We start from the raw sequence: 61288 nt of genomic DNA on the forward strand, positions 1-61288 counted from the left end.
GCTGCAAATGTTAACATGGCCTACTGCCAGTAGTAACCTAGTTTACACCCAAACCAAGAAGAATACCATCAGTTTACTGAGTTAATTTGTTGGGGTTACGGGTTACTATAGAAACGCCCCATTCAGGACTAGCACCACCTCTGTTATGGAGCCGGTCCAAGATGCTCCTTCATGAGAGTTTAGCAAAAGTTCCTGGGGAAGTTGAAACTGCAAAAACATTGTTACCAGGGGTAGTGTAGGTTAAGCAGCTTCAAGATGACTGTACCTGCTCTAAAATCTGCTGCTGAAGGGCGGGATCAGTCAGGTCGGCCTCAGACTGGAACCTTAACTTGAACGTTTGTTGCTTACGTGTATAAACATTTTGACAGATGAAATACTTAGTCATGTTACAGTCAACATCCCACCACGTTCCTGTGGTTGGGTTGACCGCGGCACAAGATTTCACCGTCTCCGCTCTTTTCTTGGGCTGATTCTCTTCCCAGTTAGTGAAGGTGGTGGGGGTTTGGTCGGACCAGTTAGCCCAGGTATGTCTGTGGAGACCGATCCAGGTGTACTCTGTCACCAGTGAGGAGATCTCATTATTCTCAGACGGGGTCCTCACACTGGCCAAGTCTGTGTAGTTGGACTTACAGTATGTCCTAGCATCGTACCAAGTCATCGGAGTGTTCACTAAAATGTAATGGGAAGGACCTTTTTCTGAAAGACAACAGAAGAAATGAAGGACAACAGGTTGAACTGTGGGTTGGCATTTTGCCATGAAGGTTAAAAAAGGTAGATTTACAGTCTGCAGTATTTTCTGACAAAAAATATATATTATTGATATATTTTTATATATATATATATATATATATATATATATATATATATATATATATATATATATATATATATAAAATATATCAATAATATATACTATACTATTGTAAAACACACATTCTACTGATATTTTTCTACTGTCTTAAGGTGCGTTCACACCATTACTCTGGGGGGGGGACCATTTGTGATCATTCGCCCAAGACGCCCCGGAGAGGGGCTGTGGCTTATCACTCTGGAAGCCATTCAACTTTCCGCCATCAACCATGGAAGAAATAACCACGACTTCTGCTTAGTACTTGTTGTGGAAGTCCCAGATATCCCAGGAAACTAAACGTCATCTTGTCTGGGTTCTTAACATAGTCCGGAGGAGCTCCATGGATTTTATCGAGCTGTATTTACTGTATCTAGCAAGCCACATGTCGGCTGGTTTACTACAGCTGTATGAACACAAAATAAACTGACTTTGCTGTGATTTAACTACAATAAAAGGACAAAAAGGATGCCGAAATAACTACGTAATGATGCCGATTTGTAAAAAGTTTGAATTCATGTTTTGTTAGTTCTCTCCGCAAGACGACATGCAAATATCTCTCTCTCTCTCTTTCTCTATATGTATATATATACTGTATATATAATCCTGCTGAGCAGGCAACGGTGACGGGAGCAGCCAAGGGTGGGGGTGGGAACAGCTGGTGACGCAAACAGGAAGTCCTCTGTAGATTAGGCCGTCTCATTTCGGAGACTGCTCGGTCCAGCCTTCGCGGTACTCAAAGAACGCGGCTGCCGTAGATCGCGAAGGCTGGGTCCTCCGAAGGATGCAGCCCCTGAATTGAGACACACCTCACTTCTCCGCTTCCCGTTGCCCAGTCGTTAGTCCCGCCCTTCTAAGAACCCGGTAGGTTACCAAAAAGTCTCATCTGATTCTCTTGATTGGCTGGCAACACTTTGACACCTGACAAACCAATACAGTAAGGTGTGCAACTCGAACTGTAGGACACTTAAGTACTTTTCCAAACTATATTTCTCTGCCTATGAAGACAAATGCAAATGTGCTGTTTTACAGAAATTTTAAAGAACACATGCAAACAAATTGGCAGGGCGCTACATGTAAATACTGAATGATAGATATTTTCAGTTGTTACTGATTGATAGTTATTGGAACATCTGTTTTTACTGTTGTTTTAAGGTTTTACAATGTTGTTTTAGTTTTTGTACCACTTTGGTGTTATTAATGTTAGTATATTACTGATAAAGATCACATGAGCTTGAAACTGGTCAGAGTGTCCAACTTAATGCAAACTTATAATCTAACTTGACTTCTTGCTTGAGTTATAAAGAAACTTGCAACTGAACTCAGTAAACATCGTTCTTACCGTAATAGCAGACTGATTGACGTGGAGCCGAACAACTTCTATCATTCCAATGAAAATTCCTTAACATCACAATGCAGGTCTCGTTGTAGTCATTTCTATCAGGATCACCTGTATTCCAGTTACTATACTCATTACTGAAGTCTGCATTTCCCAGTGCCCACTTCCACCCTTCCATGTTATCATGAAGCCCTATCCACGTGTAGTTCCCAACGCCCTGCAATACTCTGAGCAGACTGTCGTTGTCGCTTTGATTTTCTACGGTGGCAAGGTCAGTGAACTTCTCTCTGCAGTAACTCTGAGCGTCGGTCCAGGTCTTCAACATCTCTACATAGTGGTACTCTCTGATGACGTTTGTAGACCGAGCAGACAGCACTGATGGATAGAGGACTGTTTTTAATGTACACTCATTTATTCTACTGTAGTTCAATAACCATGCAACAAAAAACAACCATTGTTAAATGTATATCATTATCACCACTGTAAATATGTGTGACTGACTCACTCACACACACAACTTTCACAATCATTTCTCTGACCTGAGAGAGCGAGCACAAACAGCAGAGTCTTCTTCATCCTGGAAATAAAAACATGTTAACTTTGTGCAGTTGTTTTTTACACAGGATATGAGACAGAAAATTTACTAAAAGTAAAAATGCCACAGATTACTTAAACTGTACATAAACAAAGCCAAACAAATATAATTTTTAAGACAAAAGTCCAGGTGGATTTGTGGGGAGTGTTGATAGTTTGACTCATTGTCGTGGAGTAAGTTTGTCTGCTTCCATTGATTTGTATGTACCCATGTATTTGTTTATTCCATTTAGGACCACTTTGTGTTTTTAGAAATGGTTTTAAGTATCACCCTCTGGGATTTCTGCATCATGATACTCTTTATATTTGTTGTGCTTTTAAATTCCTAATAAAAATCAAATCCATTCAAATGGGATTAGTGATGAGAAACTTTTGTTTTAGCTCAAGTTTTAAATCGAGGAATGATACCTTAATTCAGTGTTTTTCAACCTTTGCTGAGCTGAGGCACATTTTTTACATTAAAAAGATCCCGCGGCACACCAACAACCAAAAAAGTTCCAAAATGACACTTTTTAGCATAATGCAGCATATATGCCATGGATGTCAAACTCAATCACAGAGAGGGCCAACATTTTAAATTGGGACAACGTTGAGGGCCAAATAGGGTCAACATTTAATAAACAGGATAAAAGGGATATTGGACAAAGTGCAAAAAGAAATTATTTTATGCACATGTACCAGAGCCAGATGTTTGGCATCTTTTCTTTGCTGCCAGTTCATTAATATATGTGTCATTGCACTGGAGGTCTATCAGCTCCATTTGGATGTGCACAGGCGCTCTTTCCACGTCAACTGCAAACGGATTGCTGAGTAGTTCAAATTAAATTTCTGAACTGCAAAATCGGCAAATTGCCGAGTGAACTCTGTGCCAAGTGCGCCCAGTTAATCAGCAAAATGCGCAGTCTGGAACACAGCGGTGGGGACACGGACAGTGACTCAAGTTTCCTTTCTCCATCTGAGTCTCCCACCGGAGCAGTTTGGCTTGGAAAGCTCTCACTGCATCATATATGTCTGTGATCACACATGTCTCGTGATCATACATGTCAGTGATCACACGTCCCCGTCCCTGAAGCTGGAGGTTTAGCGCAGTGAGATGCTTCGTTATGTCACGCAAAAAGGCCAGCTCACATTGTCACGTTTCGTCCCGGAGCTCTGTGGTGAGCCAGTTATGATAGACATGATATTTTCTCGCGGGCCGGATATAATTGTACCGAGGGCCGCTGACAACTTAATGACAAGTCTCTCTCATTTGTTGATCCTTACTAGGCTTTTCATCTGGGTTAGAATGTTGTCCAGGGCCCGGTTCAGAGTCTGCATTTTTCCTTTTCAAATATTTCTCCATCGCTGTTCGTCTTGTCACGCAACCTCTCCCGTGCGTCATTTAATTCTTAAATTAACAAGGTCATTATTGCGCTACCTACTGTCACCCACTGGCATGTAAGAGTATTTATTACTTAGCCAGCCACTATATTGCAGGCTCAGACGCTCAACAATGGCAAAGTATTTGCAGAAACTAAATAATATTTTTTTGCACCGATTAAGTGATATTGGACATTTTCCCACGGCACACCTGACGATCTCTCATGGCACACTGGTGTGACCGCGACACGGTGGTTGAAAATCACTGCCTTAATTATTGGCATATAAAATAACATTTTAATGACCTTAAACTTCACAACTAAATCATCATATAACAGGTCTAAAAGTTGTATAGTGAGGTAAGCATATCAAACTCAAAGAAGAAAATAGAAAAAATCAAAGAAAGGAAGAAGATCATCAGGCCTACCTCAGAAAGTTCCAGCTCTTGTTCCTCCACTTTGTTTCAACACATCTCAAACCTTTAGTTGGTGTTCTCTTACTTTTATTCACTTGCTCTCCTCCGTCTCCAAGGGTAATTATGCAAAGTAATGTCATTGATTTAATTCTGACTTTGGATTAAAGTATGTAGAAACATACAAATCAAGGTGGTGAAATTGAGCTTGTGACCTTAAACTCAGTCACGACCAAACAATCATGAAAGCAACTGGTATTAGTATAAAGAGTAGTTAACCCATATGATAACGTCATTTTAGAGAATGTCTATCAAACCAGCACCTGCATATCTTGATGAACTGGAGAGGCTGGAGCCTATCCCAGCATGCACTGGTGGAGGAACACAGACAGATACATACAATTCATTACAGAGCTTTTTGTTGATTGAGGAGTTCATACATTCACTTTGATAATTGATAGAAACCTTCATTATGAACATTAATATTCATGTATTTTAAAAGTAGCAATACTACAATGTTAACGTTACAAGTGAAAGCTCTGCATTCAAAACTGTATTTGAGGAAAAGTAACTATGAAGAGTAAAATGTACTAAAAGTCAACAACAAGTGAAGTATCAAAATATGTAATTTTTAAAATAACATTTGTCCTCAAAATACCATCTGTTGAAGTCTTTGGTACCATAGTTTAACATTTCCCATCTGGCAAAGTTGATTGGGAAATATATTTGGTTGCTATCAGTGGTTTAGGAAACACGAAAGTAATTATGTAAAACCCAAAGTCTTCATCTCACTTGTCATTTATTAGCAGAGCTTTAACTCAAATTTGCATTCACTATCAGGTGGTGAAATGAAGCATACGACCTACTGCTCCAGGGTCATTCACATAGTTAAAAAAGACATATTATACAAATTATCAGGTTCCTATTTTACATTTTGTTGTTCTACTAGAACACACTTGCATGCTGTAATATTTAAAAAACACTTTATTCCTTCTCATGCTTTCTGCCAGTCTGCTTTGATTGCTCACTATTTCCAGGGCTGCCTGTCAAACAAGCGTTGTCTGAACAGCTTTACTAGTGGCAGCCGGGCCTCAGTGTGTCTCTGCACTGAAGGTTAGACGCACTTTTACCGTGAATAATGACATAGTTAAAAGTTTATTGATCAAAAACTAAACACAGCATGAGTTCCAGCAGGAATCTGATCAAACTCTGAGAGGAATAAACAACATCTGCAGACAAGATTACAGCTTTTGCTCTGTTTAATAATCCTTTATATAGCTCTTTGTCATGTTAGCTTAGCATTTACATTTTACATAAACTCAGTGAACCGTAAACATACTTTCTGTTTTACATTTGTCAGCATGTCAAGAAAACTGCAGGTGTAATTACTCATCTTATATAAATGTGAGTTGGTCTTCCTTGTCAGACAGTCATTACCATATTTATGTTGTGAAAGTTTTGTCAAAACTGCAGATTATGTTTGAAACACTTTCAAATACTGTTGAGAATACTGTAGAACTCATATTGTCATCAGTCTAGTCAAATGAAGTTTGACTGAAACATAAATGTGTTGTGTTGCTCACAGTCAGTATTTGTTACCTTTAGAATAGAATTACATTTTCATAGTCAGGATGTTAAATGGACTTTTTTTTTTACTCTTCTGCATGCATAAAATCCAATATGTTTTTCTTATCACATGAAGACCATTAAATGTATATTATTTTTTTAAATGACAAAAACCCTAAAATAAAGCTCTTTATTCATGGCCTGACATTGAAATATATATTGGGTACACATAATGCAAAAAGTATCAAAGCCATAACTTGTATGTAAAGTGTCCAGATCACGTGCTCCATCAGTAAAGGGTTACTTCTAGACTGAAGTTGTGTCAGATGCTGATGGAGCTCTCAGGTCAGTGGTCATCCTGGTGCGTCTTCTCCTCTGATGGTTTCTCTTACTGTGAGGAGAGTCTGGTGGGTTCAGGAACACCTCATCAGACAGCAGCTTCAGGACCGATCATCAGGTCACTCAGATCCATTGTAAAACATGGCAGATTCAGTGTTAGATTATACTTTCATGTAATAATATCATGGTGTATGAAAAGTCATAGTTTAATACAACATCATCATCTCAGATATGTGGTTGTGGCGACAGCTACAAACGGGGTGAAAAGATGTTGGTGATGTTTGCTATATAAGAGGACTGAGGACTTGGTGGCTGTAATGAACGTCCAGATGACATGGATGATCGAGACCCTCTGAGGTTAAACTAAACTTCACAGAACAATAACCTTGTTTCGTTGCCCTTCTCCAACCTTTCAGTGACGGATGCCTGGACTTTCTTCAACCCTGGTTCAAAATAATTTACTTGGTGTAATAGGAGATTCATTTTAAAATCAAGAATTGTATAATTTAAAATTACTTTCTATACCCTTCAATTTGTGAAAGAAGTTAAACATTCGTATGCCCCTTTTGGTGTCTAAGGGATGAGGGGAGTAACAATGTGAAATACCCGGGGAAAGAGAGAAATGAGCAACCGATGACTTAACAAAAGAATATTTATTAGCAAAAAGATTAAATGCTCACAAGGCAACAACTGAAAACTACTTTCTTACAACAAGAAAGCAACACTAGGTAACAGTATGCAAACAACAGCACACATGGCTTACACACACACACACACACACGGCTTACACACACACACACACACACACACACACACACGGCTTACACACACACACACACACACACACACACACACGGCTTACACACACACACACACACACTACTGCATCAGCATGGTCACGCCGCTGCGCCACACTTGTTCTATGCACTGGGATACACAGAAATCAGGTCAGGTGGTAAAAAAGGACTTTCCACGAAAAAGAGAGGGTATGTTATTTAGACACTTATACAGCGCTTACACTCTTTGTTTTATGAGGACCTCGGCATGGTCCTTTTATACCATATACGTCCTCATAATGTCGGTGTGTAGTCAGGTGAAAAGTCCAAATATACCATATCAACACACACACACACACATACATGTCCGTATGGTGGTCCTCTCTTTTAAACCCTGTGGCACTCATTTGTGCTTTCAATCACCCGCTGCAGCTGGCATCCAGGGAAAGGGCGGCACCTGAGAGGACACAAACAGGACACGTAACATGGACCATAAACAAATAATTTTGAAATTAAATACTACTCACGACAGTTGTAGTTTATGGATATTGGAAATTCAACAAGACTCTCCTAAATGATGATGTATTCAATGACACTATTACAAAACTAGCAAAAGAACTCCTCAGTTGTGGCTTAAACAATGATTAAAAGCTAAAATAGGAATTCTTTAAATTTAACGTCACACATGTTGCTATAAAAGAAGAAAGGAACTAAAGAAACTGATTTGGTGCACAAACTTGACCTTTTATTAACAAAAGAAAATATTATTTTGGAAGAAGAAATCAAATTGAAGGACATTCAGTTACAACTAGATCAAATGTGTTTAGACTTTACATAAGATTTGCTAATTAGCTCAAGAGCTAAGAGACTAGAGACTAAGAGACTAAAGGAAATTATTAACTCTCCTTAATATTGATGGTGCTACCTCCAAAGATCCAAAGTTAATCTAATTTTGTCACTGCACTTCATGAAAATTATGTAAATCCAAATGTAATGCAAACAATTTAAGTTATCTGGAAAAACGCATACCTGTATCCCCTCAATTGATGAAGAACTTAAATCTATGTGTGACTCTGAGTAGACAGCTAATCAAATCAGAGAGGCATTATTCATAATGAAAAAAGACTAATCCCATCTAATAATGGTCTATCTTTAGAATTGTAAATGCACTATGGGAATTTATTCAAAATCCATTAATCTGAATTTACAAAGATTGCATAAGTCGGGGAGAGATGGCAACTATGATCAAACAAATCATTATATGTCTTATCCCCAAACCCAATAAAGACCCTTCAATAATATGAAATTGGCATAACTCTTAACAATAGATTATATGATTTTGGCCTTATTATATGCAAACTGATTAAAGAAAGGGCTGGATCCCATTATTATTTATAACAGGATTTATGAAAAATCGACATATTAGTTGTCACAAAAGGATCATTTTAGATTCGTTGGATTATACAGATGCAGTTTAAGTCTAAGACTCGTATTTAGTTTCTTTTAAAAGGCCTTTGACACAATCAAACAAATGTTTATTTTACAGTCCCTGAAAACATTTGGCTTTGGCAATAACTTTGTTAACACTGTCAGTATGTTTCACAAAGATATTAACAGCTCGGCTATAATTAATTTAAAACCTTCAAAAGATTCCAGGTCAGTGTTTTTTCATGTTCTCTATTTATTTAAGATCTTACAAAAGGTATAAACACAAAACACATTGTAAAAAATTAATTTCAACTGATTATTAACTGTGATATCGCTCATTTACAGAATCACACATTTCAAAGCCAGAAAAAGAACATCAAGTTCCAAATGTACATATTTCAAAAGACACAGCAAGCATTCATAAAATATATATGGGAATAGTTTATTAGGAGTATTAGGAATACAAATTAAATATGACAAAAACCAAACATGTTTATATTTTTCAAATTAATTTCAAACCTCCCTACATGCTCTGAAGTCACAAGCAGAAATCCTTTTTTTAACAGCAAACATGCAATTGAAGTTATATTTGCAATGAACTGCAAGTGATACAACAAACAGATAAATGATATATGATGTTCTGTAGATACACAGCATGCAACCAAATATATAAATCCACAAAAGTCATTTTTATCACTGATGGTGTAGAAAATATTTAGTGAAACTGAAATAGGAACTGAAATAGGAACGAGAGATTGTGTTGCAGTTAAAACCACGATGTCCACTGCACAATGAGCACTCAGCCACACGACCCTAAAAAAAAGGCAGAAAATGTAAATCATACATGTGGTTTAAAGGATAAGTTGGGATTTTGGGGAGAAACAATTATTGTCTTTCATGTGAAAAGTTAGATAGGAAGATCAATATCACTCTTGTATTTGTACAGCTATCATACGCTTAGCTCAGCTTAGCACAAAGACTGGAACCAGAAGTAAACAGCTGGGCTGGTTCTTTCCAGAAATCTGTCTTGCAGCACCTCTAAAACTCACTATCATATCTTGTTTGTGCAAATTGCCAGGTATATGCTAGCTGTTTCCCCCTATATTAAGTCTCTGTGCTAAGCTAAGCTAACCTGCTGCTAATATTAACTGAACAGATATATCAGTGTTATCGATCTTCTCATCTGATTTTCAGCAAGGAAGCAAATTTGCTTATTTCACAAAATGTCCGACTAATGCTTCAGATATGCAATTAAAACAACCAACCCACAAAATTAGCATGTCCCATTTAGAAAAATACAGAAAGTACCTTCATCTTTCTTCTTCTTTTGCTCTTTGTGAAAAGCCTGACCATCCGTCAGAGTCCAGCGGAGTTTAAAGTCTGATAACCCACGTTTCTCCAGTTTAGCATGCAGCTGTAGAGAAATAGATAAAGTGAAATCTGTGAATATCACATCATTACCATAAAACCTTTAATACACATCTCCCTTTGTTCTCCATCCACAAATGAACATAAATATGTTACTCAAAGATTACTTTCTTAAGATTTTGAAATCGTATTTTCTTTTGTGTACATTTTAAATCTTTGTATAAAAAAGCACAGGCACTTGTGCACCAGTGTTCAGAATCTCAACAAACAAAAGAGCAAAGTTGTAAGAAAACCCTGAAACGGTGTGTTTATTTTCTCTGATGGAAGCTGCAAATGTCAACATGGCCTGCTGCCAGTAGTCAGCTAGTTTACACCCAAACCAAGGAGAATACCATCAGTTTACTGAGTTAATTTGTGGGGTTACAGGTTACTATAGAAACGCCCCATTCAGGACTAGCACCACCTCTGTTATGGAGCCGGTCCAAGATGCTCCTTCATGAGAGTTTAGCAAACGTTCCTGGGGAAGTTGAAACTGCAAAAACCATTGTTACCAGGGGTAGTGTAGGTTAAGCAGCTTCAAGATGACTGTACCTGCTCTAAAATCTGCTGCTGAAGGGCGGGATCAGTCAGGTCGGCCTCAGACTGGAACCTTAACTTGAACGTTTGTTGCTTACGTGTATAAACATTTTGACAGATGAAATACTTAGTCATGCTACAGCCAACATCCCACCACGTTCCTGTGGTTGGGTTGACCGCGGCACAGGATTTCACCGTCTGCACTTCTTTGATGGGCTGGTTCTCATTCCAGTTAGTGAAGGTGGTGGGGGTCTGGTCGGACCAGTTAGCCCAGGTCTTTCTGTGGAGACCAATCCAGGTTAACTCTGTCACCAGTGAGGAGATGTCATTATTCTCAGACGGGGTCCTCACACTGGCCAAGTCTGTGTAGTTGGATTTACAGTATGTCCGAGCATCGTACCAAGTCATCAGAGTGTTCACTAAAATGTAATGGGAAGGACCTTTTTCTGAAAGACAACAGAAGAAATGAAGGACAATAGGCTGAACTGTGGGTTGGCATTTTGCCATGAAGGTAAAGAAAAGTAGATTTACAGTCTCTGCAGTATTTTCTGACTAAAAATATATATTATTGATATACTTTACATATATATATATATACGTATATATATACATATATATATATATATATATATATACGTATATATATACGTATATATATATATATACGTATATATATATATATATATATAAACTATTGTAAAACACACATTCTACTGATGTTTTTCTCCTGTCTTAAGGTGCGTTCACACCATTACTTGCGGGGGACCATTTATGATCATTCGCCCAAGACGCCCCGGAGAGGGGCTGTGGCTTATCACTCTGGAAGCCATTCAACTTTCCGCCATCAACCACGGAAGAAATAACCACGACTTCTGCTTAGTACTTGTTGTGGAAGTCCCAGATATCCCAGGAAACTAAACGTCATCTTGTCTGGGTTCTTAACATAGTCCGGAGGAGCTCCATGGATTTTATCGAGCTGTATTTACTGTATCTAGCAAGCCACACGTCGGCTGGTTTACTCCAGCTGTATGAACACAAAAAAAACAGACTTTACTGAGATTTAACTGCAATAAAAGGACAAAAAGGATGCTGAAATAACTACGTAATGACGCCGATTTGTAAAAAGTTTGAATTCATGTTTTGTTAGTTTTCTCCGCAAGATGACAAGCAAATATCTCTCTCTCTCTCTCTCTCTCTCTCTCTCTCTCTATATATATATCTATATATATATATATATATATATATATATATATATATATATATATATATACTGTATATATAATCCTGCTGAGCAGGCAACGGTGACGGGAGCAGCAAAGGGTGGGAACAGCTGGTGATGCAAACAAGAAGTCCTCTGTAGATTAGGCCGTCTCATTTCGGAGACTGCTCGGTCCAGCCTTCGCAATACTCAAAGGACGGCCGACGTAGACCGCGAAGGCTGGGTCCTCCGAAGGATGCAGCCGCTAAATTGAGACACACCTCACTTCACTGCTTCGTGCGCTCCAGTCCTTAGTCCCGCCCTTCTAAGAACTCGGTAGGTTACCAAAAAGTCTCATCTGATTGTCTTAATTGGCTGGCAACACTTTGACACCTGACAAACCAATACAGTAAGGACACGAGAGGTGGGCAACTCCAACTGTAGGACACTTAAGTACTTTTCCAAACTATATTTCTCTGCCTATGAACACAAATGCAAATGTACTGTTTAACAGAAATTTCAAAGAACTTATGTAAACAAATTAGCAGGGCGCTACATGCAAATACTGAATGATAGATATTTTCAGTTGTTAGTGATTGATAGTTATTAGAACATCTGTTTTTACTGTTGTTCTTAGGTTTACAATGTCGTTTTAGTTTTTTTACCACTTTGATGTTATTAATGTTAGTATATTACTGATAAAGATCACATGAGCTTGAAACTGGTCAGAGTTTAAAAACAATATGTCCAACGTAATGCAAGCTTATAATCTAACTTGACTTCTTGCTTGAGTTATAAAGAAACTTGCAGCTGAACTCAGTAAACATCTTTCTTACCATAATAGCAGACTGATGGACGTTCAGACGAACAACTTCCATCATTCCAAAGCCCATCTGTTCTCATCAAAGTGCAGGTCTCATTGTAGTCATTATTATTAGGCTCACTTGTTCTCCAGTTACTATACTCATTATTGAAGTCTGCATTTCCCAGTGCCCACTTCCACCCTTCCATGTTATCATGAAGCCCTATCCATGCGTAGTTTCCAACGCCCTGCAATACTCTGAGCAGCCTGTCGTTGTCGCTTTGATTTTCTACGGTGGCAAGGTCAGTGAACTTCTCTCTGCAGTAACTCTGAGCGTCGGTCCAGGTCTTCAACATCTCTACATAGTGGTACTCTCTGATGACGTTTGTAGACCGAACAGACAGCACTGATGGATAGAGGACTGTTTTTAATGTACACTCATTTATTCTACTGTAGTTCAATAACCATGCAACAAAAAACAACCATTGTTAAATGTATATCATTATCACCACTGTAAATATGTGTGACTGACTCACTCACACACACAACTTTCACAATCATTTCTCTGACCTGAGAGAGCGAGCACAAACAGCAGAGTCTTCTTCATCCTGGAAATAAAAACATGTTAACTTTGTGCAGTTGTTTTTTACACAGAATATGAGACAGAAAATTTACTAAAAGTAAAAATGCCACAGATTACTTAAACTGTACATAAACAAAGCCAAACAAATATAATTTTTAAGACAAAAGTCCAGGTGGATTTGTGGGGAGTGTTGATAGTTTGACTCATTGTCGTGGAGTTTAAGTTTGTCTGCTTCCATTGATTTGTATGTACCCATGTATTTGTTTATTCCATTTAGGACCACTTTGTGTTTTTAGAAATGGTTTTAAGTATCACCCTCTGGGATTTCTGCATCATCATACTCTTTATATTTGTTGTGCTTTTAAATTCCTAATACAAATCAAATCCATTCAAATGGAATTGGTGATGAGAAACTTTTGTTTTAGCTCAAGTTTTAAATCGAGGAATGATACCTTAATTCAGTGTTTTTCAACCTTTGCTGAGCTGAGGGACATTTTTTACATTAAAAAGATCCCGCGGCACACCAACAACCAAAAAAGTTCCAAAATGACACTTTTTAGCATAATGCAGCATATATGCCATGGATGTCAAACTCAATCACAGAGAGGGCCAACATTTTAAATTGGGACAACGTTGAGGGCCAAATAGGGTCAACATTTAATAAACAGGATAAAAGGGATATTGGACAAAGTGCAAAAAGAAATTATTTTATGCACATGTACCAGAGCCAGATGTTTGGCATCTTTTCTTTGCTGCCAGTTCATTAATATCTGTGTCATTGCACTGGAGGTCTATCAGCTCCATTTGGATGTGCACAGGCGCTCTTTCCACGTCAACTGCAAACGGATTGCTGAGTAGTTCAAATTAAATTTCTGAACTGCAAAATCGGCAAATTGCCGAGTGAACTCTGTGCCAAGTGCGCCCAGTTAATCAGCAAAATGCGCAGTCTGGAACACAGCGGTGGGGACACGGACAGTGACCCAAGTTTCCTTTCTCCATCTGAGTCTCCCACCGGAGCAGTTTGGCTTGGAAAGCTCTCACTGCATCATATATGTCTGTGATCACACATGTCTCGTGATCATACATGTCAGTGATCACACGTCCCCGTCCCTGAAGCTGGAGGTTTAGCGCAGTGAGATGCTTCGTTATGTCACGCAAAAAGGCCAGCTCACATTGCCACGTTTCGTCCCGGAGCTCTGTGGTGAGCCAGTTATGATAGACATGATATTTTCTCGCGGGCCGGATATAATTGTACCGAGGGCCGCTGACAACTTAATGACAAGTCTCTCTCATTTGTTGATCCTTACTAGGCTTTTCATCTGGGTTAGAATGTTGTCCAGGGCCCGGTTCAGAGTCTGCATTTTTCCTTTTCAAATATTTCTCCATCGCTGTTCGTCTTGTCACGCAATCTCTCCCGTGCGTCATTTAATTCTTAAATTAACAAGGTCATTATTGCGCTACCTACTGTCACCCACTGGCATGTAAGAGTATTTATTACTTAGCCAGCCACTATATTGCAGGCTCAGACGCTCAACAATGGCAAAGTATTTGCAGAAACTAAATAATATTTTTTTGCACCGATTAAGTGATATTGGACATTTTCCCACGGCACACCTGACGATCTCTCATGGCACACTGGTGTGACCGCGACACGGTGGTTGAAAATCACTGCCTTAATTATTGGCATATAAAACTATTGGCATATAAAATTTAATTTAATGACCTTAAACTTCACAACTAAATCATCATATAACAGGTCTAAAAGTTGTATAGTGAGGTAAGCATATGAAACTCAAAGAAGAAGATAGAAAACATCAAAGAAAGGAAGAAGATCATCAGGCCTACCTCAGAAAGTTCCAGCTCTTGTTCCTCCACTTTGTTTCAACACATCTCAAACCTTTAGTTGGTGTTCTCTTACTTTTATTCACTTGCTCTCCTCCGTCTCCAAAGGTAATTATGCAAAGTAATGTCATTGATTTAATTCTGACTTTGGATTAAAGTATGTAGAAACATACAAATCAAGGTGGTGAAATTGAGCTTGTGACCTTAAACTCAGTCACGACCAAACAATCATGAAAGCAACTGGTATTAGTATAAAGAGTAGTTAACCCATATGATAACGTCATTTTAGAGAATGTCTATCAAACCAGCACCTGCATATCTTGATGAACTGGAGAGGCTGGAGCCTATCCCAGCATGCACTGGTGGAGGAACACAGACAGATACATACAATTCATTACAAAGCTTTTTGTTGATTGAGGAGTTCATACATTCACTTTGATAATTGATAGAAACCTTCATTATGAACATTAATATTCATGTATTTTAAAAGTAGCAATACTACAATGTTAACGTTACAAGTGAAAGCTCTGCATTCAAAACTGTATTTGACGAAAAGTAACTATGAAGAGTAAAATGTAGTAAAAGTCAACAACAAGTGAAGTCTCAAAATATGTAATTTTTAAAATAACATTTGTCCTCAAAATACCATCTGTTGAAGTCTTTGGTACCATAGTTTAACATTTCCCATCTGGCAAAGTTGATTGGGAAATATATTTGGTTGCTATCAGTGGTTTAGGAAACACGAAAGTAATTATGTAAAACCCAAAGTCTTCATCTCACTTGTCATTTATTAGCAGAGCTTTAACTAAAATTTGCATTCACTATCAGGTGGTGAAATGAAGCATACGACCTACTGCTCCAGGGTCATTCACATAGTTAAAAAGGACATATTATACAAATTATCAGGTTCCTATTTTACATTTTGTTGTTCTACTAGAACACACTTGCATGCTGTAATATTTAAATAACACTTTATTCCTTCTCATGCTTTCTGCCAGTCTGCTTTGATTGGTCACTATTTCCAGGGCTGCCTGTCTAACAAGCGTTGTCTGAACAGCTTTACTAGTGGCAGCCGGGCCTCAGTGTGTCTCTCCACTGAAGGTTAGAAGCACTTTTACCGTGAATAATAACATAGTTAAAAGTTTATTGATCAAAAACTAAACACAGCATGAGTTCCAGCAGGAATCTGATCAAACTCTGAGAGGAATAAACAACATCTGCAGACAAGATTACAGCTTTTGCTCTGTTTAATAATCCTATATATAGCTCTTTGTCATGTTAGCTTAGCATTTACATTTTACATAAACTCAGTGAACCGTAAACATGCTTTCTGTTTTTTCATTTGTCAGCATGTCAAGAAAACTGCAGGTGTAATTATTCATCTTATATAAGCGTGAGTTGGTCTTCCTTGTCAGACAGTCATTACCATATTTATGTTGTGAAAGTTTTGTCAAAACTGCAGATTATGTTTGAAACACTTTCAAATACTGTTGAGAATACTGTAGAAATCATATTGTCATCAGTCTAGTCAAATTAAGTTTGACTGAAACATAAATGTGTTGTGTTGCTCACAGTCAGTATTTGTTACCTTTAGAATAGAATTACATTTTCATAGTCAGGATGTTAAATGGACTTTCTTTTTTTTTACTCTTCTGCATGCATAAAATCCAATATGTTTTTCTTATCACATGAAGATCATTAAATGTATATTATTTTTTTAAATGACAAAAACCCTAAAATAAAGCTCTTTATTCATGGCCTGACATTGAAATATATATTGGGTACACATAATGCAAAAAGTATCAAAGCCATAACTTGTATGTAAAGTGTCCAGATCACGTGCTCCATCAGTAAAGGGTTACTTCTGGACTGAAGTTGTGTCAGATGCTGATGGAGCTCTCAGGTCAGTGGTCATCCTGGCGCGTCTTCTCCTCTGATGGTTTCTCTTACTGTGAGGAGAGTCTGGTGGGTTCAGGAACACCTCATCAGACAGCAGCTTCAGGACCGATCATCAGGTCACTCAGATCCATTGTAAAACATGGCAGATTCAGTGTTAGATTATACTTTCATGTAATAATATCATGGTGTATGAAAAGTCATAGTTTAATACAACATCATCATCTCAGATATGTGGTTGTGGCGACAGCTACAAACGAGGTGAAAAGATGTCGGTGATGTTTGCTATATAAGAGGACTGAGGACTTGGTGGCTGTAATGAACGTCCAGATGACATGGATGATCGAGACCCTCCGAGGTTAAACTAAACTTCACAGAACAATAACCTTGTTCCGTTGCTCTTCTCCAACCTTTCAGTGACGGATGCCTGGCTCACACACACACACACACACACACACACACACAGGTAGGTATGTAATAGGTGGACTTTTTTTTCGCCATACAGGCCTCGTTGTGGTTTGGATTGACTACCCTTTCCTGAGGTCCCACAGCTTTGGCAGTTAGGTTAAAACACTCCAAAAAATCAGAAAAAAATTCAGCTCACTTTAGATTTCAGATATAACCTACACAACTTCATACACAGCAACCTAATTATATTGTGGTATAGGCAGACAGTTCTATTTTGACAAAAGTGTGACTTATAAGGAGCAAAAAAACACTGTTGGGTCTTTAAAGGGACAATGATCCCGCCCTCCTAATTAACATAAATACACAGTTCTGACAGGACACAGCATTACTGGAACAGTCAATTTAATATCAAAATGAATCTTAATGGATGAACAAATTTGAGGCATGTAAACACAACATTCAAAGGTGGCCCCTTCTAGAGTGAGAGAGTATATATATATGGATGGTTAGGTACTTCATCTTGGAATTAGGGTTTACATTGTCATCGTTTACAAGCCTTCCAAGTGACCCATCCTCTTTTGCTGCATCAACACTACAAAAACTCAAGTAAATATTAGTTTCATAACAGTAAGTATATAAAATAAAGGCAATGTGTCATTTAATTTTGATTAGACTGAGCATTGACATAATACGCACCACCATAATTTTCCATTTAAATGAAACTCGAGGTCGTGGTAAAGTCTGTCTCCTCTCACATTCTTGCTGGCTTATTAGTTCACCTCTGTATTCTAACAGAAATTCTCCTTTTTCAAATGGAGCACAGGTGAAGATGCCGCGACCTAGTTCATATACACAGAAAAAACATCTGTTAAGTTTATTCATACTTTAATCGTAATTACGAAATCAGAACATTCAACTTACCTTTGAAGGCATTGATGTATTTGATGTCAAATCCCACTTTGTAACCTCCAGTATCAATGTCAAATTTTGCATCATCCTTTGGATTTATGCGTCTACGCCGTTGCATATTTTTTTGCTGAAATTACCAAAGAAGATGGTTGTCAGGATTGTTATCTTCATTTATAGGACATGCGTGATCAGAAAACATTCTATAGCCGTGTAAACCAGTAATATACTGGGATGAAATATGAAAAAAAATGCATAACTGCTCTATTCATATTTTTATTTGACACTGCTTGACGGGTTTACATTTTAAGAATATCTTTAGACTATTTAAGATTAAATGTAGAAGTTAAGTAAGTCCCTTGCTTCGTTTTTTCCTTCCAAAACTCGTTAGCTCTTTTGCTAACGCTAGCTAACGTTAGCTAACACACCATGAGGCTTGACACTACCCTTAAAAATCACAAAGCATGCCATCATAGCTCACCTCACGCTGTCTCATATTCTCCAGTCTTAACTGAATCACCTGCAGCCAGTTCCGTTTTATACTTACAAATATAAATGCTTACCTGGTGGTGTTTAATCCTCCATTAGTCCATGAGTCCATTCACTTGCGTTCCATGTCTGTCTCTATGTTTAAAGAGCTGAGGGAGGCGTGGACTTGACTTCTCAAATAGCTACCTCCCACAGGTGTAAACCGGTCAATCGGACGCACCTTGGACTTGGCGTCAGTACTTCCCTCCGACTTCTTGCCCCCGCGAGAAAACCAGCCAATCACAAGGCAGCCCGCGAAATGTTAACCGTGTGTATCGAAATGTGTATATACTGCATCAGCATGGTCACGCCGCTGCGCCGCACTTGTTCTATGCACTGGGATACACAGAAATCAGGTCAGGTGGTAAAAAAGGACTTTCCACGAAAAAGAGAGGGTATGTTATTTAGACACTTATACGGCGCTTACACTCTTTGTTTTATGAGGACCTCGGCATGGTCCTTATATACCATATACGTCCTCATAATGTTGGTGTGTAGTCAGGTGAAAAGTCCAAATATACCATATCAACACACACACACATACATGTCCGTATGGTGGTCCTCTCTTTTAAACCCTGTGGCACTCATTTGTGCTTTCAATCACCCGCTGCAGCTGGCATCCAGGGAAAGGGCGGCACCTGAGAGGACACAAACAGGACACGTAACATGGACCATAAACAAATAATTTTGAAATTAAATACTACCCACGACAGTTGTAGTTTATGGATATTGGAAATTCAACAATTAAAAAACTAGCAAAAGAACTCCTCAGTTGTGGCTTAAACAATGATTAAAAGCTAAAATAGGAATTCTTTAAATTTAACGTCACACATGTTGCAATAAAAGAAGAAAATAACTAAAGAAACTGATTTGGTGCACAAACTTGACCTTTTATTAACAAAAGAAAATATTATTTTGGAAGAAGAAATCAAATTGAAGGACATTCAGCTACAACTAGATCAAATGTGTTTAGACTTGACATAAGATTTGTTAATTAGCTCAAGAGCTAAGAGACTAGAGGAAGGGGAAAAGAACACACATCTTTTTTAAAGGAAATTATTAACTGTCCTTAATATTGATGGTGCTACCTCCAAAGATCTAAAGTTAATCTCCAATTTTGTCACTGCACTTCATGAAAATTATGTAAATCCAAATGTAATGCAAACAGTTTAAGTTATCTGGAAAAACATATACCTGTATCCCCTCAATTGATGAAGAACTTAAATCTATGTGTGACTCTGAGTAGACAGCGAATCAAATCAGAGAGGCATTATTCATAATGAAAAAAGACTAATCCCATCTAATAATGGTCTATCTTTAGAATTGTAAATGCACGATGGGAATTTATTCAAAATCCATTAATCTGAATTTACAAAGATTGCATAAGTCGGGGAGAGATGGCAACTATGATCAAACAAATCATTATATGTCTTATCCCCAAACCCAATAAAGACCCTTCAATAATATGAAATTGGCATAACTCTTAACAATAGATTATATGATTTTGGCCTTATTATATGCAAACTGATTAAAGAAAGGGCTGGATCCCATTATTATTTATAACAGGATTTATGAAAAATCTACATATTAGTTGTCACAAAACGATCATTTTAGATTTGTTGGATTATACAGATGCAGTTTAAGTCTAAGACTCGTATTTAGTTTCTTTTAAAAGGCCTTTGACACAATCAAACAAATGTTTATTTTACAGTCCCTGAAAACATTTGGCTTTGGCAATAACTTTGTTAACACTGTCAGTATGTTTCACAAAGATATTAACAGCTCGGCTATAATTAATTTAAAACCTTCAAAAGATTCAGAAAGGTATGAACACAAAACACATTGTAAAAAATTAATTTCAACTGATTATTAACTGTGATATCGCTCATTTACAGAATCACACATTTCAAAGCCAGAAAAAGAACATCAAGTTCCAAATGTACATATTTCAAAAGACATAGCAAGCGTTCATAAAACATATATGGGAATAGTTTATTAGGAGTATTAGGAATACAAATTAAATATGACAAAAACCAAACATGTTTATATTTTTCAAATTAATTTCAAACCTCCCTACATGCTCTGAAGTCACAAGCAGAAATCCTTTTTTTAACAGCAAACATGCAAATAAAGTTATATTTGCAATGAACTGCAAGTGACACAACAAACAGATAAATGATATATGATGTTCTGTAGATACACAGCATGCAACCAAATATATAAATCCACAAAAGACATTTTTATCACTGATGGTGTAGAAAATATTTAGTGAAACTGAAATAGGAACTGAGAGATTGTGTTGCAGTTAAAACCACGATGTCCGCTGCACAATGAGCACTCAGCCGCACAACTCTAAAAAAAAGGCAGAAAATGTAAATCATACATGTGATTTAAAGGATAAGTTGGAAATTTGGGGAAAAACAATTATTGTCTTTCATGTGAAAAAACAGATAAGAAGATCAATATCACTCTTGTATTTGTACAGCTATCATACGCTTAGCTTAGCACAAAGACTGGAACCAGATGTAAACAGCTGGGCTGGTTCTTTTCTAGAAATCTGTCTTGCAGCACCTCTAAAACTCACTCAGATTCAGATATGCAATTAAAGCAACCAACCCACAAAATAATGATCCCCGCTATTTAGAAAAATACAAAAAGTACCTTCATCTTTCTTCTTCTTTTGCTCTTTGTGAAAAGCCTGCCCATCCGTCAGGGTCCAGCGGAGTTTAAAGTCTGATAACCCATGTTTCTCCAGTTTAGCATGCAGCTGTAGAGAAATAGATAAAGTTGAATCTGTGATTATCACATCATAACCTTATGACCTTTAATACACATCTCCTTTGTTCTCCATCCACTAATGAACATAAATGTTACTCAGAGATTTCTTACCTTCTTGAAATTTTTAAATTGTATTTTCTTTTGTGTAAATTTTAAATCTTTGTATAAAAAAGCACAGGCACTTGTGCACCAGTGTTCAGAATCTAAACAAACAAAAGAGCAAAGTTGTAAGAAAACCCTGAAACGGTGTGTTTATTTTCTCTGATGGAAGCTGCAAATGTTAACATGGCCTGCTGCCAGTAGTAAGCTAGTTTACACCCAAACCAAGGAGAATACCATCAGTTTACTGAGTTAATTTGTGGGGTTACAGGTTACTTTAGAAAAAGCCCCATTCAGGACTAGCACCACCTCTGTTATGGAGCCGGTCGAGGATGCTCCTTCATGAGTGTTTAGCAAACGTTCCTGGGGAAGTTGACACTGTAAAACCATTGTTACCAGGGGTAGTGTAGGTTAAGCAGCTTGAAGATGACTGTACCTGCTCTAAAATCTGCTGCTGAAGGGCGGGATCAGTCAGGTCGGCCTCAGACTGGAACCTTAACTTGAACGTTTGTTGCTTACGTGAATGAACATTTTGACAGATGAAATAGTTAGTCATGTTACAGTCAACATCCCACCATGTTCCTGTGGTTGGGTTGACCGCGGCACAGGATTTCACCGTCTCCGTTCTTTTCTTGGGCTGATTCTCTTCCCAGTTAGTGAAGGTGGTGGGGGTCTGGTCGGACCAGTTAGCCCAGGTCTTTCTGTGGAGACCGATCCAGGTGTAGTCTGTCAGCAGTGAGGAGATGTCATTATTCTCAGACGGGGTCCTCACACTGGCGAGGTCTGTGTAGTTGGATTTACAGTATGTCCTAGCATCGTACCAAGTCATCAGAGTGTTCACTAAAATGTAATGGGAAGGACCTTTTTCTGAAAGACAACAGAAGAAATGAAGGACAACAGGTTGAACTGTGGGTTAACATTTTGCCATGAAGGTAAAGAAAGGTAGATTTACAGTCTCTGCAGTATTTTCTGACTAATAATATATATTATTGATATATATATATATATATATATAAACTATTGTAAAACACACATTCTACTGATGTTTTTCTACTGTCTTAAGGTGCGTTCACACCATTACTCGTGGGGGACCATTTATGATCATTCGCCCAAGACGCCCCCGGAGAGGTCTGAATTGAGACACACCTCACTTCACCGCTTCGTACCCGGTACGTTGCCAAAAAGTCTCATCTGATTTTCTTAATTGGCTGGCAACACTTTGACACCTGACAAACCAATACAGTAAGGACACGAGAGGTGGGCAACTCGAACTGTAGGACACTTAAGTACTTTTCCAAACTATATTTCTCTGACTATGAACACAAATGCAAATGTGCTGTTTTACAGAAATTTTAAAGAACACATGCAAACAAATTGGCAGGGCGCTACATGTAAATACTGAATGATAGATATTTTTATTTGTTACTGATTGATAGTTATTGGAACATCTGTTTTTACTGTTGTTTTAAGGTTTTACAATGTTGTTTTAGTTTTTGTACCACTTTGGTGTTATTAATGTTAGTATATTACTGATAAATATCACATGAGCTTGAAACTGGTCAGAGTTTAAAAACAATATGTCCAACTTAATGCAAGCTTATAATCTAACTTGACTTCTTGCTTGAGTTATAAGGCAACTTGCAACTGAACTCAGTAAACATCTTTCTTACCATAATAGCAGACTGATGGACGTGGACCCGAACAACTTCCATCATTCCAAAGCCCATCTGTTCTCATCAAAGTGCAGGTCTCGTTGTAGTCCTTATTATTAGGCTCACCTGTTCTCCAGTTACTATACTCATTATTCAAGTCTGCATTTCCCAATGCCCACTTCTATTTGGTTGCTATCAGTGGTTTAGGAAACACTAAAGTAATTATGTAAAACCCAATGTCTTCATCTCACTTGTCCTTTATTATCAGAGCTTCAACTCAAATTTGCATTCACTATCAGGTGGTGAAATGAAGCATATGACCTACTGCTCCAGAGTCATTCACATAATTAAAAAGGACATATTATACAAATTATCAGGTTCATATTTTACATGTTGTTGTTCTACTAGAACACACTTGCATGCTGTAATATTTAAATAACACTTTATTCTTCTCATGATTTCTGCCAGTCTGCTTTGATTGGTCACTATTTCCAGGGCTGCCTGTCAAACAAGCGTTGTCTGAACAGCTTTACTAGTATTAATGGTCTATCTTTAGAATTTTAAATGCATGATGGGAAATTATTCAGAACGCATTAATCTTAATGTACAAAGATTGCATAAGTCGGGGAGAGATGGCAACTTTGATCAAACAAATCATTATATATCTTATCCCCAAACCCAATAAAGACCCTTTATTAATACGAAATTGGCAAAACTCTTTCAACAGTAGATTAAACGATTTTGGCCTGAATATATGCAAACTGATTACAGAAAGTACTGGATCCCATTATTGCTCAAAACAGGATTTTTGAAAAATCTACATATTATTTGTAACACAAGGATCATTTTAGATTTGTTGGATTATACAGATGAAGTTTAAGTCTAAGACTCTTATTTAGATTCTTTTAAAAGGCATTTGACACAATCAAACAAACATTTACTTTACAGTCCCTGAAAACATTTGGCTTTTGCAATAACTTTGTTAACACTGTCAGTATGTTTCACAAAGATATCAACAGCTTGGATATAATTCATTTAAATACCTCAAAAGATTCCAGGTCAGTGTTTTTTCATGTTCTCTATTTATTTAAGATCTTACAAAAGGTATGAACACAAAACACATTGTAAAAAATGACTTTTAACTGATTATTAATTGTGATGCCGTTCATTTACAGAATCACACATTTCAAAGCCAGAAAAAGATAAACATCAAGTTCAACATGTACACATTTCAAAAGACACAGCAAGTGCTCATAAAACATATATGGGAATAGTTTATTAGGAGTATTAGGAATACAAATTAAATAAGACAAAAACCAAACATGTTTATATTTTTTAAACTAATTACAAACCTCCCTACATGCTCTGAAGTCACAAGCAGAAATAAAAAATGTTAACAACAAACATGCAAATAAAGTTCTATTTGCAACGGATTGCAAGTGACACAACAAACAGATAAATGATATATGATGTTCTGTAGATACACAGCATGCAACCAAACATATAAATCCACAAAAGACATTTTTATCACTGATGGTGTAGAAAATATTTAGTGAAACTGAAATAGGAACTGAGAGATTGTGTTGCAGTTAAAACCACAATGTCCGCTGCACAATGAGCACTCAGCCACACGACCCTAAAAAAAAGGCAGAAAATATAAATCATACATGTGGTTTAAAGGATTAGTTGTAAATTTGGGGGAAAACAATTATTGTCTTTCATGTGAAAAATCAGATAGGAAGATCAATATCACTCTTGTATTTGTACAGCTATCATACGCTTAGCTTAGCTTAGCTTAGCTTAGCACAAAGACTGGAACCAGAAGTAAACAGCTGGGCTGGTTCTTTCCAGAAATCTGTCTTGCAGCACCTCTAAAACTCACTATCATATCTTGTTTGTGCAACTTGCCAGGTATATGCTAGCTGTCCCCCCCTATATTAAGTCTCTGCTAATATTAAATGAACAGATATATCAGTGTTATCAATCTTCTCATCTGACTTTCAGCAAGGAAGCAAATTAGCTTATTTCACAAAATGTCCAACTAATGCTTAATGCTCTTATTGTATTCGTATTACTTTTTTGCACTAACTGTTTTTCTTTGTTTCTGCTCTGTACTTTGGCTCTGAGTTATGCTCTGCTTCATGCTCTTAGATGCTTGTTTGGAAAAGGAGATGTACTTATGACTTCTGGTGACTAGTAGTTCTTTTGATTACCAATGTTGAATGCACTTATTGTAAGTCGCTTTGGATAAAAGCATCTGCTAAATGACTGTAATGTAATGTAATGCTTCAGATAAGCAATTGAAGCAACCAACCCACAAAATAATGATCTCCGCTATTTAGAAAAATACAAAAAGTACCTTCATCTTTCTTCTTCTTTTGCTCTTTGTGAAAAGCCTGCCCATCCGTCTGGGTCCAGCGGAGTTTAAAGTCTGATAACCCATGTTTCTCCAGTTTAGCATGCAGCTGTAGAGAAATAGATAAAGTTAAATCTGTGAATATCACATCATAACCTTATGACCTTTAATACACATCTCCTTTTGTTCTCCATCCACTAATGAACATAAATGTTACTCAGAGATTTCTTACCTTCTTGAAATTTTTAAATTGTATTTTCTTTTGTGTAAATTTTAAATCTTTGTATACAAAAGCACAGGCACTTGTGCACCAGTGTTCAGAATCTAAACAAACAAAAGAGCAAAGTTGTAAGAAAACCCTGAAACGGTGTTTATTTTCTCTGATGGAAGCTGCAAATGTTAACATGGCCTGCTGCCAGTAGTCAGCTAGTTTACACCCAAACCAAGGAGAATACCATCAGTTTACAGTTAATTTGTGGGGTTACAGGTTACTATAGAAACGCCCCATTCAGGACTAGCACCACCTCTGTTATGGAGCCGGTCCAAGATGCTCCTTCATGAGCGTTTAGCAAACGTTCCTGGGGAAGTTGACACTGTAAAAACCATTGTTGCCAGGGGTAGTGTAGGTTAAGCAGCTTCAAGATTACTGTACCTGCTCTAAAATCTGCTGCTGAAGGGCGGGATCAGTCAGGTCGGCCTCAGACTGGAACCTTAACTTGAACGTTTGTTGCTGACGTGAATAAACATTTTGACAGATGAAATAGTTAGTCATGTTACAGTCAACATCCCACCACGTTCCTGTGGTTGGGTTTACTGCGGCACAGGATTTCATCGTCTGCGATTTTAGGTTTGGCTGGTTCTTTTTCCAGTTAGTGAAGGTGGTGGGGGTTTGGTCGGACCAGTAAGCCCAGGTATGTCTGTGGAGACCGATCCAGGTGTTCGTTGTCAGCAGTGGGGAGATCTCATTACTCTCAGACAGGTTCCTCACACTGGTGAGGTCTGTGTAATTGGATCTACAGTATGTCCTAGCATCGTACCAAGTCATCAGAGTGTTCACTAAAATGTAATGGGAAGGACCTTTATCTGAAAGAAAAAAGAAGAAATAAAGGACAATAAGTTGAACTGTGGGTTGGCATTTTGCCATGAAGGTAAATAAAGATACATTTGCAGTAGAGCCACCTTTGAAGTCTCTGCAGTATTCAAAAATGTAAAACACACATTCTACAGTCTTAGACACATTTCTATAATTCAAATCCAAAATTCAACACAAAGATGAAATAATTACGGTGTTTATAATTTTATTTAATCATTTTCAATACAAGCTGACAGGAGAAACAAGTGAAGAGCGACATAAAAAGGGACAGTTAGTGAACATAGAGGGTGAGAAATAGAAGAGTAGTGTATTTTTTGTTGTATTTTCAGATTGTGGATCATTCATTGCAAACTTTAACCTGATTCTATGTATTACTGCATGGCAGATCATTTATGCCCCTGAACCCCCCCTTTGTGACCGTGGCTAAGTAGAGAACAGGGCCGCCTTTCAATTAGAGGGTAGGTGGTTTGATCCCCTGCTCTGCTAGTCTCATGTCAATGTGTCCTTGAGCAAGACACTTAACCCCAAAATTGCTCTCATAGCTGCTGCGCCTACGGTAGATAGATACTGAATTGTAAGTCGCTTTGGATAAAAGCGTCTGCTAAATGACTGTAATGTAATGTAATGTGAAGTTTTTGGACGTCAGTATTCCCAAAACTTGACATTAGACCATAATTCAGTAAATTTTCTCCTTGCTTGAGTTATAAAGCAACTTGCAACTGAACTCAGTAAACATTTTTCTTACCATAATAGCAGACTGCAGAATGTAAAGACGAACAACTTTTGTCATCCAAATCCCCATCTGTTCTCATCAAAGCACAGGTCTCGTTGTAGTCCTTTCTATCAGGATCACCTATTCTCCAGTTACTATACTCATTATTCAAGTCTACATTTCCCAGTGCCCACTTCCACCCTTTCATTTTTTCATCATGAAGCCCTATCCACGTGTAGTTTCCAACGCCCTGCAATACTCTGAGCAGCCTGTCGTTGTCGCTTTGATTTTCTACGGTGGCAAGGTCAGTGAACTTCTCTCTGCAGTAACTCTGAGCGTCGGTCCAGGTCTTCAACATCTCTACATAGTGGTACTCTCTGATGACGTTTGTAGACCGAGCAGACAGCACTGATGGATAAAGGACTGTTTTTAATGTACACTCATTTATTCTACTGTAGTTCAATAACCATGCAACAAAAAACAACCATTGTTAAATGTATATCATTATCACCACTGTAAATATGTGTGACTGACTCACTCACACACACAACTTTCACAATCATTTCTCTGACCTGAGAGAGCGAGCACAAACAGCAGTGTCTTCTTCATCCTGGAAATAAAAACATGTTAACTTTGTGCAGTTGTTTTTTACACAGGATATGAGACAGAAAATTTACTAAAAGTAAAAATGCCACAGATTACTTAAACTGTACATAAACAAAGCCAAACAAATATAATTTTTAAGACAAAAGTCCAGGTGGATTTGTGGGGAGTGTTGATAGTTTGACTCATTGTCGTGGAGTTTAAGTTTGTCTGCTTCCATTGATTTGTATGTACCCATGTATTTGTTTATTCCATTTAGGACCACTTTGTGTTTTTAGAAATGGTTTTAAGTATCACCCTCTGGGATTTCTGCATCATGATACTCTTTATATTTGTTGTGCTTTTAAATTCCTAATAAAAATCAAATCCATTCAAATGGGATTAGTGATGAGAAACTTTTGTTTTAGCTCAAGTTTTAAATCGAGGAATGATACCTTAATTCAGTGTTTTTCAACCTTTGCTGAGCTGAGGCACATTTTTTACATTAAAAAGATCCCGCGGCACACCAACAACCAAAAAAGTTCCAAAATGACACTTTTTAGCATAATGCAGCATATATGCCATGGATGTCAAACTCAATCACAGAGAGGGCCAACATTTTAAATTGGGACAACGTTGAGGGCCAAATAGGGTCAACATTTAATAAACAGGATAAAAGGGATATTGGACAAAGTGCAAAAAGAAATTATTTTATGCACATGTACCAGAGCCAGATGTTTGGCATCTTTTCTTTGCTGCCAGTTCATTAATATATGTGTCATTGCACTGGAGGTCTATCAGCTCCATTTGGATGTGCACAGGCGCTCTTTCCACGTCAACTGCAAACGGATTGCTGAGTAGTTCAAATTAAATTTCTGAACTGCAAAGTCGGCAAATTGCCGAGTGAACTCTGTGCCAAGTGCGCCCAGTTAATCAGCAAAATGCGCAGTCTGGAACACAGCGGTGGGGACACGGACAGTGACTCAAGTTTCCTTTCTCCATCTGAGTCTCCCACAGGAGCAGTTTGGCTTGGAAAGCTCTCACTGCATCATATATGTCTGTGATCACACATGTCTCGTGATCATACATGTCAGTGATCACACGTCCCCGTCCCTGAAGCTGGAGGTTTAGCGCAGTGAGATGCTTCGTTATGTCACGCAAAAAGGCCAGCTCACATTGTCACGTTTCGTCCCGGAGCTCTGTGGTGAGCCAGTTATGATAGACATGATATTTTCTCGCGGGCCGGATATAATTGTACCGAGGGCCACTGACAACTTAATGACAAGTCTCTCTCATTTGTTGATCCTTACTAGGCTTTTCATCTGGGTTAGAATGTTGTCCAGGGCCCGGTTCAGAGTCTGCATTTTTCCTTTTCAAATATTTCTCCATCGCTGTTCGTCTTGTCACGCAATCTCTCCCGTGCGTCATTTAATTCTTAAATTAACAAGGTCATTATTGCGCTACCTACTGTCACCCACTGGCATGTAAGAGTATTTATTACTTAGCCAGCCACTATATTGCAGGCTCAGACGCTCAACAATGGCAAAGTATTTGCAGAAACTAAATAATATTTTTTTGCACCGATTAAGTGATATTGGACATTTTCCCACGGCACACCTGACGATCTCTCATGGCACACTGGTGTGACCGCGACACGGTGGTTGAAAATCACTGCCTTAATTATTGGCATATAAAATTATTGGCATATAAAATTTAATTTAATGACCTTAAACTTCACAACTAAATCATCATATAACAGGTCTAAAAGTTGTATAGTGAGGTAAGCATATGAAACTCAAAGAAGAAGATAGAAAACATCAAAGAAAGGAAGAAGATCATCAGGCCTACCTCAGAAAGTTCCAGCTCTTGTTCCTCCACTTTGTTTCAACACATCTCAAACCTTTAGTTGGTGTTCTCTTACTTTTATTCACTTGCTCTCCTCCGTCTCCAAGGGTAATTATGCAAAGTAATGTCATTGATTTAATTCTGACTTTGGATTAAAGTATGTAGAAACATACAAATCAAGGTGGTGAAATTGAGCTTGTGACCTTAAACTCAGTCACGACCAAACAATCATGAAAGCAACTGGTATTAGTATAAAGAGTAGTTAACCCATATGATAACGTCATTTTAGAGAATGTCTATCAAACCAGCACCTGCATATCTTGATGAACTGGAGAGGCTGGAGCCTATCCCAGCATGCACTGGTGGAGGAACACAGACAGATACATACAATTTATTACGGAGCTTTTTGTTGATTGAGGAGTTCATACATTCACTTTGATAATTGATAGAAACCTTCATTATGAACATTAATATTCATGTATTTTAAAAGTAGCAACACTACAATGTTAACGTTACAAGTGAAAGCTCTGCATTCAAAACTGTATTTGAGGAAAAGTAACTATGAAGAGTAAAATGTACTAAAAGTCAACAACAAGTGAAGTATCAAAATATGTAATTTTTGAAATAACATTTGTCCTCAAAATACCATCTGTTGAAGTCTTTGGTACCATAGTTTAACATTTCCCATCTGGCAAAGTTGATTGGGAAATATATTTGGTTGCTATCAGTGGTTTAGGAAACACGAAAGTAATTATGTAAAACCCAAAGTCTTCATCTCACTTGTCATTTATTAGCAGAGCTTTAACTCAAATTTGCATTCACTATCAGGTGGTGAAATGAAGCATACGACCTACTGCTCCAGGGTCATTCACATAGTTAAAAAGGACATATTATACAAATTATCAGGTTCCTATTTTACATTTTGTTGTTCTACTAGAACACACTTGCATGCTGTAATATTTAAAAAACACTTTATTCCTTCTCATGCTTTCTGCCAGTCTGCTTTGATTGCTCACTGTTTCCAGGGCTGCCTGTCAAACAAGCGTTGTCTGAACAGCTTTACTAGTGGCAGCCGGGCCTCAGTGTGTCTCTGCACTGAGGGTTAGAAGCACTTTTACCGTGAATAATAACATAGTTAAAAGTTTATTGATCAAAAACTAAACACAGCATGAGTTCCAGCAGGAATCTGATCAAACTCTGAGAGGAATAAACAACATCTGCAGACAACATTACAGCTTTTGCTCTGTTTAATAATCCTATATATAGCTCTTTGTCATGTTAGCTTAGCATTTACATTTTACATAAACTCAGTGAACCGTAAACATACTTTCTGTTTTACATTTGTCAGCATGTCAAGAAAACTGCAGGTGTAATTACTCATCTTATATAAGCGTGAGTTGGTCTTCCTTGTCAGACAGTCATTACCATATTTATGTTGTGAAAGTTTTGTCAAAACTGCAGATTATGTTTGAAACACTTTCAAATACTGTTGAGAATACTGTAGAACTCATATTGTCATCAGTCTAGTCAAATTAAGTTTGACTGAAACATAAATGTGTTGTGTTGCTCACAGTCAGTATTTGTTACCTTTAGAATAGAATTACATTTTCATAGTCAGGATGTTAAATGGACTTTCTTTTTTTTTACTCTTCTGCATGCATAAAATCCAATATGTTTTTCTTATCACATGAAGATCATTAAATGTATATTATTTTTTTAAATGACAAAAACCCTAAAATAAAGCTCTTTATTCATGGCCTGACATTGAAATATAAATTGGGAACACCTAATGCAAAAAGTATCAAAGCCATAACTTGTATGTAAAGTGTCCAGATCACGTGCTCCATCAGTAAAGGGTTACTTCTGGACTGAAGTTGTGTCAGATGCTGATGGAGCTCTCAGGTCAGTGGTCATCCTGGTGCGTCTTCTCCTCTGATGGTTTCTCTTACTGTGAGGAGAGTCTGGTGGGTTCAGGAACACCTCATCAGACAGCAGCTTCAGGACCGATCATCAGGTCACTCAGATCCATTGTAAAACATGGCAGATTCAGTGTTAGATTATACTTTCATGTAATAATATCATGGTGTATGAAAAGTCATAGTTTAATACAACATCATCATCTCAGATATGTGGTTGTGGCGACAGCTACAAACGAGGTGAAAAGATGTCGGTGATGTTTGCTATATAAGAGGACTGAGGACTTGGTGGCTGTAATGAACGTCCAGATGACATGGATGATCGAGACCCTCCGAGGTTAAACTAAACTTCACAGAACAATAACCTTGTTCCGTTGCTCTTCTCCAACCTTTCAGTGACGGATGCCTGGCTCACACACACACACACACACACACACACACACACACAGGTAGGTATGTAATAGGTGGACTTTTTTTTCGCCATACAGGCCTCGTTGTGGTTTGGATTGACTACCCTTTCCTGAGGTCCCACAGCTTTGGCAGTTAGGTTAAAACACTCCAAAAAATCAGAAAAAAATTCAGCTCACTTTAGATTTCAGATATAACCTACACAACTTCATACACAGCAACCTAATTATATTGTGGTATAGGCAGACAGTTCTATTTTGACAAAAGTGTGACTTATAAGGAGCAAAAAAACACTGTTGGGTCTTTAAAGGGACAATGATCCCGCCCTCCTAATTAACATAAATACACAGTTCTGACAGGACACAGCATTACTGGAACAGTCAATTTAATATCAAAATGAATCTTAATGGATGAACAAATTTGAGGCATGTAAACACAACATTCAAAGGTGGCCCCTTCTAGAGTGAGAGAGTATATATATATGGATGGTTAGGTACTTCATCTTGGAATTAGGGTTTACATTGTCATCGTTTACAAGCCTTCCAAGTGACCCATCCTCTTTTGCTGCATCAATACTACAAAAACTCAAGTAAATATTAGTTTCATAACAGTAAGTATATAAAATAAAGGCAATGTGTCATTTAATTTTGATTAGACTGAGCATTGACATAATACGCACCACCATAATTTTCCATTTAAATGAAACTCGAGGTCGTGGTAAAGTCTGTCTCCTCTCACATTCTTGCTGGCTTATTAGTTCACCTCTGTATTCTAACAGAAATTCTCCTTTTTCAAATGGAGCACAGGTGAAGATGCCGCGACCTAGTTCATATACACAGAAAAAACATCTGTTAAGTTTATTCATACTTTAATCGTAATTACGAAATCAGAACATTCAACTTACCTTTGAAGGCATTGATGTATTTGATGTCAAATCCCACTTTGTAACCTCCAGTATCAATGTCAAATTTTGCATCATCCTTTGGATTTATGCGTCTACGCCGTTGCATATTTTTTTGCTGAAATTACCAAAGAAGATGGTTGTCAGGATTGTTATCTTCATTTATAGGACATGCGTGATCAGAAAACATTCTATAGCCGTGTAAACCAGTAATATACTGGGATGAAATATGAAAAAAAATGCATAACTGCTCTATTCATATTTTTATTTGACACTGCTTGACGGGTTTACATTTTAAGAATATCTTTAGACTATTTAAGATTAAATGTAGAAGTTAAGTAAGTCCCTTGCTTCGTTTTTTCCTTCCAAAACTCGTTAGCTCTTTTGCTAACGCTAGCTAACGTTAGCTAACACACCATGAGGCTTGACACTACCCTTAAAAATCACAAAGCATGCCATCATAGCTCACCTCACGCTGTCTCATATTCTCCAGTCTTAACTGAATCACCTGCAGCCAGTTCCGTTTTATACTTACAAATATAAATGCTTACCTGGTGGTGTTTAATCCTCCATTAGTCCATGAGTCCATTCACTTGCGTTCCATGTCTGTCTCTATGTTTAAAGAGCTGAGGGAGGCGTGGACTTGACTTCTCAAGTAGCTACCTCCCACAGGTGTAAACCGGTCAATCGGACGCACCTTGGACTTGGCGTCAGTACTTCCCTCCGACTTCTTGCCCCCGCGAGAAAACCAGCCAATCACAAGGCAGCCCGCGAAATGTTAACCGTGTGTATCGAAATGTGTATATACTGCATCAGCATGGTCACGCCGCTGCGCCGCACTTGTTCTATGCACTGGGATACACAGAAATCAGGTCAGGTGGTAAAAAAGGACTTTCCACGAAAAAGAGAGGGTATGTTATTTAGACACTTATACGGCGCTTACACTCTTTGTTTCATGAGGACCTCGGCATGGTCCTTATATACCATATACGTCCTCATAATGTTGGTGTGTAGTCAGGTGAAAAGTCCAAATATACCATATCAACACACACACACATACATGTCCGTATGGTGGTCCTCTCTTTTAAACCCTGTGGCACTCATTTGTGCTTTCAATCACCCGCTGCAGCTGGCATCCAGGGAAAGGGCGGCACCTGAGAGGACACAAACAGGACACGTAACATGGACCATAAACAAATAATTTTGAAATTAAATACTACCCACGACAGTTGTAGTTTATGGATATTGGAAATTCAACAATTAAAAAACTAGCAAAAGAACTCCTCAGTTGTGGCTTAAACAATGATTAAAAGCTAAAATAGGAATTCTTTAAATTTAACGTCACACATGTTGCAATAAAAGAAGAAAATAACTAAAGAAACTGATTTGGTGCACAAACTTGACCTTTTATTAACAAAAGAAAATATTATTTTGGAAGAAGAAATCAAATTGAAGGACATTCAGCTACAACTAGATCAAATGTGTTTAGACTTGACATAAGATTTGTTAATTAGCTCAAGAGCTAAGAGACTAGAGGAAGGGGAAAAGAACACACATCTTTTTTAAAGGAAATTATTAACTGTCCTTAATATTGATGGTGCTACCTCCAAAGATCTAAAGTTAATCTCCAATTTTGTCACTGCACTTCATGAAAATTATGTAAATCCAAATGTAATGCAAACAGTTTAAGTTATCTGGAAAAACATATACCTGTATCCCCTCAATTGATGAAGAACTTAAATCTATGTGTGACTCTGAGTAGACAGCGAATCAAATCAGAGAGGCATTATTCATAATGAAAAAAGACTAATCCCATCTAATAATGGTCTATCTTTAGAATTGTAAATGCACGATGGGAATTTATTCAAAATCCATTAATCTGAATTTACAAAGATTGCATAAGTCGGGGAGAGATGGCAACTATGATCAAACAAATCATTATATGTCTTATCCCCAAACCCAATAAAGACCCTTCAATAATATGAAATTGGCATAACTCTTAACAATAGATTATATGATTTTGGCCTTATTATATGCAAACTGATTAAAGAAAGGGCTGGATCCCATTATTATTTATAACAGGATTTATGAAAAATCTACATATTAGTTGTCACAAAACGATCATTTTAGATTTGTTGGATTATACAGATGCAGTTTAAGTCTAAGACTCGTATTTAGTTTCTTTTAAAAGGCCTTTGACACAATCAAACAAATATTTATTTTACAGTCCCTGAAAACATTTGGCTTTGGCAATAACTTTGTTAACACTGTCAGTATGTTTCACAAAGATATTAACAGCTCGGCTATAATTAATTTAAAACCTTCAAAAGATTCAGAAAGGTATGAACACAAAACACATTGTAAAAAATTAATTTCAACTGATTATTAACTGTGATATCGCTCATTTACAGAATCACACATTTCAAAGCCAGAAAAAGAACATCAAGTTCCAAATGTACATATTTCAAAAGACATAGCAAGCGTTCATAAAACATATATGGGAATAGTTTATTAGGAGTATTAGGAATACAAATTAAATATGACAAAAACCAAACATGTTTATATTTTTCAAATTAATTTCAAACCTCCCTACATGCTCTGAAGTCACAAGCAGAAATCCTTTTTTTAACAGCAAACATGCAAATAAAGTTATATTTGCAATGAACTGCAAGTGACACAACAAACAGATAAATGATATATGATGTTCTGTAGATACACAGCATGCAACCAAATATATAAATCCACAAAAGACATTTTTATCACTGATGGTGTAGAAAATATTTAGTGAAACTGAAATAGGAACTGAGAGATTGTGTTGCAGTTAAAACCACGATGTCCGCTGCACAATGAGCACTCAGCCGCACAACTCTAAAAAAAAGGCAGAAAATGTAAATCATACATGTGATTTAAAGGATAAGTTGGAAATTTGGGGAAAAACAATTATTGTCTTTCATGTGAAAAAACAGATAAGAAGATCAATATCACTCTTGTATTTGTACAGCTATCATACGCTTAGCTTAGCACAAAGACTGGAACCAGATGTAAACAGCTGGGCTGGTTCTTTTCTAGAAATCTGTCTTGCAGCACCTCTAAAACTCACTCAGATTCAGATATGCAATTAAAGCAACCAACCCACAAAATAATGATCCCCGCTATTTAGAAAAATCCAAAAAGTACCTTCATCTTTCTTCTTCTTTTGCTCTTTGTGAAAAGCCTGCCCATCCGTCAGGGTCCAGCGGAGTTTAAAGTCTGATAACCCATGTTTCTCCAGTTTAGCATGCAGCTGTAGAGAAATAGATAAAGTTGAATCTGTGATTATCACATCATAACCTTATGACCTTTAATACACATCTCCTTTGTTCTCCATCCACTAATGAACATAAATGTTACTCAGAGATTTCTTACCTTCTTGAAATTTTTAAATTGTATTTTCTTTTGTGTAAATTTTAAATCTTTGTATAAAAAAGCACAGGCACTTGTGCACCAGTGTTCAGAATCTAAACAAACAAAAGAGCAAAGTTGTAAGAAAACCCTGAAACGGTGTGTTTATTTTCTCTGATGGAAGCTGCAAATGTTAACATGGCCTGCTGCCAGTAGTAAGCTAGTTTACACCCAAACCAAGGAGAATACCATCAGTTTACTGAGTTAATTTGTGGGGTTACAGGTTACTTTAGAAAAAGCCCCATTCAGGACTAGCACCACCTCTGTTAAGGAGCCGGTCGAGGATGCTCCTTCATGAGTGTTTAGCAAACGTTCCTGGGGAAGTTGACACTGTAAAACCATTGTTACCAGGGGTAGTGTAGGTTAAGCAGCTTGAAGATGACTGTACCTGCTCTAAAATCTGCTGCTGAAGGGCGGGATCAGTCAGGTCGGCCTCAGACTGGAACCTTAACTTGAACGTTTGTTGCTTACGTGAATGAACATTTTGACAGATGAAATAGTTAGTCATGTTACAGTCAACATCCCACCATGTTCCTGTGGTTGGGTTGACCGCGGCACAGGATTTCACCGTCTCCGTTCTTTTCTTGGGCTGATTCTCTTCCCAGTTAGTGAAGGTGGTGGGGGTCTGGTCGGACCAGTTAGCCCAGGTCTTTCTGTGGAGACCGATCCAGGTGTAGTCTGTCAGCAGTGAGGAGATGTCATTATTCTCAGACGGGGTCCTCACACTGGCGAGGTCTGTGTAGTTGGATTTACAGTATGTCCTAGCATCGTACCAAGTCATCAGAGTGTTCACTAAAATGTAATGGGAAGGACCTTTTTCTGAAAGACAACAGAAGAAATGAAGGACAACAGGTTGAACTGTGGGTTGACATTTTGCCATGAAGGTAAAGAAAGGTAGATTTACAGTCTCTGCAGTATTTTCTGACTAATAATATATATTATTGATATATATATATATATATATATATATATATATATATATATATATATATATATATAAACTATTGTAAAACACATTCTACTGATGTTTTTCTACTGTCTTAAGGTGCGTTCACACCATTACTCGTGGGGGACCATTTATGATCATTCGCCCAAGACGCCCCCGGAGAGGTCTGAATTGAGACACACCTCACTTCACCGCTTCGTGCTCTCCAGTCGTTAGTCCCACCCCTCTAAGAACCCGGTACGTTGCCAAAAAGTCTCATCTGATTTTCTTAATTGGCTGGCAACACTTTGACACCTGACAAACCAATACAGTAAGGTGTGCAACTCGAACTGTAGGACACTTAAGTACTTTTCCAAACTATATTTCTCTGACTATGAACACAAATGCAAATGTGCTGTTTTACAGAAATTTTAAAGAACACATGCAAACAAATTGGCAGGGCGCTACATGTAAATACTGAATGATAGATATTTTCATTTGTTACTGATTGATAGTTATTGGAACATCTGTTTTTACTGTTGTTTTAAGGTTTTACAATGTTGTTTTAGTTTTTGTACCACTTTGGTGTTATTAATGTTAGTATATTACTGATAAATATCACATGAGCTTGAAACTGGTCAGAGTTTAAAAACAATATGTCCAACTTAATGCAAGCTTATAATCTAACTTGACTTCTTGCTTGAGTTATAAGGCAACTTGCAACTGAACTCAGTAAACATCTTTCTTACCATAATAGCAGACTGATGGACGTTCAGACGAACAACTTCCATCATTCCAAAGCCCATCTGTTCTCATCAAAGTGCAGGTCTCATTGTAGTCCTTATTATTAGGCTCACCTGTTCTCCAGTTACTATACTCATTATTCAAGTCTGCATTTCCCAATGCCCACTTCTATTTGGTTGCTATCAGTGGTTTAGGAAACACTAAAGTAATTATGTAAAACCCAATGTCTTCATCTCACTTGTCCTTTATTATCAGAGCTTCAACTCAAATTTGCATTCACTATCAGGTGGTGAAATGAAGCATATGACCTACTGCTCCAGAGTCATTCACATAATTAAAAAGGACATATTATACAAATGATCAGGTTCATATTTTACATGTTGTTGTTCTACTAGAACACACTTGCATGCTGTAATATTTAAATAACACTTTATTCTTCTCATGCTTTCTGCCAGTCTGCTTTGATTGGTCACTATTTCCAGGGCTGCCTGTCAAACAAGCATTGTCTGAACAGCTTTACTAGTATTAATGGTCTATCTTTAGAATTTTAAATGCATGATGGGAAATTATTCAGAACGCATTAATCTTAATGTACAAAGATTGCATAAGTCGAGGAGAGATGGCAACTTTGATCAAACAAATCATTATATATCTTATCCCCAAACCCAATAAAGACCCTTTATTAATACGAAATTGGCAAAACTCTTTCAACAGTAGATTAAACAATTTTGGCCTGAATATATGCAAACTGATTACAGAAAGTACTGGATCCCATTATTGCTCAAAACAGGATTTTTGAAAAATCTACATATTATTTGTAACACAAGGATCATTTTAGATTTGTTGGATTATACAGATGAAGTTTAAGTCTAAGACTCTTATTTAGATTCTTTTAAAAGGCATTTGACACAATCAAACAAACATTTACTTTACAGTCCCTGAAAACATTTGGCTTTTGCAATAACTTTGTTAACACTGTCAGTATGTTTCACAAAGATATCAACAGCTTGGATATAATTCATTTAAATACCTCAAAAGATTCCAGGTCAGTGTTTTTTCATGTTCTCTATTTATTTAAGATCTTACAAAAGGTATGAACACAAAACACATTGTAAAAAATGACTTTTAACTGATTATTAATTGTGATGCCGTTCATTTACAGAATCACACATTTCAAAGCCAGAAAAAGATAAACATCAAGTTCAACATGTACACATTTCAAAAGACACAGCAAGTGCTCATAAAACATATATGGGAATAGTTTATTAGGAGTATTAGGAATACAAATTAAATAAGACAAAAACCAAACATGTTTATATTTTTTAAACTAATTACAAACCTCCCTACATGCTCTGAAGTCACAAGCAGAAATAAAAAATGTTAACAACAAACATGCAAATAAAGTTCTATTTGCAACGGATTGCAAGTGACACAACAAACAGATAAATGATATATGATGTTCTGTAGATACACAGCATGCAACCAAACATATAAATCCACAAAAGACATTTTTATCACTGATGGTGTAGAAAATATTTAGTGAAACTGAAATAGGAACTGAGAGATTGTGTTGCAGTTAAAACCACAATGTCCGCTGCACAATGAGCACTCAGCCACACGACCCTAAAAAAAAGGCAGAAAATATAAATCATACATGTGGTTTAAAGGATTAGTTGTAAATTTGGGGGAAAACAATTATTGTCTTTCATGTGAAAAATCAGATAGGAAGATCAATATCACTCTTGTATTTGTACAGCTATCATACGCTTAGCTTAGCTTAGCTTAGCTTAGCACAAAGACTGGAACCAGAAGTAAACAGCTGGGCTGGTTCTTTCCAGAAATCTGTCTTGCAGCACCTCTAAAACTCACTATCATATCTTGTTTGTGCAACTTGCCAGGTATATGCTAGCTGTCCCCCCCTATATTAAGTCTCTGCTAATATTAAATGAACAGATATATCAGTGTTATCAATCTTCTCATCTGACTTTCAGCAAGGAAGCAAATTAGCTTATTTCACAAAATGTCCAACTAATGCTTAATGCTCTTATTGTATTCGTATTACTTTTTTGCACTAACTGTTTTTCTTTGTTTCTGCTCTGTACTTTGGCTCTGAGTTATGCTCTGCTTCATGCTCTTAGATGCTTGTTTGGAAAAGGAGATGTACTTATGACTTCTGGTGACTAGTAGTTCTTTTGATTACCAATGTTGAATGCACTTATTGTAAGTCGCTTTGGATAAAAGCATCTGCTAAATGACTGTAATGTAATGTAATGCTTCAGATAAGCAATTGAAGCAACCAACCCACAAAATAATGATCTCCGCTATTTAGAAAAATACAAAAAGTACCTTCATCTTTCTTCTTCTTTTGCTCTTTGTGAAAAGCCTGCCCATCCGTCTGGGTCCAGCGGAGTTTAAAGTCTGATAACCCATGTTTCTCCAGTTTAGCATGCAGCTGTAGAGAAATAGATAAAGTTAAATCTGTGAATATCACATCATAACCTTATGACCTTTAATACACATCTCCTTTTGTTCTCCATCCACTAATGAACATAAATGTTACTCAGAGATTTCTTACCTTCTTGAAATTTTTAAATTGTATTTTCTTTTGTGTAAATTTTAAATCTTTGTATACAAAAGCACAGGCACTTGTGCACCAGTGTTCAGAATCTAAACAAACAAAAGAGCAAAGTTGTAAGAAAACCCTGAAACGGTGTTTATTTTCTCTGATGGAAGCTGCAAATGTTAACATGGCCTGCTGCCAGTAGTCAGCTAGTTTACACCCAAACCAAGGAGAATACCATCAGTTTACAGTTAATTTGTGGGGTTACAGGTTACTATAGAAACGCCCCATTCAGGACTAGCACCACCTCTGTTATGGAGCCGGTCCAAGATGCTCCTTCATGAGCGTTTAGCAAACGTTCCTGGGGAAGTTGACACTGTAAAAACCATTGTTGCCAGGGGTAGTGTAGGTTAAGCAGCTTCAAGATTACTGTACCTGCTCTAAAATCTGCTGCTGAAGGGCGGGATCAGTCAGGTCGGCCTCAGACTGGAACCTTAACTTGAACGTTTGTTGCTGACGTGAATAAACATTTTGACAGATGAAATAGTTAGTCATGTTACAGTCAACATCCCACCATGTTCCTGTGGTTGGGTTTACTGCGGCACAGGATTTCATCGTCTGCGATTTTAGGTTTGGCTGGTTCTTTTTCCAGTTAGTGAAGGTGGTGGGGGTTTGGTCGGACCAGTAAGCCCAGGTATGTCTGTGGAGACCGATCCAGGTGTTCGTTGTCAGCAGTGGGGAGATCTCATTACTCTCAGACAGGTTCCTCACACTGGTGAGGTCTGTGTAATTGGATCTACAGTATGTCCTAGCATCGTACCAAGTCATCAGAGTGTTCACTAAAATGTAATGGGAAGGACCTTTATCTGAAAGAAAAAAGAAGAAATAAAGGACAATAAGTTGAACTGTGGGTTGGCATTTTGCCATGAAGGTAAATAAAGATACATTTGCAGTAGAGCCACCTTTGAAGTCTCTGCAGTATTCAAAAATGTAAAACACACATTCTACAGTCTTAGACACATTTCTATAATTCAAATCCAAAATTCAACACAAAGATGAAATAATTACGGTGTTTATAATTTTATTTAATCATTTTCAATACAAGCTGACAGGAGAAACAAGTGAAGAGCGACATAAAAAGGGACAGTTAGTGAACATAGAGAGTGAGAAATAGAAGAGTAGTGTATTTTTTGTTGTATTTTCAGATTGTGGATCATTCATTGCAAACTTTAACCTGATTCTATGTATTACTGCATGGCAGATCATTTATGCCCCTGAACCCCCCCTTTGTGACCGTGGCTAAGTAGAGAACAGGGCCGCCTTTCAATTAGAGGGTAGGTGGTTTGATCCCCTGCTCTGCTAGTCTCATGTCAATGTGTCCTTGAGCAAGACACTTAACCCCAAAATTGCTCTCATAGCTGCTGCGCCTACGGTAGATAGATACTGAATTGTAAGTCGCTTTGGATAAAAGCGTCTGCTAAATGACTGTAATGTAATGTAATGTGAAGTTTTTGGACGTCAGTATTCCCAAAACTTGACATTAGACCATAATTCAGTAAATTTTCTCCTTGCTTGAGTTATAAAGCAACTTGCAACTGAACTCAGTAAACATTTTTCTTACCATAATAGCAGACTGCAGAATGTAAAGACGAACAACTTTTGTCATCCAAATCCCCATCTGTTCTCATCAAAGCACAGGTCTCGTTGTAGTCCTTTCTATCAGGATCACCTATTCTCCAGTTACTATACTCATTATTCAAGTCTACATTTCCCAGTGCCCACTTCCACCCTTTCATTTTTTCATCATGAAGCCCTATCCACGTGTAGTTTCCAACGCCCTGCAATACTCTGAGCAGCCTGTCGTTGTCGCTTTGATTTTCTACGGTGGCAAGGTCAGTGAACTTCTCTCTGCAGTAACTCTGAGCGTCGGTCCAGGTCTTCAACATCTCTACATAGTGGTACTCTCTGATGACGTTTGTAGACCGAGCAGACAGCACTGATGGATAAAGGACTGTTTTTAATGTACACTCATTTATTCTACTGTAGTTCAATAACCATGCAACAAAAAACAACCATTGTTAAATATATATCATTATCACCACTGTAAATATGTGTGACTGACTCACTCACACACACAACTTTCACAATCATTTCTCTGACCTGAGAGAGCGAGCACAAACAGCAGTGTCTTCTTCATCCTGGAAATAAAAACATGTTAACTTTGTGCAGTTGTTTTTTACACAGGATATGAGACAGAAAATTTACTAAAAGTAAAAATGCCACAGATTACTTAAACTGTACATAAACAAAGCCAAACAAATATAATTTTTAAGACAAAAGTCGAGGTGGATTTGTGGGGAGTGTTGATAGTTTGACTCATTGTCGTGGAGTAAGTTTGTCTGCTTCCATTGATTTGTATGTACCCATGTATTTGTTTATTCCATTTAGGACCACTTTGTGTTTTTAGAAATGGTTTTAAGTATCACCCTCTGGGATTTCTGCATCATGATACTCTTTATATTTGTTGTGCTTTTAAATTCCTAATAAAAATCAAATCCATTCAAATGGGATTAGTGATGAGAAACTTTTGTTTTAGCTCAAGTTTTAAATCGAGGAATGATACCTTAATTCAGTGTTTTTCAACCTTTGCTGAGCTGAGGCACATTTTTTACATTAAAAAGATCCCGCGGCACACCAACAACCAAAAAAGTTCCAAAATGACACTTTTTAGCATAATGCAGCATATATGCCATGGATGTCAAACTCAATCACAGAGAGGGCCAACATTTTAAATTGGGACAACGTTGAGGGCCAAATAGGGTCAACATTTAATAAACAGGATAAAAGGGATATTGGACAAAGTGCAAAAAGAAATTATTTTATGCACATGTACCAGAGCCAGATGTTTGGCATCTTTTCTTTGCTGCCAGTTCATTAATATATGTGTCATTGCACTGGAGGTCTATCAGCTCCATTTGGATGTGCACAGGCGCTCTTTCCACGTCAACTGCAAACGGATTGCTGAGTAGTTCAAATTAAATTTCTGAACTGCAAAGTCGGCAAATTGCCGAGTGAACTCTGTGCCAAGTGCGCCCAGTTAATCAGCAAAATGCGCAGTCTGGAACACAGCGGTGGGGACACGGACAGTGACTCAAGTTTCCTTTCTCCATCTGAGTCTCCCACAGGAGCAGTTTGGCTTGGAAAGCTCTCACTGCATCATATATGTCTGTGATCACACATGTCTCGTGATCATACATGTCAGTGATCACACGTCCCCGTCCCTGAAGCTGGAGGTTTAGCGCAGTGAGATGCTTCGTTATGTCACGCAAAAAGGCCAGCTCACATTGTCACGTTTCGTCCCGGAGCTCTGTGGTGAGCCAGTTATGATAGACATGATATTTTCTCGCGGGCCGGATATAATTGTACCGAGGGCCGCTGACAACTTAATGACAAGTCTCTCTCATTTGTTGATCCTTACTAGGCTTTTCATCTGGGTTAGAATGTTGTCCAGGGCCCGGTTCAGAGTCTGCATTTTTCCTTTTCAAATATTTCTCCATCGCTGTTCGTCTTGTCACGCAATCTCTCCCGTGCGTCATTTAATTCTTAAATTAACAAGGTCATTATTGCGCTACCTACTGTCACCCACTGGCATGTAAGAGTATTTATTACTTAGCCAGCCACTATATTGCAGGCTCAGACGCTCAACAATGGCAAAGTATTTGCAGAAACTAAATAATATTTTTTTGCACCGATTAAGTGATATTGGACATTTTCCCACGGCACACCTGACGATCTCTCATGGCACACTGGTGTGACCGCGACACGGTGGTTGAAAATCACTGCCTTAATTATTGGCATATAAAATTATTGGCATATAAAATTTAATTTAATGACCTTAAACTTCACAACTAAATCATCATATAACAGGTCTAAAAGTTGTATAGTGAGGTAAGCATATGAAACTCAAAGAAGAAGATAGAAAACATCAAAGAAAGGAAGAAGATCATCAGGCCTACCTCAGAAAGTTCCAGCTCTTGTTCCTCCACTTTGTTTCAACACATCTCAAACCTTTAGTTGGTGTTCTCTTACTTTTATTCACTTGCTCTCCTCCGTCTCCAAGGGTAATTATGCAAAGTAATGTCATTGATTTAATTCTGACTTTGGATTAAAGTATGTAGAAACATACAAATCAAGGTGGTGAAATTGAGCTTGTGACCTTAAACTCAGTCACGACCAAACAATCATGAAAGCAACTGGTATTAGTATAAAGAGTAGTTAACCCATATGATAACGTCATTTTAGAGAATGTCTATCAAACCAGCACCTGCATATCTTGATGAACTGGAGAGGCTGGAGCCTATCCCAGCATGCACTGGTGGAGGAACACAGACAGATACATACAATTTATTACGGAGCTTTTTGTTGATTGAGGAGTTCATACATTCACTTTGATAATTGATAGAAACCTTCATTATGAACATTAATATTCATGTATTTTAAAAGTAGCAATACTACAATGTTAACGTTACAAGTGAAAGCTCTGCATTCAAAACTGTATTTGAGGAAAAGTAACTATGAAGAGTAAAATGTACTAAAAGTCAACAACAAGTGAAGTATCAAAATATGTAATTTTTAAAATAACATTTGTCCTCAAAATACCATCTGTTGAAGTCTTTGGTACCATAGTTTAACATTTCCCATCTGGCAAAGTTGATTGGGAAATATATTTGGTTGCTATCAGTGGTTTAGGAAACACGAAAGTAATTATGTAAAACCCAAAGTCTTCATCTCACTTGTCATTTATTAGCAGAGCTTTAACTCAAATTTGCATTCACTATCAGGTGGTGAAATGAAGCATACGACCTACTGCTCCAGGGTCATTCACATAGTTAAAAAGGACATATTATACAAATTATCAGGTTCCTATTTTACATTTTGTTGTTCTACTAGAACACACTTGCATGCTGTAATATTTAAAAAACACTTTATTCCTTCTCATGCTTTCTGCCAGTCTGCTTTGATTGCTCACTGTTTCCAGGGCTGCCTGTCAAACAAGCGTTGTCTGAACAGCTTTACTAGTGGCAGCCGGGCCTCAGTGTGTCTCTGCACTGAGGGTTAGAAGCACTTTTACCGTGAATAATAACATAGTTAAAAGTTTATTGATCAAAAACTAAACACAGCATGAGTTCCAGCAGGAATCTGATCAAACTCTGAGAGGAATAAACAACATCTGCAGACAACATTACAGCTTTTGCTCTGTTTAATAATCCTATATATAGCTCTTTGTCATGTTAGCTTAGCATTTACATTTTACATAAACTCAGTGAACCGTAAACATACTTTCTGTTTTACATTTGTCAGCATGTCAAGAAAACTGCAGGTGTAATTACTCATCTTATATAAGCGTGAGTTGGTCTTCCTTGTCAGACAGTCATTACCATATTTATGTTGTGAAAGTTTTGTCAAAACTGCAGATTATGTTTGAAACACTTTCAAATACTGTTGAGAATACTGTAGAACTCATATTGTCATCAGTCTAGTCAAATTAAGTTTGACTGAAACATAAATGTGTTGTGTTGCTCACAGTCAGTATTTGTTACCTTTAGAATAGAATTACATTTTCATAGTCAGGATGTTAAATGGACTTTCTTTTTTTTTACTCTTCTGCATGCATAAAATCCAATATGTTTTTCTTATCACATGAAGATCATTAAATGTATATTATTTTTTTAAATGACAAAAACCCTAAAATAAAGCTCTTTATTCATGGCCTGACATTGAAATATAAATTGGGAACACCTAATGCAAAAAGTATCAAAGCCATAACTTGTATGTAAAGTGTCCAGATCACGTGCTCCATCAGTAAAGGGTTACTTCTGGACTGAAGTTGTGTCAGATGCTGATGGAGCTCTCAGGTCAGTGGTCATCCTGGCGCGTCTTCTCCTCTGATGGTTTCTCTTACTGTGAGGAGAGTCTGGTGGGTTCAGGAACACCTCATCAGACAGCAGCTTCAGGACCGATCATCAGGTCACTCAGATCCATTGTAAAACATGGCAGATTCAGTGTTAGATTATACTTTCATGTAATAATATCATGGTGTATGAAAAGTCATAGTTTAATACAACATCATCATCTCAGATATGTGGTTGTGGCGACAGCTACAAACGAGGTGAAAAGATGTCGGTGATGTTTGCTATATAAGAGGACTGAGGACTTGGTGGCTGTAATGAACGTCCAGATGACATGGATGATCGAGACCCTCCGAGGTTAAACTAAACTTCACAGAACAATAACCTTGTTCCGTTGCTCTTCTCCAACCTTTCAGTGACGGATGCCTGGCTCACACACACACACACACACACACACACACACACACACACACACACACACACACACACACAGGTAGGTATGTAATAGGTGGACTTTTTTTTCGCCATACAGGCCTCGTTGTGGTTTGGATTGACTACCCTTTCCTGAGGTCCCACAGCTTTGGCAGTTAGGTTAAAACACTCCAAAAAATCAGAAAAAAATTCAGCTCACTTTAGATTTCAGATATAACCTACACAACTTCATACACAGCAACCTAATTATATTGTGGTATAGGCAGACAGTTCTATTTTGACAAAAGTGTGACTTATAAGGAGCAAAAAAACACTGTTGGGTCTTTAAAGGGACAATGATCCCGCCCTCCTAATTAACATAAATACACAGTTCTGACAGGACACAGCATTACTGGAACAGTCAATTTAATATCAAAATGAATCTTAATGGATGAACAAATTTGAGGCATGTAAACACAACATTCAAAGGTGGCCCCTTCTAGAGTGAGAGAGTATATATATATGGATGGTTAGGTACTTCATCTTGGAATTAGGGTTTACATTGTCATCGTTTACAAGCCTTCCAAGTGACCCATCCTCTTTTGCTGCATCAATACTACAAAAACTCAAGTAAATATTAGTTTCATAACAGTAAGTATATAAAATAAAGGCAATGTGTCATTTAATTTTGATTAGACTGAGCATTGACATAATACGCACCACCATAATTTTCCATTTAAATGAAACTCGAGGTCGTGGTAAAGTCTGTCTCCTCTCACATTCTTGCTGGCTTATTAGTTCACCTCTGTATTCTAACAGAAATTCTCCTTTTTCAAATGGAGCACAGGTGAAGATGCCGCGACCTAGTTCATATACACAGAAAAAACATCTGTTAAGTTTATTCATACTTTAATCGTAATTACGAAATCAGAACATTCAACTTACCTTTGAAGGCATTGATGTATTTGATGTCAAATCCCACTTTGTAACCTCCAGTATCAATGTCAAATTTTGCATCATCCTTTGGATTTATGCGTCTACGCCGTTGCATATTTTTTTGCTGAAATTACCAAAGAAGATGGTTGTCAGGATTGTTATCTTCATTTATAGGACATGCGTGATCAGAAAACATTCTATAGCCGTGTAAACCAGTAATATACTGGGATGAAATATGAAAAAAAATGCATAACTGCTCTATTCATATTTTTATTTGACACTGCTTGACGGGTTTACATTTTAAGAATATCTTTAGACTATTTAAGATTAAATGTAGAAGTTAAGTAAGTCCCTTGCTTCGTTTTTTCCTTCCAAAACTCGTTAGCTCTTTTGCTAACGCTAGCTAACGTTAGCTAACACACCATGAGGCTTGACACTACCCTTAAAAATCACAAAGCATGCCATCATAGCTCACCTCACGCTGTCTCATATTCTCCAGTCTTAACTGAATCACCTGCAGCCAGTTCCGTTTTATACTTACAAATATAAATGCTTACCTGGTGGTGTTTAATCCTCCATTAGTCCATGAGTCCATTCACTTGCGTTCCATGTCTGTCTCTATGTTTAAAGAGCTGAGGGAGGCGTGGACTTGACTTCTCAAGTAGCTACCTCCCACAGGTGTAAACCGGTCAATCGGACGCACCTTGGACTTGGCGTCAGTACTTCCCTCCGACTTCTTGCCCCCGCGAGAAAACCAGCCAATCACAAGGCAGCCCGCGAAATGTTAACCGTGTGTATCGAAATGTGTATATACTGCATCAGCATGGTCACGCCGCTGCGCCGCACTTGTTCTATGCACTGGGATACACAGAAATCAGGTCAGGTGGTAAAAAAGGACTTTCCACGAAAAAGAGAGGGTATGTTATTTAGACACTTATACGGCGCTTACACTCTTTGTTTCATGAGGACCTCGGCATGGTCCTTATATACCATATACGTCCTCATAATGTTGGTGTGTAGTCAGGTGAAAAGTCCAAATATACCATATCAACACACACACACATACATGTCCGTATGGTGGTCCTCTCTTTTAAACCCTGTGGCACTCATTTGTGCTTTCAATCACCCGCTGCAGCTGGCATCCAGGGAAAGGGCGGCACCTGAGAGGACACAAACAGGACACGTAACATGGACCATAAACAAATAATTTTGAAATTAAATACTACCCACGACAGTTGTAGTTTATGGATATTGGAAATTCAACAATTAAAAAACTAGCAAAAGAACTCCTCAGTTGTGGCTTAAACAATGATTAAAAGCTAAAATAGGAATTCTTTAAATTTAACGTCACACATGTTGCAATAAAAGAAGAAAATAACTAAAGAAACTGATTTGGTGCACAAACTTCACCTTTTATTAACAAAAGAAAATATTATTTTGGAAGAAGAAATCAAATTGAAGGACATTCAGCTACAACTAGATCAAATGTGTTTAGACTTGACATAAGATTTGTTAATTAGCTCAAGAGCTAAGAGACTAGAGGAAGGGGAAAAGAACACACATCTTTTTTAAAGGAAATTATTAACTGTCCTTAATATTGATGGTGCTACCTCCAAAGATCTAAAGTTAATCTCCAATTTTGTCACTGCACTTCATGAAAATTATGTAAATCCAAATGTAATGCAAACAGTTTAAGTTATCTGGAAAAACATATACCTGTATCCCCTCAATTGATGAAGAACTTAAATCTATGTGTGACTCTGAGTAGACAGCGAATCAAATCAGAGAGGCATTATTCATAATGAAAAAAGACTAATCCCATCTAATAATGGTCTATCTTTAGAATTTTAAATGCATGATGGGAAATTATTCAGAACGCATTAATCTTAATGTACAAAGATTGCATAAGTCGGGGAGAGATGGCAACTTTGATCAAACAAATCATTATATATCTTATCCCCAAACCCAATAAAGACCCTTTATTAATACGAAATTGGCAAAACTCTTTCAACAGTAGATTAAACAATTTTGGCCTGAATATATGCAAACTGATTACAGAAAGTACTGGATCCCATTATTGCTCAAAACAGGATTTTTGAAAAATCTACATATTATTTGTAACACAAGGATCATTTTAGATTTGTTGGATTATACAGATGAAGTTTAAGTCTAAGACTCTTATTTAGATTCTTTTAAAAGGCATTTGACACAATCAAACAAACATTTACTTTACAGTCCCTGAAAACATTTGGCTTTTGCAATAACTTTGTTAACACTGTCAGTATGTTTCACAAAGATATCAACAGCTTGGATATAATTCATTTAAATACCTCAAAAGATTCCAGGTCAGTGTTTTTTCATGTTCTCTATTTATTTAAGATCTTACAAAAGGTATGAACACAAAACACATTGTAAAAAATGACTTTTAACTGATTATTAATTGTGATGCCGTTCATTTACAGAATCACACATTTCAAAGCCAGAAAAAGATAAACATCAAGTTCAACATGTACACATTTCAAAAGACACAGCAAGTGCTCATAAAACATATATGGGAATAGTTTATTAGGAGTATTAGGAATACAAATTAAATAAGACAAAAACCAAACATGTTTATATTTTTTAAACTAATTACAAACCTCCCTACATGCTCTGAAGTCACAAGCAGAAATAAAAAATGTTAACAACAAACATGCAAATAAAGTTCTATTTGCAACGGATTGCAAGTGACACAACAAACAGATAAATGATATATGATGTTCTGTAGATACACAGCATGCAACCAAACATATAAATCCACAAAAGACATTTTTATCACTGATGGTGTAGAAAATATTTAGTGAAACTGAAATAGGAACTGAGAGATTGTGTTGCAGTTAAAACCACAATGTCCGCTGCACAATGAGCACTCAGCCACACGACCCTAAAAAAAAAGGCAGAAAATATAAATCATACATGTGGTTTAAAGGATTAGTTGTAAATTTGGGGGAAAACAATTATTGTCTTTCATGTGAAAAATCAGATAGGAAGATCAATATCACTCTTGTATTTGTACAGCTATCATACGCTTAGCTTAGCTTAGCTTAGCTTAGCACAAAGACTGGAACCAGAAGTAAACAGCTGGGCTGGTTCTTTCCAGAAATCTGTCTTGCAGCACCTCTAAAACTCACTATCATATCTTGTTTGTGCAACTTGCCAGGTATATGCTAGCTGTCCCCCCCTATATTAAGTCTCTGCTAATATTAAATGAACAGATATATCAGTGTTATCAATCTTCTCATCTGACTTTCAGCAAGGAAGCAAATTAGCTTATTTCACAAAATGTCCAACTAATGCTTAATGCTCTTATTGTATTCGTATTACTTTTTTGCACTAACTGTTTTTCTTTGTTTCTGCTCTGTACTTTGGCTCTGAGTTATGCTCTGCTTCATGCTCTTAGATGCTTGTTTGGAAAAGGAGATGTACTTATGACTTCTGGTGACTAGTAGTTCTTTTGATTACCAATGTTGAATGCACTTATTGTAAGTCGCTTTGGATAAAAGCATCTGCTAAATGACTGTAATGTAATGTAATGCTTCAGATATGCAATTGAAGCAACCAACCCACAAAATAATGATCTCCGCTATTTAGAAAAATACAAAAAGTACCTTCATCTTTCTTCTTCTTTTGCTCTTTGTGAAAAGCCTGCCCATCCGTCTGGGTCCAGCGGAGTTTAAAGTCTGATAACCCATGTTTCTCCAGTTTAGCATGCAGCTGTAGAGAAATAGATAAAGTTAAATCTGTGAATATCACATCATAACCTTATGACCTTTAATACACATCTCCTTTTGTTCTCCATCCACTAATGAACATAAATGTTACTCAGAGATTTCTTACCTTCTTGAAATTTTTAAATTGTATTTTCTTTTGTGTAAATTTTAAATCTTTGTATAAAAAAGCACAGGCACTTGTGCACCAGTGTTCAGAATCTAAACAAACAAAAGAGCAAAGTTGTAAGAAAACCCTGAAACGGTGTGTTTATTTTCTCTGATGGAAGCTGCAAATGTTAACATGGCCTGCTGCCAGTAGTCAGCTAGTTTACACCCAAACCAAGGAGAATACCATCAGTTTACAGTTAATTTGTGGGGTTACAGGTTACTATAGAAACGCCCCATTCAGGACTAGCACCACCTCTGTTATGGAGCCGGTCCAAGATGCTCCTTCATGAGCGTTTAGCAAACGTTCCTGGGGAAGTTGACACTGTAAAAACCATTGTTACCAGGGGTAGTGTAGGTTAAGCAGCTTCAAGATTACTGTACCTGCTCTAAAATCTGCTGCTGAAGGGCGGGATCAGTCAGGTCGGCCTCAGACTGGAACCTTAACTTGAACGTTTGTTGCTGACGTGAATAAACATTTTGACAGATGAAATAGTTAGTCATGTTACAGTCAACATCCCACCATGTTCCTGTGGTTGGGTTTACTGCGGCACAGGATTTCATCGTCTGCGATTTTAGGTTTGGCTGGTTCTTTTTCCAGTTAGTGAAGGTGGTGGGGGTTTGGTCGGACCAGTAAGCCCAGGTATGTCTGTGGAGACCGATCCAGGTGTTCGTTGTCAGCAGTGGGGAGATCTCATTACTCTCAGACAGGTTCCTCACACTGGTGAGGTCTGTGTAATTGGATCTACAGTATGTCCTAGCATCGTACCAAGTCATCAGAGTGTTCACTAAAATGTAATGGGAAGGACCTTTATCTGAAAGAAAAAAGAAGAAATAAAGGACAATAAGTTGAACTGTGGGTTGGCATTTTGCCATGAAGGTAAATAAAGATACATTTGCAGTAGAGCCACCTTTGAAGTCTCTGCAGTATTCAAAAATGTAAAACACACATTCTACAGTCTTAGACACATTTCTATAATTCAAATCCAAAATTCAACACAAAGATGAAATAATTACGGTGTTTATAATTTTATTTAATCATTTTCAATACAAGCTGACAGGAGAAACAAGTGAAGAGCGACATAAAAAGGGACAGTTAGTGAACATAGAGAGTGAGAAATAGAAGAGTAGTGTATTTTTTGTTGTATTTTCAGATTGTGGATCATTCATTGCAAACTTTAACCTGATTCTATGTATTACTGCATGGCAGATCATTTATGCCCCTGAACCCCCCCTTTGTGACCGTGGCTAAGTAGAGAACAGGGCCGCCTTTCAATTAGAGGGTAGGTGGTTTGATCCCCTGCTCTGCTAGTCTCATGTCAATGTGTCCTTGAGCAAGACACTTAACCCCAAAATTGCTCTCATAGCTGCTGCGCCTACGGTAGATAGATACTGAATTGTAAGTCGCTTTGGATAAAAGCGTCTGCTAAATGACTGTAATGTAATGTAATGTGAAGTTTTTGGACGTCAGTATTCCCAAAACTTGACATTAGACCATAATTCAGTAAATTTTCTCCTTGCTTGAGTTATAAAGCAACTTGCAACTGAACTCAGTAAACATTTTTCTTACCATAATAGCAGACTGCAGAATGTAAAGACGAACAACTTTTGTCATCCAAATCCCCATCTGTTCTCATCAAAGCACAGGTCTCGTTGTAGTCCTTTCTATCAGGATCACCTATTCTCCAGTTACTATACTCATTATTCAAGTCTACATTTCCCAGTGCCCACTTCCACCCTTTCATTTTTTCATCATGAAGCCCTATCCACGTGTAGTTTCCAACGCCCTGCAATACTCTGAGCAGCCTGTCGTTGTCGCTTTGATTTTCTACGGTGGCAAGGTCAGTGAACTTCTCTCTGCAGTAACTCTGAGCGTCGGTCCAGGTCTTCAACATCTCTACATAGTGGTACTCTCTGATGACGTTTGTAGACCGAGCAGACAGCACTGATGGATAAAGGACTGTTTTTAATGTACACTCATTTATTCTACTGTAGTTCAATAACCATGCAACAAAAAACAACCATTGTTAAATGTATATCATTATCACCACTGTAAATATGTGTGACTGACTCACTCACACACACAACTTTCACAATCATTTCTCTGACCTGAGAGAGCGAGCACAAACAGCAGTGTCTTCTTCATCCTGGAAATAAAAACATGTTAACTTTGTGCAGTTGTTTTTTACACAGGATATGAGACAGAAAATTTACTAAAAGTAAAAATGCCACAGATTACTTAAACTGTACATAAACAAAGCCAAACAAATATAATTTTTAAGACAAAAGTCCAGGTGGATTTGTGGGGAGTGTTGATAGTTTGACTCATTGTCGTGGAGTTTAAGTTTGTCTGCTTCCATTGATTTGTATGTACCCATGTATTTGTTTATTCCATTTAGGACCACTTTGTGTTTTTAGAAATGGTTTTAAGTATCACCCTCTGGGATTTCTGCATCATGATACTCTTTATATTTGTTGTGCTTTTAAATTCCTAATAAAAATCAAATCCATTCAAATGGGATTAGTGATGAGAAACTTTTGTTTTAGCTCAAGTTTTAAATCGAGGAATGATACCTTAATTCAGTGTTTTTCAACCTTTGCTGAGCTGAGGCACATTTTTTACATTAAAAAGATCCCGCGGCACACCAACAACCAAAAAAGTTCCAAAATGACACTTTTTAGCATAATGCAGCATATATGCCATGGATGTCAAACTCAATCACAGAGAGGGCCAACATTTTAAATTGGGACAACGTTGAGGGCCAAATAGGGTCAACATTTAATAAACAGGATAAAAGGGATATTGGACAAAGTGCAAAAAGAAATTATTTTATGCACATGTACCAGAGCCAGATGTTTGGCATCTTTTCTTTGCTGCCAGTTCATTAATATATGTGTCATTGCACTGGAGGTCTATCAGCTCCATTTGGATGTGCACAGGCGCTCTTTCCACGTCAACTGCAAACGGATTGCTGAGTAGTTCAAATTAAATTTCTGAACTGCAAAGTCGGCAAATTGCCGAGTGAACTCTGTGCCAAGTGCGCCCAGTTAATCAGCAAAATGCGCAGTCTGGAACACAGCGGTGGGGACACGGACAGTGACTCAAGTTTCCTTTCTCCATCTGAGTCTCCCACAGGAGCAGTTTGGCTTGGAAAGCTCTCACTGCATCATATATGTCTGTGATCACACATGTCTCGTGATCATACATGTCAGTGATCACACGTCCCCGTCCCTGAAGCTGGAGGTTTAGCGCAGTGAGATGCTTCGTTATGTCACGCAAAAAGGCCAGCTCACATTGTCACGTTTCGTCCCGGAGCTCTGTGGTGAGCCAGTTATGATAGACATGATATTTTCTCGCGGGCCGGATATAATTGTACCGAGGGCCACTGACAACTTAATGACAAGTCTCTCTCATTTGTTGATCCTTACTAGGCTTTTCATCTGGGTTAGAATGTTGTCCAGGGCCCGGTTCAGAGTCTGCATTTTTCCTTTTCAAATATTTCTCCATCGCTGTTCGTCTTGTCACGCAATCTCTCCCGTGCGTCATTTAATTCTTAAATTAACAAGGTCATTATTGCGCTACCTACTGTCACCCACTGGCATGTAAGAGTATTTATTACTTAGCCAGCCACTATATTGCAGGCTCAGACGCTCAACAATGGCAAAGTATTTGCAGAAACTAAATAATATTTTTTTGCACCGATTAAGTGATATTGGACATTTTCCCACGGCACACCTGACGATCTCTCATGGCACACTGGTGTGACCGCGACACGGTGGTTGAAAATCACTGCCTTAATTATTGGCATATAAAATTATTGGCATATAAAATTTAATTTAATGACCTTAAACTTCACAACTAAATCATCATATAACAGGTCTAAAAGTTGTATAGTGAGGTAAGCATATGAAACTCAAAGAAGAAGATAGAAAACATCAAAGAAAGGAAGAAGATCATCAGGCCTACCTCAGAAAGTTCCAGCTCTTGTTCCTCCACTTTGTTTCAACACATCTCAAACCTTTAGTTGGTGTTCTCTTACTTTTATTCACTTGCTCTCCTCCGTCTCCAAGGGTAATTATGCAAAGTAATGTCATTGATTTAATTCTGACTTTGGATTAAAGTATGTAGAAACATACAAATCAAGGTGGTGAAATTGAGCTTGTGACCTTAAACTCAGTCACGACCAAACAATCATGAAAGCAACTGGTATTAGTATAAAGAGTAGTTAACCCATATGATAACGTCATTTTAGAGAATGTCTATCAAACCAGCACCTGCATATCTTGATGAACTGGAGAGGCTGGAGCCTATCCCAGCATGCACTGGTGGAGGAACACAGACAGATACATACAATTTATTACGGAGCTTTTTGTTGATTGAGGAGTTCATACATTCACTTTGATAATTGATAGAAACCTTCATTATGAACATTAATATTCATGTATTTTAAAAGTAGCAATACTACAATGTTAACGTTACAAGTGAAAGCTCTGCATTCAAAACTGTATTTGAGGAAAAGTAACTATGAAGAGTAAAATGTACTAAAAGTCAACAACAAGTGAAGTATCAAAATATGTAATTTTTAAAATAACATTTGTCCTCAAAATACCATCTGTTGAAGTCTTTGGTACCATAGTTTAACATTTCCCATCTGGCAAAGTTGATTGGGAAATATATTTGGTTGCTATCAGTGGTTTAGGAAACACGAAAGTAATTATGTAAAACCCAAAGTCTTCATCTCACTTGTCATTTATTAGCAGAGCTTTAACTCAAATTTGCATTCACTATCAGGTGGTGAAATGAAGCATACGACCTACTGCTCCAGGGTCATTCACATAGTTAAAAAGGACATATTATACAAATTATCAGGTTCCTATTTTACATTTTGTTGTTCTACTAGAACACACTTGCATGCTGTAATATTTAAAAAACACTTTATTCCTTCTCATGCTTTCTGCCAGTCTGCTTTGATTGCTCACTGTTTCCAGGGCTGCCTGTCAAACAAGCGTTGTCTGAACAGCTTTACTAGTGGCAGCCGGGCCTCAGTGTGTCTCTGCACTGAGGGTTAGAAGCACTTTTACCGTGAATAATAACATAGTTAAAAGTTTATTGATCAAAAACTAAACACAGCATGAGTTCCAGCAGGAATCTGATCAAACTCTGAGAGGAATAAACAACATCTGCAGACAACATTACAGCTTTTGCTCTGTTTAATAATCCTATATATAGCTCTTTGTCATGTTAGCTTAGCATTTACATTTTACATAAACTCAGTGAACCGTAAACATACTTTCTGTTTTACATTTGTCAGCATGTCAAGAAAACTGCAGGTGTAATTACTCATCTTATATAAGCGTGAGTTGGTCTTCCTTGTCAGACAGTCATTACCATATTTATGTTGTGAAAGTTTTGTCAAAACTGCAGATTATGTTTGAAACACTTTCAAATACTGTTGAGAATACTGTAGAACTCATATTGTCATCAGTCTAGTCAAATTAAGTTTGACTGAAACATAAATGTGTTGTGTTGCTCACAGTCAGTATTTGTTACCTTTAGAATAGAATTACATTTTCATAGTCAGGATGTTAAATGGACTTTCTTTTTTTTTACTCTTCTGCATGCATAAAATCCAATATGTTTTTCTTATCACATGAAGATCATTAAATGTATATTATTTTTTTAAATGACAAAAACCCTAAAATAAAGCTCTTTATTCATGGCCTGACATTGAAATATAAATTGGGAACACCTAATGCAAAAAGTATCAAAGCCATAACTTGTATGTAAAGTGTCCAGATCACGTGCTCCATCAGTAAAGGGTTACTTCTGGACTGAAGTTGTGTCAGATGCTGATGGAGCTCTCAGGTCAGTGGTCATCCTGGCGCGTCTTCTCCTCTGATGGTTTCTCTTACTGTGAGGAGAGTCTGGTGGGTTCAGGAACACCTCATCAGACAGCAGCTTCAGGACCGATCATCAGGTCACTCAGATCCATTGTAAAACATGGCAGATTCAGTGTTAGATTATACTTTCATGTAATAATATCATGGTGTATGAAAAGTCATAGTTTAATACAACATCATCATCTCAGATATGTGGTTGTGGCGACAGCTACAAACGAGGTGAAAAGATGTCGGTGATGTTTGCTATATAAGAGGACTGAGGACTTGGTGGCTGTAATGAACGTCCAGATGACATGGATGATCGAGACCCTCCGAGGTTAAACTAAACTTCACAGAACAATAACCTTGTTCCGTTGCTCTTCTCCAACCTTTCAGTGACGGATGCCTGGCTCACACACACACACACACACACACACACACACACACACACACACACACACACACACACACACACAGGTAGGTATGTAATAGGTGGACTTTTTTTTCGCCATACAGGCCTCGTTGTGGTTTGGATTGACTACCCTTTCCTGAGGTCCCACAGCTTTGGCAGTTAGGTTAAAACACTCCAAAAAATCAGAAAAAAATTCAGCTCACTTTAGATTTCAGATATAACCTACACAACTTCATACACAGCAACCTAATTATATTGTGGTATAGGCAGACAGTTCTATTTTGACAAAAGTGTGACTTATAAGGAGCAAAAAAACACTGTTGGGTCTTTAAAGGGACAATGATCCCGCCCTCCTAATTAACATAAATACACAGTTCTGACAGGACACAGCATTACTGGAACAGTCAATTTAATATCAAAATGAATCTTAATGGATGAACAAATTTGAGGCATGTAAACACAACATTCAAAGGTGGCCCCTTCTAGAGTGAGAGAGTATATATATATGGATGGTTAGGTACTTCATCTTGGAATTAGGGTTTACATTGTCATCGTTTACAAGCCTTCCAAGTGACCCATCCTCTTTTGCTGCATCAACACTACAAAAACTCAAGTAAATATTAGTTTCATAACAGTAAGTATATAAAATAAAGGCAATGTGTCATTTAATTTTGATTAGACTGAGCATTGACATAATACGCACCACCATAATTTTCCATTTAAATGAAACTCGAGGTCGTGGTAAAGTCTGTCTCCTCTCACATTCTTGCTGGCTTATTAGTTCACCTCTGTATTCTAACAGAAATTCTCCTTTTTCAAATGGAGCACAGGTGAAGATGCCGCGACCTAGTTCATATACACAGAAAAAACATCTGTTAAGTTTATTCATACTTTAATCGTAATTACGAAATCAGAACATTCAACTTACCTTTGAAGGCATTGATGTATTTGATGTCAAATCCCACTTTGTAACCTCCAGTATCAATGTCAAATTTTGCATCATCCTTTGGATTTATGCGTCTACGCCGTTGCATATTTTTTTGCTGAAATTACCAAAGAAGATGGTTGTCAGGATTGTTATCTTCATTTATAGGACATGCGTGATCAGAAAACATTCTATAGCCGTGTAAACCAGTAATATACTGGGATGAAATATGAAAAAAAATGCATAACTGCTCTATTCATATTTTTATTTGACACTGCTTGACGGGTTTACATTTTAAGAATATCTTTAGACTATTTAAGATTAAATGTAGAAGTTAAGTAAGTCCCTTGCTTCGTTTTTTCCTTCCAAAACTCGTTAGCTCTTTTGCTAACGCTAGCTAACGTTAGCTAACACACCATGAGGCTTGACACTACCCTTAAAAATCACAAAGCATGCCATCATAGCTCACCTCACGCTGTCTCATATTCTCCAGTCTTAACTGAATCACCTGCAGCCAGTTCCGTTTTATACTTACAAATATAAATGCTTACCTGGTGGTGTTTAATCCTCCATTAGTCCATGAGTCCATTCACTTGCGTTCCATGTCTGTCTCTATGTTTAAAGAGCTGAGGGAGGCGTGGACTTGACTTCTCAAGTAGCTACCTCCCACAGGTGTAAACCGGTCAATCGGACGCACCTTGGACTTGGCGTCAGTACTTCCCTCCGACTTCTTGCCCCCGCGAGAAAACCAGCCAATCACAAGGCAGCCCGCGAAATGTTAACCGTGTGTATCGAAATGTGTATATACTGCATCAGCATGGTCACGCCGCTGCGCCGCACTTGTTCTATGCACTGGGATACACAGAAATCAGGTCAGGTGGTAAAAAAGGACTTTCCACGAAAAAGAGAGGGTATGTTATTTAGACACTTATACGGCGCTTACACTCTTTGTTTCATGAGGACCTCGGCATGGTCCTTATATACCATATACGTCCTCATAATGTTGGTGTGTAGTCAGGTGAAAAGTCCAAATATACCATATCAACACACACACACATACATGTCCGTATGGTGGTCCTCTCTTTTAAACCCTGTGGCACTCATTTGTGCTTTCAATCACCCGCTGCAGCTGGCATCCAGGGAAAGGGCGGCACCTGAGAGGACACAAACAGGACACGTAACATGGACCATAAACAAATAATTTTGAAATTAAATACTACCCACGACAGTTGTAGTTTATGGATATTGGAAATTCAACAATTAAAAAACTAGCAAAAGAACTCCTCAGTTGTGGCTTAAACAATGATTAAAAGCTAAAATAGGAATTCTTTAAATTTAACGTCACACATGTTGCAATAAAAGAAGAAAATAACTAAAGAAACTGATTTGGTGCACAAACTTCACCTTTTATTAACAAAAGAAAATATTATTTTGGAAGAAGAAATCAAATTGAAGGACATTCAGCTACAACTAGATCAAATGTGTTTAGACTTGACATAAGATTTGTTAATTAGCTCAAGAGCTAAGAGACTAGAGGAAGGGGAAAAGAACACACATCTTTTTTAAAGGAAATTATTAACTGTCCTTAATATTGATGGTGCTACCTCCAAAGATCTAAAGTTAATCTCCAATTTTGTCACTGCACTTCATGAAAATTATGTAAATCCAAATGTAATGCAAACAGTTTAAGTTATCTGGAAAAACATATACCTGTATCCCCTCAATTGATGAAGAACTTAAATCTATGTGTGACTCTGAGTAGACAGCGAATCAAATCAGAGAGGCATTATTCATAATGAAAAAAGACTAATCCCATCTAATAATGGTCTATCTTTAGAATTGTAAATGCACGATGGGAATTTATTCAAAATCCATTAATCTGAATTTACAAAGATTGCATAAGTCGGGGAGAGATGGCAACTATGATCAAACAAATCATTATATGTCTTATCCCCAAACCCAATAAAGACCCTTCAATAATATGAAATTGGCATAACTCTTAACAATAGATTATATGATTTTGGCCTTATTATATGCAAACTGATTAAAGAAAGGGCTGGATCCCATTATTATTTATAACAGGATTTATGAAAAATCGACATATTAGTTGTCACAAAACGAT

The 61288-nt window shown here is 37.5% G+C and overlaps 4 long non-coding RNA genes across 4 annotated transcripts; all 4 read right to left on the reverse strand.

Moving 5' to 3' along the window:
- Positions 1–18085: 18085 nt before the first annotated feature.
- On the reverse strand, positions 18086–18860 carry LOC137888013 (uncharacterized). The gene is made up of 3 exons (XR_011105092.1): positions 18803–18860; positions 18255–18369; positions 18086–18172 (listed from the first exon to the last, which is right to left on the reverse strand). It is a non-coding gene; the product is annotated as an uncharacterized lncRNA (long non-coding RNA).
- Positions 18861–32943: 14083 nt separating this feature from the next.
- LOC137888012 (uncharacterized) lies at positions 32944–33718 on the reverse strand. Its single transcript, XR_011105091.1, has 3 exons — positions 33661–33718; positions 33113–33227; positions 32944–33030 (listed from the first exon to the last, which is right to left on the reverse strand). It is a non-coding gene; the product is annotated as an uncharacterized lncRNA (long non-coding RNA).
- Positions 33719–47875: 14157 nt separating this feature from the next.
- On the reverse strand, positions 47876–48650 carry LOC137887961 (uncharacterized). Its single transcript, XR_011105087.1, has 3 exons — positions 48593–48650; positions 48045–48159; positions 47876–47962 (listed from the first exon to the last, which is right to left on the reverse strand). It is a non-coding gene; the product is annotated as an uncharacterized lncRNA (long non-coding RNA).
- A 10350-nt stretch (positions 48651–59000) lies between these two features.
- Positions 59001–59775, reverse strand: LOC137888011 (uncharacterized). The gene is made up of 3 exons (XR_011105090.1): positions 59718–59775; positions 59170–59284; positions 59001–59087 (listed from the first exon to the last, which is right to left on the reverse strand). It is a non-coding gene; the product is annotated as an uncharacterized lncRNA (long non-coding RNA).
- Between the last annotated feature and the right edge of the window lie 1513 nt (positions 59776–61288).

This window comes from Cebidichthys violaceus, unplaced genomic scaffold (genome assembly GCF_023349555.1).
Source record: "Cebidichthys violaceus isolate CVI_PGR_0920_01 unplaced genomic scaffold, fCebVio1.0.p SCAF_50, whole genome shotgun sequence".
Classification (NCBI taxonomy): domain Eukaryota; kingdom Metazoa; phylum Chordata; class Actinopteri; order Perciformes; family Stichaeidae; genus Cebidichthys; species Cebidichthys violaceus.